Genomic DNA, 72,089 nt, shown 5'->3' with positions numbered 1-72,089 from the left:
ATATATAACATTTTTTATTAATTATTTCTCATGCATTTAATTATCTTGTTTTGAATGTATATTATTATTTCTATATATAGAAATATATGTAGAAATGAACAAATTATCGACCGAATAAAGTGTAAAAGTATATATTTTTATATAATAAGAAGACTGTTTTTCATTTTCGAATAATTTAACTTAAGGACTGAGGCGCAATGAATTTTATTCATTTACTTAATTATACCCATCACTGTAACATGGGGGTATACTCATTTTGTTTTTTTTTTTTTTTTTTTCATAATATATGTAACACCCAAAAGAAAGCTTCAGAGACCCTATAAAGGATATATATATATTCTTGATCAGCGTGACATCTTGACCTGATTTAGCCATGTTTGTTTGTCTGCGTGGTGTGTGTTATCGGCACTCTCCTCGTCGCAAATATCAAATTTGGTAGACATATTGGAAGTTTCTGCAAGAAGGTTGATATTGAAAATGGGAAAAATTGATTAGAGCAGAAGCGAGCAGTAGTCCGTAAACTGAACATAACTCTGCTTTTTCTAACAAAAATTTTTGTATTTCGTTATAAGGAAATTATTAAAGTTAGAAGGCCGAAACTTTCCACACTTGCTTTACGACGCACTTTACTCTCTAGGTCTAAAAATGGAACCAGTCGGCCGTGTCCACACAAAGTTATAGGTAATTAAATGAAATTTTTTTCAATTTTCTGAGGTTAAATGCCTATTTATCATAAGACAAACATCCCTTAAAGAAAGATATATTACCTGTCTAAAAATGGGTTAATTTTAAAATGAATATGGTAGACAAAGCGGTTAATTTTTTCGTAATAATACCAGCGATATGGGTATCAAATAAAAGAGCTTGGAGAATAGAATGCGAAAAGCATAGTGATGGGTATGCGAGATTTGGCTCCAGTCCAATATAACTTTCTTACTTTTTTATATTATTTCATTTGGAAAGATAATCACAAGCTAAATATTCGAATATATGGCTCAACTCTGGAAGGATCTTACGTAGAAGAAATGAACTGTATCTATTAATAGCCACTGAGCTGTAGCTCATAGCTAATAGCCACCGATAGCTCAAATACTATAGTTGATTACAGAATAGATGTATGCTTTTTTATCAATAAGTCGTATGTATCGTAAGTATTCGAAATCGTACATTTTTACGATGGGGGAGCACTTTGCAAGTATTTGTCCCCTCGAATTATGAGTACCATATATATTAAGTCTGTGTATGTTTTGACAAATGCAAATTTTAGTGCCCGATTTAATGGATCTTCAAACATGACGAGGATTTTGCTTTTTATTCACGAAAGTTTGAATTTTTTCTTTTTCAATCAATTAGCATAAAAAGTTAGGCTCAATTTAAAAGCTGCTAAGAATGTAATTTAGTCCATCTGTGAAAATGACTTGTGACTATCTGTGCCTATTGCCACTATTTTGCCTAAATTGGTGCGATTATATAATTTTCGAATCTTACACTGAGATATAACTTGAAACTGTGCCTAAAGCACATCCGGAAATTAGATATTTGGCGGAATCATAACGATCGGATGCAGTTTCTCTCTCTAGGTATGCACTATAATGCTGAGAAGAGATTTCATTTCTGCTCTTAATCTTAATTTTGAATGAAGCCAATACTCGCAATCAAAAAGCCAACAAACGACAGCAACGAATGACGTACAGAACAAGATATTTGCTCTTGTGCTTGTAAAATTTTCAAAGCTCCGCTTAAATTAATAAAGACATAATAGAATAGACATTCATTCATAAACATTTTTAAGATCATTCAATTCGTTCTCTCATTGCTAAAATAATAACGAGCAACAACGCCATCTATTCATGGGTATTAGCTTCATGGGGAGCCTTTTCTCTCTTATTTCATTATTTTTTGCTAAGAGCTTGAATGCTTGTTTGGCGATTAATTGATTTGATTAAAAAAAAAAAAACAACAAAAAAGAGAACTAAATTCGGTCGGGACCGAATTTTTTCTACCCATCATCATTATCTTAAAAAAGACAAAAGGAGTAGAAGAACAAAATTTTCATGCTCTACAATAAGAAGGGGGTGCAGTTGATTTCTTCTAATTTTAAAATAAAAGCTTTTGTTTTAGAGGCATGTGGGCGTCGTAGGCATGTCCTTTGAAATGTTTAGAATAATTCCAAATTCTTTTGCAAATTTTTAAGCGATATCATCATTTTCGCTAACGGGGGAATATTTACCGCAAATAATACAAAGTTGCGCAACCAGACAGATGGACAGACGAAAAGGCAGACATGCTTAAGTGCATTCAAGAGTTGAAATTGACCAAAAATCTATATACTTTATGGGATTTTTGAAGCTGAAATAATAAAATTTCGATACACTATTATATTGGGTAGGCGTGGTCAATTTTTTCCATTTTTATGCATAGATGCTACAGCATCGCCTATAGAAATTTTTGTACGTTTATTTGCTATAGCGTATGAGTAATGAGTAAAACACCGATTTTTCATTATCTTTGAAAAGTAAAGGTGTTCTCAGTTTAGGTGATGCTGTGAGCGTGTCCTTCGACCGTTTTGGCCTATTTTCAATAGTAATCAGCGTGCAAGAACTTGCAATGTTTTTGCCAAATTTGGAATCGATAGCTTCACTTTTGCGGCCAAGAGAATGTTTACAACAAACATTACACAGATGGACAGATGGTCAGACGGACAGACGGAGATTCTAAAATCGTTATAAAACGTGATACTGATGAAGAATATATAGATTCTGTGAGGTCTCTAAACTTTGCTTCTGGGCGTTGCAAACGTTTTGACAAAATGAATATATCCCTCATAGTTCGGTGATGGGTATAAAAATAATGTTTTGGACTCAATTATTACATATCATAATAATTTAAATGAGATAAATGAATCTTTTTAAATCAGATATGTATAGCAATTGAGTTTTCCTATATCTGCATCCAGTTCATTCAATTCGATACCCGTCTTTTTTCGATGTCCGCCTGTACCAAAATTCATTTCATATAAATAATAATTTTATGAAGTATTGCTATGGTATTAGGCGAAGCTAATGGCTGGCGGGGCGTCCGAAACTAAACAAACTATACGCAATAAGATAAATTTAAAGAAGAGTGAATCGATTTAAAAAAAAAAAATCGGGTTAAAGAATACCGTGAAGAAGCATCTGACTAATACAAAATTTATGAAAGTTCAATGCAAACGGATGTGAAGAATGAAACGAAACGAATTACAATTGATGTTTTATTAATACGCTCACTGCGATATGTACCGTTTTCATCGCACGCCAAAAAGCATTAAGGTCATGCGTTAAGCTCAACTTTTTCAATTAAAATTCTAAAATCGAAACATTAATTGCTGCGGTGTCACTCACTATATCTTATGGTGTAATGGTGCAGACAATACTGCTCGAGATCGTTACCACCGTTACATACGCCGGAATTACAAATTCTGCTTTTTCTCTCCTCAAATGGAGAGTTTGTTTAAATTTACTAGATCTGTTGGCGTGCATCGAAGATGGAACACTTATTACGAAAATGCCAGACCCTGACAGAGGATATGCCGACATACGCATAAGTGATTAAATGAAGCAAGTAATATGGATGACCATATGCAAAGCTTGCGTATGACTATAGAACCTGTATATCTACAATTTCTTAATGGAAAATATGAAAGACAGAGACTCGAGTTTGAGGGCAAACTCTAATATGCGTAAACCTGCATGTGCGCATGCCGTATGGATATCTTTTATAAAACGAGTTCGCGTAGATGAAGAGTTCGATTCATACCGATGAAGAGATAGCTTAGCTTAGCTTAGCTATTTCGTTACTTTAGCAATTTTCTCTTTTCGTCTATGAAATCAAAGTATGGGTTATCTGTGTAATGTATTCAGTGACTTTGGCACATAGCCTGCATTTAGTTTTTCTCGTGTTTACGTGAAGATGGTTTACTTTGTAAAATATTTTTCAATAGTTTTAATTGGTTCTAGTTTTAATTTAATTTATTCGGGGGAAGTAAATATTAGATACGAACCAAAATGGTCAAGTTTAGATAGCAGACCTTTGCCGTCGTGGTACGATGAAGCTAAAATAGGTATATTCATACATTGGGGTGTTTATACCGTGCCTAGCTTGGGATCAGAATGGTTCTGGATAAATTGGAAAAGTAAGTCGTACATACCATCTTTTTTTGCAGAAGAGAATCTTTTTATTTACATAGTTTTTTTTTTTCTTTCTACTTTTTCAGATAAAAATGAAAAATACGTGAAATTCATGGAAAAGAATTACAAGTCGGACTTTTCTTATCAGGAATTCGCGCGAGATTTTAACGCTGAGCTATTTAATGCCACTCAATGGGCTTTGTTGTTTCGTGACGCAGGAGCCAAGTAAGAGATTAAAGAATATTAAAGAGCTTGAACGCAAATAATTTTTATTTTATTTTAAAAATTTACTTCCAGATATGTGGTATTGGTTAGTAAACATCACGATGGTTTCTGCTTGTGGCCATCGCCGCAATCGTTTGGCTGGAATAGTATGGATGTAGGACCCAAACTTGACCTAATACGTAATGATATATATAAGTGAATAGCCTGCTAAAAGACATATTTATAGTTTTCCTCCGATTCCCTAAACGCATCCCTTTGCCTGATGGGCTTAAAGGTTCAACTTTTCAAATATTTATTGTAATCAAAGCAAAGGTCGCTGAATTTTAAATCAAAATATGAAATGACATAAAACAAATTTGCTAATGCGTCATGGTCCTCAATTTTTTAGTGTTGTCTTCATATGACATTCTTTCATGTCAACTTTTTATATGAGATTGTTTTGTTTTGTTTGTTGTTTTTTTTTACAAAATCTTTCCATTTCTCAGTGATATCTCGCTTAAAGTGTAGCTCACAATATCACAATATAAAATTTTGATTTTGATTTTGCCTTTACAGTTAGTTAGCTATTCATTTATTTTTTTCATAAGCTTTTATAATAACAATAACTTAATTATAACTTAATTATAATAACTTAATTTATTGTTTTTATCAATACGCTTCAGGTGAAGTATCCAGTGCTATACGCCAACATACAGACTTGAAATTCGGCGTATATTACTCCTTGTTCGAGTGGTTTAATCGTCTTTATCTTAATGATAAACTGCATCTATTTATGCGGCAGGATTATGTCGATAATAAAATGATACCTGAGCAGATGTATTTGGTTAGGACATATCAACCGGAAATCATTTGGTCTGATGGTGATTGGGAAGCACCAGTAAAGTATTGGAAATCCCAAGAGTTTCTTGCCTGGCTTTACAATGATAGTCCCGTACGTGATACCGTGGTAGTCAATGATCGTTGGGGCATAGGTACTTCTTGTCATCATGGTGGTTTTCATAACTGTGCTGATCGTTTTAATCCGAAAACATTGCTCGAACATAAATGGGAGAATTGTTTCACTTTCGATAAAACCAGTTGGGGACAACGTTTCGATATAACGCTTAACGATTTCCTTACCGTCGAGGAGACTATTTCGCAGATAGTTACCACGGTTAGTTGTAATGGTAACGTTTTAATTAACATAGCGCCCACAAAATACGGTACCATTTTACCAATATTCGAGGAGCGCCTACGTGAAATGGGCAAATGGTTGAAGATAAATGGCGAAGCGATTTATGGCAGCAAACCCTGGTATCAGCAGAATGACACGTTAACAGCAAATGTCTGGTATACTACTAAATCGGATCCGCGACCTAATAATGTTACCTTTTCTGTAAACATTTATGCGATTATATTAGATTATCCCTACAAAACCAATTCCATCAATATTAATCCCTGGAATGCGTTCATAAAGGATCCTTTAGCAGCATATGTGAATTATAAAGGTTTGAAAGAAGAATTGGGTACGAAAATAAAATCGATTACCTTATTAGGCCTACAAAATACTACAATAGAGGTGAAGTTTCAACAAATTTTATACCTAATCATAAATTTATTTCAATGTATTATTGTATGTATTTTCAGTGGGCACTTAACTATTCCTCGTTGACCATTAATTTTCCTGATAAACGTCACATCGATCATGCAGGTCTGAAGTATGCTTGGACTTTTAAAATAGCCACAGAACTTTCCGATTTTTAGATAATGTTTTTACCAGTTTCGCTGCATCAGCCTAGCATTTAATAAACAATTTAGTTATGTGACAATAAATAAGAACAAATGAATATAAAGATTAAAGAAAAGTGCATCATACGCAACGAAATTTGAATAATAAGAAATCTATTTTCAATAAAAAATAAAAAATAAATAATTATTGTAATAAGGATAACAGTATGGTATTGAAGGTACAATGGCATCACATTACTTAAATATTTCATTCTTCTTTTCTTTTAACCGAATATGATGAAAAAGGGACGTTGTACACACTTACATATTTATATACATGTATGCACATATCGCTACGGTGAGCGAAGAAGTTCGAAACATACCGCACTGGGGGATTTAAATGCTGCCATGAACTACTACATTTTACCTACATTGATATACGTACTTGAGCTGGATTAAAAGTTTCAATAGAAAGGAAAAACCGTCACAGCAATGAGAAGAGCAACAAGAAGATCAGCCGGCTAAAGAATGAGTAAATGAAAGCCCAAAAGGTAGAGGTAATCTAAGTCAATTTAATTCGCGCGACACCTTCGGGGTAACCATTAAGGAAGGTTGCACTGACATGCTGGAGACTATTGCGCGAGGAGACAAGTAACGATGTATGGAAATGGCCCTACGAAACCATTACCGCCTACAGCCTACACCAGGAATTACTAAGCCCTCTACGAGCGCGAAACGTTATAATTCCATAACGAAGGAAGGCGGAGCGCACGTAAAGCCCTAAAATAAAATAAAAGATACCGAACAGAGTACCAAACACCCTTCCATTTCCTGATATATACAGGGAGAAAAAGAAAGCTACGAGTTTTGCTACATAAGTCTGGTAAACTGATAGATAGCCTGTGCTACTACAGACCTATTTGCTTTAGAAATGAGAAGAAAAGCTTGAGAGCGAAGGAACTTTCCTAAGCTTCGATCCTGATTGTAGAAAAAAGGAGAAGAACTCTATAATATTGGGTGGGCACGGATGATTTGTTCTGATGTCAGACTAAAAGTCGAAATTTAAATGATATATGTATTGCATTTTGTAAGTAATAAGCAAAAACACCGACAACAAAGGTGTTCACAGTTTTTGTTACATAGACGTGTGGGCGTTGTAAGCGTTTTCTTTGATAAGTTTAAAAGCGATACTTCCCTGTTTGTGAACACGAGAATGGTTACCACAGTCGGACATATTGGTAGATGAATGGTGGGACATGGTTAGGCGCATTTGAGCTTTGGGTTGAAATGAAATTGTGACATTCTACAAAATTAAGTAGGCATGGCCAATTTTATCCAGAGCTAAAGATGCTACAGCATTGCATTACAGAATAGGTGGTCAAATTTTTTTAGATTTATCTGCTGTAGTTTATGAGTCATGAGCAAAACTTCATTTTTTTATTCCTTTTGAAAAACGAAGGTGTCCCTCGACTGATTTGGCCCGCTTGCAATATCAATTTTCGCGCAAGAACTCGTAATGTTTCTGTGAAACTTGAAGGCGATAAATTAATTCTTGCGGCCAAGAGAATGTTTACAACGGACATTGTGCAGACGGACGGATAGACATGCTTAAATCGAGTTAGGAATTGTTGCTAATCAGGAATACACATACATTGTTTGGTCCCTGAAGCTTTCGTCTGGGCGTTGTGTATGCGCCTCATCCTTCGGTGATAGACATAAAAGTATTTATTAGTTAATCAAGTCTATCACTTATCAATGGACGTCTCTTAATATAGGATCCTTCGTCGAAAATATCATTTTCAATTTTGCTCCATTTTTGAAGTAGTGATGCACAGCTGTCATTGCAGTGACCTTTGTCGAGTCAAAGTTAGGAGTTTTTCGCATGTGGAGCGATACACCCTCACACAACGTATTGAAATAATGACAATTTTTGCAAAATTATACGAGATGATAATGCACCTGTCCAACCATCCTGTCCAACTGCTTGGGTACGCAGACAAGTAAAACTGTCGTACCTGGAGGTTTAAAGGAATTACTCAAAGTCAGAGTGAGGGACAAGTTGATGCGGTTTTTGCACTTTCCGTGTAATAGGGTTTGGCCAAAAAATGAAGATGATTTGAATTAGTTTAAATCCGAATCTACTTTTTAACTTTTGAGTAGTATTTTGAGGCAAAAGCTACGATCGGTAAATTTTTGGTACCAGCGACCTCCAATGAATACACAGTGCAGGAAATGGTAAAGTACAATTTTAACTATGGATGTCGGCATTTGCTAACACTTGACTGAATGCAATTTTTTTTCGCCAACCATTTAAAAGCTAAAAGAAGATATATCTGCTACGTTTAATTCAATGTGTCTTAGTAGGTTGCAAAATATAGTTTTTTGACTTAATTGGACGTGAGCGTAGACTGATGGTTGGAGGTTTTAAATGAACTTAATTAAGTTTTAAATCAGCCAATGTCGGCTATATTAACTGACGAGACTGATAGAAAGACAGATTAGCTGACAGACAGACCAACTTACTGGTAGAGGCAAATACTAGTGGATATAATATAAATGTTGGCCAAGTTTACTTGCATAAAATATTATATTTTCTTGTCCCTTATTTTTATTATTATTAGCTGAAGCTTGCTCGGAATGGAAATTCAACAGCAAACAATATGATATGTTAAACACGCTGTTAATCATTTAAAGATATTTGTCCACTTTATTATTGTTGAGTTTTTTTTTTTTTTCTACAAACGATAGAAATCAATGTAATGTCTTGTGACGCCGAATAGGTATTAAGTACCAGTTTCACACTTCTTCACGGATATTATCTAGTATTCATAGACGGAACAAACAAACCCATAGGTTTTGTTTTCGAGTCGCAATGCTATGCAATGTTCCTGACATTGGTATAGTCCGACGAGTTATGGAGACGACGAACTGACTTGATTTTCTTTTAAAAGTAGAAATCACTGTCCAAGTCTTTTTCTAATAAACGAACTAACGCGCTATTGTTGTCACATGCAACTATATGTGCCGATATAAAGATAATTCAAACCATAGTAAATATGGTAGGTTCTAAAACAGTCTTGCCTTTATCTAAGACAGATTAGAAAGCAGCAAAAAAAGAAGCAAATATATACAAATACTATAGAATCCAATAATGATTTACTTTGTCTCTCTATATATATATATATCTCTCTCTCCCGTTCAAGCATAGAGTAATATTAGTTTGGGGAAAAAGAAATCCATTATTTTTATATGAACTTCAGGACTTTATTTAACATGCTTCGGATTGTCAGATTTGGGTCAAATATATATATCTTATAGAAGTCTTGGTCTCTATTTGCAAAAAACTCTAGTAGTCGATTTTCACAATCCTCCCTAGATTCCAATTTTTTATCATTAAAGAAATTTTGCAATGCAAGAAAAAGATGATAATCGCTTTAAATTAAGTCCCGATTATATGGCGAATGCATTAAAACTTCCCAACCAAGCTCCCGAAGTTTCTGGCGATTCACTGTAGAAGTGTGTGGCCTAGCGTTGTCCTAGTGGAACACGACACCTCTCCTGTAGGCCAATTCTGGCCGTTTCTGGTCAATCGCTATCTTCAAACGGTCCAGTTGTTGACAGTAGAGATCAGAATTTAGCGTTTGGCTATATGGATACTTTACGAGAAATCTATCAGTGCAGCCATCTACCGAAAAAATAATGGATTTCTTTTTCCCCAAACTAATATATTTTAAAGGACGACGTTGGAACTGAGTTAGTCTAGGCGCTATGTACTCTTTTCCATATCCTCCTACTCGCATTCCTACGTTTTATAAGCGATTACATAATTTGCCTAATGAGCTTTGAAAAAAATTTTTTTTTAATGAAAAAATTTTTTTATTAATGAAACACCCAAACCCCTAAAATTATAATAGAAAGATTTCAGCCAAAATTTGTTTATTAAATATTAAACGAGAGACTATGTGAATATGTAGATGTAATAGTTTTTTAAGAAATCTAAAACTAGGTAAGCTCGGGAGAAGGCAAGCTTGTATAGCTAAATCGAGTTAGTAGAACCTATATTTTTAAGAATACCTGTACATTTTTGGGTCTTTATGTATCTAACTATGCTGCGCAATCTAATCGCACAATATAACATGCGTTTTATGCATTTCGATATATTCTTTCTTTTGTTTATAATCAATGAATATTGTTTAACCCGCAATTATAACGTTGTACGTTACATACAGTATAATGCATTTTAATGTTGCCTCAAATGGTAAAGTAACGTAAAATGCACAATATATATACTTAAATAGTGCAACATTATCCGAATCAAAAAATTAATTCATATATGCCAAATTTGACCTATAATCTTAATCTAATCCGGTGTAAGCATATACGCCGTTTACAGCGTATCTCCGATGTTTGCTTGTAAGCTTGCATGGAAACTTGAAACATTTTTGTAATTATTTATCATTTTGTAGATATATCTAACTTTAAAATTCATTTACACATTACGCATTCACCTTCCCACCCGCCCACCTATTTGCGATAATGTACGTATGCGTATGTGTACGTATGTGGGTATGTATATATGTAAATATGTATGTATGTGTATGTATGGATGTATGTATGCGTGTGTGTGTGTGTGTGTGTGTGTGTGTGTGCAAAAAATGGTGTCTTTAACGTGCCTTCGTGTATTACTTATTACGAGGATCAAATAGCGCTTAACAAAAAACTCGAATAAAATAATCAATAAAAAAATCTCACGCAGCAATTGTCTGAAATTTCAATACTCAAACAAGTCGGGCGACGTATGGACGTATGTGTTTGCGAATATATTTGTATATTGGTGGGAAAGTTACTTTTTTTTTTTTTTGTTTGCTTCGAATTATATATGATATAGAAATAAATAAACATTTAAGTGAGAAAGAAAGCCCGAAAGCTGACTTCGTTTTATGTCGAATTTTGAACACTTATCAGACATTACAATAAACAAGATGACCTCCTCGGCCTTGCTGTGCCCATGTTTTTTTCGCTAATGTGAAAGGTGGTGATGTTTACGGAAACCGCGATTTAAAGCTTTGTCTACTTTATAAAGGGAAAACTTCTAATTCGGTTTCTTCTTCTTAGTCTCTCTCTAAAAATATTGAATTAGAATTTTTCGTCGTTAGCCCGCCGTTGTTGTTTTGTCATTTAGCATATACAAGGTGTGACATTTGTGTGATGTAAGATAACGCTTTTCCTATTGTTCACTTCTGTAACTGCGCCCGTTTAATTAATTTTACAGACTGCGAAGGGTTGTCGCCTTAATCCAACTGACGTTGTAAATTATACAGAATTTTTTCAATATTTTTGCTCATGCTCGACGAAACTAACAAATATCGCAATTCGCTTATTGTTTGTAATGGTCGATGGATTTTTACTTGTTTCGTACGTGCTAGCTACGGATTAATAGGTTTAGTACTGTCAAAGTTACGCAACTCGGAAGCCATCTATTGTGCGTAGGCCGCATGGAGTAGCAGTTGCTAGTTGAGCGCTTCCAACGTGACCTAAAGCGCTTTTGTAATATGTACGGATGGACGGATCGTATGTAAAAAAGTGTAAGTTTGTCGTTTTTTTTCGCTATTCTGGCCGTTTCAACAGACTTTAACAGACCACACCTTTTCGGTTGCAGCAAACATGATGCGTGCCATAGCAAATTGATCTTGTGGTCGATGTAAGTGTTACGTTTGCGTCTACCCATGAATTTTTGCGTCTGGGATTCGCCGCTAGTAACGGTACTCTGTGGGCAAATGCTGCTTTCTTGGACAGAAAAGTCGGCATACTCAACGCTTAACTATGCTATTGTGTGAAATGTGCGCCGTTGTGTGTTGAAAATCATAGTCAGACGTCAACAAAGGAAATTGACGTCAATGACACGGCTTCACAATATCTACATTGACAGCTGCGGTCATTTAGAGGAACATTCCAGTTTCATATTTACACAAACAAATTGTATTCTAAGTGTTATTTTTAATCTTGACAATTATCTGCCATTAAATTTTATCGTAAAACTTTTACATAGCCAACGTTTGCGTAAATTATTCAAGTAAGGACTTTTTACAATAATTCTCACATCCTTAAAATATATGTGTGTAATGAAGGATAGCGAAGTTATGCACAAATATATCAATTTCGAAAAAATTGAAAGAAAGAACGTCGGTGTGTCCTTGAGAATAAAATTATTATACGTATCTAAAGAAAGGATACTCTTTATGTATATATAAGTATGTACTTTCTAGCATGCCAGGCATATGAGAGCGTTAAAATTTCATCAGACACAGCAAGACCTCGCTTATAACAATAATTTATTCTGAAGCGAGAATAATGGCAACGACGGTAGCGAAAGTCTTTACAGTTTGCATTATATACTCTTTAGAATAGTGATATGTGTCCATCGCTCCTTCCCGATTATACACGTGTCGCAATAAACACTGAAGTGAGGAGATGAAAGGCTTCCCTCACTTCAATTATCTTGTTTTCTATGATTTCACAACAAAAAAATAAATAAATATATATATATATATATATATATGTTTATATATCCTGGGCAGCTTAAGAAAATGAAGGAATTAAATTTTCCACTTAATTTTATTAAAAACTACGACAGCTGAAATTATCCTTTTCCTGTTTTCCAGTTTGACTAAAGATTATTTCTTTATAAATTTTAATTTTCGCTTTGACGATCACTTGGATCGATTAATAACGTTTATCAGATCACATAAAAATCTTGCGTTAATCGAGAATACCTAGATACCTCATAGAATCATTTAATGTCATTTTTTGTTGTTACCACTGTTGTCACAAAACTAATATCCAGTTTAACACTGTCCATAGAAAAGAAGACATGCTTAAAGGAAAAAAGGCGGATATTAAAAACAAAAAACGATTTAAAAGACTTAGCAATAAAAGTTCATAGAAAACCAGTTAAATATCTCTAGGACCCTCCTTGAGCAGAAGAAATGTATGAGTCAACGCCATTTAATGAAACTCTGATCACTAAATGACAAAGAAATATTTGTAAAGTCTTCAATTAAAACTCAATTTTAACCAATTTCTTACATAACATTTTCATCGCAGAAAAAAAAGACATATGGTGAAATATATTTCATGTTAATTTAGCCACATATGCCGCGTAAGGTGAAAAATGTTTCGAAATGAACTGAAACGTTGACAATAAACTAAGCAAAATTTTTTATAACATATGGAACAGATGATGATCAATGCAGTATCATTGCATACTTTTAAGCTTATTTCGTACATAAGGCATTGAAACTTATGGGCATTTTCTTTTCTTCTCTGTCTTATGGATGTTATAGTATTATTATGGACTCAGACAGGATTACAATTATCAAGTACTTAAGGTGTCAGAATATTTTTTTTGTGAGAAATTTATCAAGCAAAACGTTAAGTATTAGAAATTGTTTTGGAAAAATATAAAAAAAACGTGGCAACCCTGGAGTATTTCTTGCGAAATATGTTTAGCTTAACGGACTCTTTTAATCGACATGCTTATAGCTAGAGAACTATGTAGCGCATTTTAAAAATATTGATTTTTTTGTGATTGTCGAACGTGTCAGTAAAAAGTTCAATTTTTGCCCCCAAAAAAAAAGAAAAAAAAAGAAAACAATATTCTGTTAATAAGATATGTTTAAATTATATAATCAAAAATTCGCTTTGTGCAGTTCTTTCTGGAACTTTATTTTAAAAATATTGCAAAATGTTCGCATGAACTTCGCTGACGTTCGCCTGTGTGCATTTTTGAAAAATCGTATTTTCGAAAAACACGCATTTAACGATTTGCCATGGGTTATATAAAAATTTCTTCATTATAATAAATTGTTTATTATTTTTTCCCACTAGTGTGGCATTGTACGCCCATAAAAATGCCATTCTATCATTTATTTGTTCTTCGACAAATGTTTGCAGCGCCTGGAAAATATCTCAAAATTTCTTTTATGCAATAAATTTTTGTCCACATATTCTCGAACTTTCCAATCATTTATTAACCCAATACGAAATAACGAAAAAAAAAAAAAACGAAAATGTTCTCGAAAATTTACAATAAGGTTACTTATTAAGTAATTATCTTAATATTCTTGCGTTCTTGGTAAATAATGAAAGTACATTTTTCCTAACAAACTGTTAAGAGTGAAAAAGATACAATCGAAAGACAAGCAAGCAATTTATTAATTTTTTATCTCTCTTATCCCTTGCATGCAATCGTTTTTTAGGTGTTTAACCATTGCGTTAATGAGGCTTAAATAAGAAGAGTACACATACGACAGTTCAAAATTCCTTCTCCTTTCTCTTTTCATTTCGCTTTCGCGCTCTTTTCATCTTTTTATCTCTCTTACTGCTAACACTTTCATTCATAGATGTGTTTACTCTTATTACCTATCAATAATTTTTGCTTGACTACTTGGGTGGCAGTGATGCCAACTGACGACAACAAAACTCGCTTATATGGCGTAAGTTATTTGTTAATTTTTTTTGTTCAACGCATAAATATGTGCTTAGTAACATCCTGATACAAGTTATTTTGCTTAGCAAGGTTGCGTTACACGAATTGCTTTCAATCGAATCATGAAATTTATGCTTTAATCTTTATTAACGTTTTCATCTTTGCATTGTAGGGCTGTTAAGAGAAAGACGGAAACAAATTGTTTGAAACAGCTGAACATTTAATTCGGCCTCTCCGACCAAAGCAACACAGTCACATTTCAACCATTCAAACTCAATAATATAAGAGAATATATATAAATATATATAGATATATATATTGTGTGTGTGGGGTTCTGTGAAATTTTCTTTGCTCTGAGAGGGTATTTTTTTTCTTTTTTGAAGTATTTGCAGGAGAAAGAAAGAAATAGAAGAGTGAAATGAAGATAAATGTTAGTTAGTTAATTTTGAACTCTCATAACAAAGTGAATTTTACTCTCAAAGAAATGAAATTTTAAATAAGAAAGCAAAATCCATGCATACATACATACATACATACATACATATATTTTGAATATTTTGAAGTCGTTAAAAATTTATAAAATAATAGTACAAAATATTTTAAATAAGTATATAAATAATTAATTTTGTATGGAATTTTTAATTTCTAAAGTTAATCATAATAATTGCAGTTTTAACTTTTATGTTTTGTTTTTAACTTTTTTGATTTTAATAATGATAATATAATTTTATTTTATCTATATATAAGAGAAGAATCGTTCGCGTTGTAAAAATATCCTTCAACTCTTATCAAAATTTTAAACTTTCGATACATTTGGAAAAGATATCGCCAGGATAAAATAAAGGGTTAACCAGTGTACGGATATTATCGCCCATAACTTTTTATAAATTGAAGATTTACATTTGAATCCCGTATTATGAATGAATGAATATAAAGAAAGATCTATGAACGTACTCCCCTCAAAGTAGCTTTAAAATCGCTATATAGATATTCCATGGGCATTGTGTTGTTCACCAATTCTCTGACATTTCTCCATTTATTCATGTTTTATAAACCTTAAAAAATCGAAAAGTCGAATAGACCTTTCAACCTAAAATACTATCTAGCTCATTAAATATTTTCTCAAAACTAAATTACTATAAACTCGCCCTTATTGCATTACATTCATTTTTCCGAGTAGATGCGATAGTAATAATATTATATAACAAGTGAGAAAATTAAATTCAGTCGGGACCGAACCTCTTATACCCATCACCGTTTATCCCGAAAAATAGACAAAAGAAGTAAAAGAAGAAAATTCTTATACTCCATAATACGTAGTGGGCGCAGCTGATTTCTTCTATTTTCAAAATGCAATGTTTTCCCATATAGGCGGATCCTTTGAAAAGTTTAGGTCAATTTCAAATTTGTTTATCACAAATACTACAAAGTTGCGTAAAAAGGCAGATGGACAAACGTATAGCCCGGCATGTTTAGGCGCATTCCAAATTTGAAACTGTCCAAGAATTTGTATACCCTATGGGATTTTTGAAGCTTGCTGTGTTATAATGTCGAGGAGGCGTGGTCAATTTCTTCCATATTTGTACAAAGATGCTGCAACATCGCCCATAAAATATGGGTTCAAATTTTTGTGTATTTATGAGGAAAAAACAATTTTTTATTCCTTTGAAAAACAGATGTGGCTGCAGTTTACGCGGTATTTTGAGGGTCTCCCTCGGCCAATTTAGCTCGCTTTCTAAACCAATCTGCCTGTAAGAACTTCCAATGTTTTTGCCAAATTTGACGATGAGGAGCTTGATTTTTGAGGCCAGGAGTATGTTTACAACAGACGTTACACAGACGGACAGACTGACATGCTTAAATCGATTCAAAATTTGATGCTGATGAAGAATGTATGTACGTTGTGAGGTCTCTGATACGTCCTTCTCGACGTTGCAAACGTTTTGGTAAAATAAATATACCCCTGATACTTCGGTGATGGGTATAAAACTGCAATGATATGAATGAAAAATGAATGCAATATGATGAAAAATGTCCATACTTGTAATATTTATTTTCTTCATGTCCACTTTTGTTTTTTAACCATAATAGCAATAAATAATAGTGAATACTAAAAGATAAAGAGTAATAAAGGGTATTCAAAGGGGCAATATTTTCTTATATATACATAAATAAAATAATATAATATAATATAAATATAAATGCTTGTAATTAGATAAAAGGTGATGCTGGCGAGAATATATATATATACTTGATGGAGTTTATGAAGCTTCCTTTTAAGTGTTGCAAACAGATTGATAAAACGAATATACCCCTCATCTCAAGCTAAGCAAGTTAATATGTATTTTCGTATTTTGCCGTTTTTGTTGCTCCTACAGTCTCAGTCGGCTCAGTCGGCTCAATCGTTTCTTTCAGGTATTTTTTCTCTTTCTCTGTTGTTGCTACTACAGCAGCGCCTACAGTCTCGCCAGTCTCGTCACAGTGTTGTCAGTTGCTTTGAACAATAAGGGTGCTTGAATTTCTTGTCGCAAGAGCTTGTGGGAATTAATATACGTAAATATATTGAATGGAAAACGTGTGTTTCTCGGATTTTCGGCATTGTTTCTTACATTAGGTACACTTGGCTCGTTAATGCAAAGCAATATTTATGCAGGACATGTGCTTCTCAGACATAATATAGAAAAGAAACTCAAAATATTTTTTTTATCAATAGGAGCACATTTTTTTTCCCCCATTTTTAAACCGCCAAAGTGAAAGACCGCAAAAATTAATTTACATTAAAACGAAGAAAAGTTATTTATATATATATATAAATGAGTATCTAAGACATTTTAGTAATTTCATAGCAAAAAAAAAAAATAAATATAATGAATAAATAAATATTAAAAAAAAAAAAAAAGACGTATGGCGGCTACAACATATCCTAATATATTTTAAAAATAAATAATCGCTTCCGAGGAAGAAAAGAGAAAATACATTTATTGCTGATGTGTTTTATTTTTATATATATATATATATATATATTTTTTTTTTATTGAAAAAACCACTAAAATAAAAAATAAGTGAAAAAGAAAACTAAAGAATTTTAAACCGATTTAAATCTACAGAGAATTTGATTAAATTAAAGTAAGTATTGAATGGAAACTGAGAATAAAAAAAGTGAAATAAATAAATAAAATAAGAAAGAAGAAGAATAGATATTAAAATCAAACTGAAAAACGTTGCCAATTTCGTTTTACCTTTAAATGATGAGATATGTCAGCCTAACAGACTGCCTGTCAATTATACGGCCATGTCTGCATTGTTGGTGTTTTTCTTGCATTCCGTTTTGTTTGCGTGCGTGTTTTCACCATTCATTTTTTTACCTTCATAAAACATTATAATATGGTTACGCGACGGGTAAGGATAAGGGTGTAATAATTTTGCCATTCAGCTTGCAATACCTAGCAGGACGCATTAGATTATAAAGTATATAAAGTGAAGTATATATATATGTATTTATATACTTATTTATAAATATGTAAATATATATGACTATAGACTTAGTTATATCTGCCTCTGTGTTATTTACTGTTGCGCAAGTATCACAAATCGATTTGAAAATGCGTCGCTTCCTTCCGCACGTCTCGATGAGTTAGCAAATTTATCAAATTTTTTACGAAAACTGCATGTCCTTTAATAGGCAGTTTTGCATTTCCCTCTTTTTCGAATCTTGTTCAAAAACCAATATTTCTTTTCTACTGCTGCTTATGATTTTAATATTCCTCGTAATCCTTGTTTAGTGGATATAGCCGAAATTTTGTATAAAAACAAAATTAATTATACCTTAATTATTGAGAATGCCTTAAATCGATTTCTTTTGGTAATTTAGTTATTGATCTAACACTATTCACTGAAATCATTCAGCTAATATTTATCCCAGATTTATTTTCAGGCAAGTATATTTTGCTTACTTGATTTACAAGGCTTCTCGATACAACAATCAATTCGATATGTTAAATTATTTATTTACTTTGTAACATATCTAAAAAGCTAAAATCCATAGCCAAATAATGTTTAAACACTAAACACACTTTCCCATTAATGGACGGGCATCAGGTATTATATCAAACAAAGTATGTATTAAAATCCATAATGATGGCTGAATTTAAATTATTCCTACAATCTTGCGATCTTAATTGATGATCTGTCTCTCTCTCTCTCTCTCGCTTTCTACATACTTTTTTAATGATCATTCATTTAAAGCTTGTAATGGCATTCATTTAGTTATTACTTGTGTGGCGTTTGCACGTTTACTTCTTTTACTGATTTCAATGTTAAATATTCGAATGCAGTTTTGTAGGCCGCTGTAAATACATATGTGTAACGTATACCACAATCGGAACTTACGTAAGGCCAATAAGAGGTGTCGGTTGATAATATAATTTGCTTTTCAGGTGTGAAAAGTTTTTATTGTAAACGCCTTACACAGGTGGCAGTAGATGTTTGTCGAGTGTGTAACAAACATTAACTGATTTTTTTTTTTTTTTTTTTTTGGTAATGTAGTAATCGATCATATATTGATCTTTTACAGTCAATGGACTTTTCAATAGTAAAAGAATTTCACAAACGAACGTTATTTTACGTTAACTAACCTGGCGTTTATTTAAATATTTATACACATATATATGTATTCTTTAAGCCAAAGTGTAACAAAACACTTTCTTTAATTATAAATTTATTTATTAGTTTATCTTTTGGAATTTCAAAAAAATCTCATTAAATAATTTAAATAACAAAGTTTTCTAATAAGGGGACCGACCATATAAAAACTCCATAAGAATCCATAAGAATTTTTGCTTTTAATTTATCTTTATGTGAAAGGCGAGAGGTAAATTGTCTTTTCAAGTATATTGTTTTGCAAAATCAGTCAGCACACCCTATATTCATGGCACGTATTTTTATGGAAAACAATAGAAAGAAATTAGAAAAAAAAAAAAAAAAAAACTGAATAGAAATATTAAAGCCTCTAAAGACGTAAGCACTTTCACTTATTCCATAGAAACGTATTCGTACTTACGATATGTTTATAATTGCATGGGCATGTGTTGTTTCAAAACTTATAATAAAGATGACTACTACCATATGGGCCCATTAGGCAGACAGAAAGCAAATCATCGCTAAATATTTTTGTGTTTTTTGTTTTTGTCTGATGCTTTTTGTAATTCCGGTGCTTGGCACTTTCACATTAATCCGATTAATTGTTATTTTCGTTTTCCGGAGGACGTGAAACAACATTTCTTACAAAATCATTTTTTCCATAAGGCATTGTTATTGAGATATAAGATATAATGGCGTATTAAATTTGTTGTGTCAAAAGGTTACCATCCATATCAGTCCATATTTCCTTTATTTGTTTTTTGTATGATTCTGAGCTAATTCTCTTATATGAGATTGACAATGTTACCATAAAGACCGTAATTTGTAAGCTTGCTTATACACACGAACAACTTTACTTGTTTACTTAAATCCAACTTGAAATTATTCCCAATATATTCGTTTATCGAATCGTCGAATAGTGATAATATGAAAAAATTTTTTCAATCCGGACAAGACGTATGCAACACTCAATTAGACTATGGGAGATCTATCGACCTGTTTGTATGTGTGTGTGCAGAATAATTTAAAATCATTTTCTGAATCGATTCAAATGTGTTCGTTCGTTCGATGCCCGTCCTGGCCAAGTGCCTTTGTGAATTAAATTTTTACAGTTTTCGAAATATTTTACACAGATACCCTTAACTTGAGGGACAAGCAATATTGAACATGAAGTCAATTGGACAATTTTAATGATTTGGAAAAATACTGTAATGTAATGTTTTTCGAAGAAGCTCAGTGAAAGCATATCTAAGAAATGTAGCCAATTTGAAACTGATGTGACCATCTTTTGAGCCCCTTACCATATAAAAATTGTTACACAGGATAAGGATTATGATCGCAACCAGATTTAATTCTTCATATTTTATGATCGGCAATCGATTCGTTATAGTGATTTAAAACCAAACAGGGATTCCATAGGTGTATTTTTTCGGATCCCCTTCCATATGAGGATTCGTATGAAAGTCTTCACGAAACCAATCAAAGAATAATAAATTCTCCACCAAAAAACGAATATTTTTACCAAATTTAGGCAAGCCTACGAAAACATTGGATTGTGATGCAAGCGATGTCGTGTCCTGTAAGACGTTTAGTGAGTGACCATGCCCGGTTATATATTCGAATTTATATCTTCTTTTTTTTTTTACAAATTACGTCCTTTGGACTTGCGATCAAACTTTAACTACTCTAATGTATACATTTGCTTACTTGCGTGTATCGAATTTTTGCAGTATTGTAACTTAAGTGGAAACCCTAAATGTGGCACGAAATTTTAGGTAAGAAGGACACGGCCCACCATTGAAAACTCTCCACAATTTCGCTTAATACGTTTATTCATAGAAGGACTTTTCACAATAATGTGCTATAGCAAAACTGATCGAAAAAGTGATCTCATCCGAATCACTTTCAATAAAGCACGTCGTATGCCTCAAAAATTGCGGCCTGGTAGGTTAAAGACGCAAGCATATTAGATGGACAGACAAGCTTAAATCGACTCAGGAAGTGAGTTTGAAACGATTGGTACGATAAAAGCTGAGTCTATATCAAGTCCTTCTGGGAATTGTATACATCCGCACAAACTTAATATACCTTTGCATCACAAGCCCTGTAGCGTATATAAAGTAAAGCATGTATCTTAAATGCATATCGCTTTTTGAGAAAATTTTAAGAAAACGTTGATTCAATTTTGAAAATGGGTAAAAAGTTTATTTTTAAGTCAAAATGTAGCAATCATGGCATAAAAAGATATGAACGAAATTGCGTATCTCACAAGTGATTCTTCACAACCTAAATGTTAATCGTTGTTCGCATCCGTTTATTATCAATGGCAATTAAATCAAGGCTTTCGCCAATTCCAACCTGCGTTTAATGAGCACAGAGAGAGAGAGAGAGAGAGAGAGAGATGCATAGGAGATGTATTTGTGAAAGCTTGAATTTTTTTTTGGAAATTTTGGAAACTTCGCTACCGAATATGTGCATAGATTCAATAGTCTGAACAATCCATATGTAGGAAAAACGTACATAAAAAAATTCATTAGCTATAGAAATTCCAATCGGATGATTTGCCTGGAAAACTTTCTTTTGACAGCCATTGATCAACATTACAAGTAGCCATTGAAGTCGACCTAGAACGGCTGCCTGACATGAGGTAAACAACAACAAAAATATTAAAAACTACGCGACTCGTCCCTCGCAAGAGTAACATTTTCAATGTCGTATAATGAAAATGAAAATTTAATGAAATATTGAAAAGATTTTTGTACAAAGAATTTTTAGATTTCTGGAAAATATTGATGTATCTAGAGGTTGATTAAAATTTTGCGACGAAAGATGAAAGAGGAATTTATTGTCCTGAGCAAAAGGTTTTAAAGAACCAATGCTGATATCAATCGCCACACATTTAAACGAGCATTGTAAGATATCGTATATTAACATCCTTTCGAAGCGTGTTACAGAGCTTCGAAGTCGTAAACTACAAAAAGTCTTTGTTAAGTTGAATTTTTAAAGATGATTCCATGTGAAGTTCCGTCTTATTAATTCTTATCAGAAACAGCAGAACTTAAGGCTTAAGCGATAAAATAAATATATCTATTTTCTAATTCGAAGTATTGTGTAGTTTGTGTAGATGTGCTTGCAATAAATTATTAGACCTTTTCACTTTTATATAACAGTAAAATCCAGTAATGACTTCGCTCACAAGAGCAATGAAGAGAGAGAGAGAGAGAGAGAGAGAGAGAGAAAGACAGTGAGAGAGGGTCAACAACGGCATGCAACAATAAAAAGAGTATACGCGACTTGAGCATAATTTTTTTAACATCTATTCCCAACTTGTGGATGTGTGATAATTTAATGCAAAATAGAAGGGAGACTGATCCATCTTATTTAATATCGATTTATATGTGCAACGTATTGTATATATAAGAAGGAGATAACAGTTTTGTACACTACTTTCTACACTACTTTCTAGATATTTGTTCACATTTAGATTACATTTGCTTGCGTTCAAGCCAATAGGTACATACTTGGCTTTTCCCATTTTTGACAGTTTGATTGATTTGATCGACTTGAAGATTTTATTAAGAAAAAAACGTTTACAATTCAACAAAAACTTCTTGAGTGTTAGCGGCGATGATGTAGAAGAAATAACAAGACTTTCAGGTTTAGGCTTCTAGACTAAATCGTAACAATTTTATGGAAGACAAATTTGCAATTTTTTGATGACTGCTAGCGGATTCGTTTATCTTTGAGCGGTGAGAGCAATAAATTTGAGACAAAGTTTGTTCTTCTAGACAAACTCTTTTAACCCCTTAATTATGATTTGAGAAGGTGGACGAATGAAACGGTCAGGAAATGAATAAATTGATTTAACTTCACTCATGTTCAAGTTCACGGTTATCGAGAGTAAATATGCCTTATCGGGTTTTCTGTGCGTATTTCGATATGTAGATTATAATGCATTCCCTGTCATGGGTTTATTTATTTATTTTTATATACATCGCCGAAAAATGAGGGGTATATTCATCAGCTACAGAGACCCCACAAAGTATATATATATATATATATTTGATCGGCATGTCTCAAGCTTGTCTGTCTGTCCGTCCGTTGTAAACATTGTGCTCGCCAAAAAAATGAAGCTATCAACTTCAAATTTGGCAGAAACCTTGGAAGTTCTTGCATGCAGGTTTGTATTGAAAGCGCGCCATATCGGTCGACGGACACGCTACGTACATTGAAAACATCTCTGCTTTTTCAAAGGAATATAAAATTGGTTTTTTGATCATTACTCATAAACTACGGTAGGTAAAAAGTTGAACCATTATTCTATAGGCGATGATGTAGTACCTGTACAAGAATGGGAAAATCGACCACACCACCCAATACTATAGTGTACCAAATTTTTATATTTTTTTTCAATAACTTTACAACGCTCAAAACCAAGTTTAAAAATTCCCAGAAAGTATATAAATTTTTGGCCAGTTACACCCTTAAACGCACCTAAACATGTCCGCCTGTTCGTCTGTCCATCTGTCTGTTTGCGCAACTTTATGGTAATTGTGGTAAACATTCTCCCGTTAACGAAAATTTACAAAAGAATTTGGAATTGATCTTTAAACTGTTCAAAGGATCCGCCTACAACGCCCACATTTCATTTTGAAAATAGAAGAAAGCATCTACGCCCACCCCATATTACGGAGCATACGAATTTTATTCTTTTACTTCTTTTGTCTTTTTTTTGCGATAAACGGAGATGGGTGTAAAATATTCGGTCCCGACCGAATTTAATTTATTTACTTGTTTTGTTTTACTCTTCTATATTTATGAAGGCAATCTGTATTTTTTAGCGATAACAATATAATGAACCTTTTCGCGTACTTCTCGTATAAGGTCAATAAGTTCAATAGTTATGACTTTAAACATAAATAGAAACACTAAGCGCTGCTTCATTGTTAAAATGAGTCAGTGTTTGCTGGTAAAATTATCATTATAGATAATTAATTCTAATAGTAAATGTTTTATAAGTATTTGTTTCCGAACTATTAAAAATGAATTGTTGTTGTCAATTTCATAATTAGTTAAAAGCGCACTTAATGCGTCTAAGCGCAATTTTAACAACTCGTTGCTAAAAACATGCGAAAATAGGATTAAGGAAATACGAAAAAAAAAAAGAAAACAAAAAAAAAAAATTCTGAACTAACATACGCTCGAAAAGTGTTAAAATTTAAATAAACTTTCTAATTGAATTTTTAATTTTTTTTTTTTTTTTTTTTTATTCTTTACCTTAACTGTTTCTATATGATTTGATTTTGTCGCCATGTGTGTTAATGATCTATTCACGATCTAAAAAATTAGCGTACAAATCAAAAGATTAAAAATAAAAAACAATAGCTGGAAATAAATTATAAAATTAAAATACAATCACATATCTACGCTTATATATGTGCCAATGATTGTGATAGTGATTGTGAACATGGCCTAAATAAAGCAGAAACAAAGAGTATAATGAAAATTCTGCGCGACCCTCCATTGTTACCTGCAATTCATACATAAAAATTGTGGGCGTGGCAGTTGATTGAATTCCGAATTACGTCTAGTAATATTAAAACTGTAATCCATTAAACGGTCATTGATTGTGACCTCCGATTATGTTCGATAAGAACTTTTCATTATTTTCTGGGCAAAAAACCTTAAAGCAAGTGATTTTCATAGACAAGTGAACGAAACGAGAAACAAGTTTTGCAGACAACACAACAAACGGTAGTTAAACAAACAGGGAATTGCACAGAATGCACGATGTACGCATCAAAACTTTTCAACCTTTCTCCTCATTTCTGTTGAAACATTCATTGAAGATGCGTTTTGCCTGTTGTTGTCATGACAGACAACAACACCGAGGTGATATCGTAAAATGTAATGATTTTCTCTTTTTTCACTATTTCGGTTCATTTTTAAAATGCAAATAATTTCGTTGCAACCCAACCTTTTTAATTTTTACTTACTCTTTTTGCTTCTGCTATTCTTATGCCTTTGTTGGTGGAGTTATAGCAGGAAATACATTATACCTGGCAAATATTTGCGAAGCATAGAAGATTGCATTGAAGATTCCATGCATATCACGTCTGTCTGTTTGAAATAAGCAATAAATCGCACAATCGTTTGTTACATACATATTTATATGTATATACCATAGCGCATATTCACTTAGAAAGACAGAATTGCATATGCTTCACGTTTGCAAAAGTTTCAAGAAACTCTTAACAGAATCTTTGCGTATACAAGTAAGAAGAACGAAACGGCAAATTGTCAAATGGCTGCTGACAGAAAAATCCCACAATAATCTCACATTTTAAATTTTGAAAAGAAATGTGGAACAATTTGCGTATTTCGTTGTCTCTGTCTTGAACTTTATATCGACAATGGGTTAAGATATCGAGAGAATCTTGTATTTGTAATCAAAGCAAATGATGATGGGCCGAATATAAGTTATTTCTCCTTTCTTTACGGTTATATTTTTCATATGTAAATTGTCTGTTCGCCACCACTGTACGCGTCATTGAAAAGTACCTCATCTAACATAATGACATATGTGTGTTTATATGATAATATACGCCAGCATCGTCAATCTGACCACGCAAGTCCACGCAAGCAAGAGCAAAGTACAGCAGGTACAGCAAACGGGATCGTTGCTATAATAACGTCGCAACTTCAGAAAAGAAGAACAAACATACGGAGTATGAATTGGAAAAGACTGTTAAGAAATTGATGAATGGTTACTTTTTATGCTACAAAGCAAGAGACTTGAAGGTCTTCCCTATTCTAAAGTAAAGTGCTTAGTTAGCACTAATGTCTTCGTCACATGCAATTTGAAACATTTGCGTTCCTTTCCATTTACTATACATGAATATATATATATATGCAAAAATTAAATTCTTTTTTTTTCACAACTATATCATCAAATATCAGATCGGTATATATCATTAGTAATAAATGAATGTTTTTTGGGGAAAACATTAAAAAAAAAAAAAAATGTTTTTCAAATAAAAATGAGTCGAGAAATGTTGAAAATTTATTTAAATGAACTGCACTGTATCCATCTAAAAAGGTATTGTCAAGCAAATCAATCATTTACTTATGTTTTATGGTAAAATGGCAAAAGGCAGTCAAAAAACTAGAGCAAGCTGTACATTGAAGATGACCCACAAAATCGTAAATTATCAGCAAAAGTGCATCGAAAATAAAGGCAACAAAACAAAAAAACAAAAGCAATTGACGTAAGCAACACCTTTACTTTTACTCCTCCTACAACATACTAAAAAAAATGTCTAAATTTTACAAATATTTATATAAATATTTGTACGATATGTTACCATCGTGTATAGGGTAAGCAAATATGAAAAATTTTGCTCGTCTATGTAACATGTAAGATAGGCCTGGGGGAGCAGAGCTGGATATCCCAGTTACAGGAAATGTGAATGCCATCGCAATCGACAAACATACAAGTTATACAATCAAAGTTAGTTGGCATCAGTCCGTGTCAGTTTTGGAACGCTCGGCAATTGCTTGTTTTAAATGCGCACATAAGTACATCTCATACATATATATATATATATATATATACATATATTGATAAAAGAGCGGGATTACTTTTCATATTTTTGCTGTTTTTCTTATGAGTTCATCAAAAAATTTGCGTTTCTTTTGACAAACATGCGCACTAATTTTAGGAAATGAGATTGTTTTCCATGGGTTCTACTCGAACTTAGGTTGTAGCAAGCGTTTAGTACGCGACATACAGTAAACTCAGTCAGGTCTAATTAAGACTAAATTGTGCCCGGTTTTCAATAGAGTTCTGCATCGGTTATTTTTTAAATTACGTCACGCGGTGGTACGTCAAAAAAAAAAAAACAAATCATCAATTATTACATTGAAACATAACTAACTCATTTTATAGTCTCACTCACTGCTGTTACCTTCCATTATATATGTACATAGTGTTACGCTTTCGATTGTATCTCAAAAAAAAAAAAAAACCACAACATTTATACAACATTGAAAAAGTAACTCATCTACCAGATCCAAAGGAAGATTGAAGTTGCACATTGAAATCAAACGAAAAGCTCTATGAATTCTTTCTTTAGTTGAGACATGAGATGTAGACGTGTATTTTAAAGAAAAGAGTTATTTCGAATTATCATAGAGATCAGTGACAAAAGTGATTAAGTAAAAAACTAAAAAAAAAAAAGATTTGTGCAAATTACTGCACGGGGTCTCTTGGCTTATTTGGGACAATCGACGAGAGAAGCAAAATTTCATTTCATTTCATTTCATTAAATGCCCTACATCAGCCTACAGTTACCCATATAAAGAGGACATTATATGGGCAGGTGGTTGAACAAGATATCCGTCTGGTTAGTGGCATTTTTAATGGCGTTCGTCGTTAGGTCAAAGCATGTTAGTGTTCAAAGTTTCATCGAAATATCTCAAAAATTGCAGCCTATAGGTGAAACATAAGAACACAAAATGGGCAGACATACTTAGATCAGAAAGATCAGAAAGTGCATTTAAATCGATTCATATAATAAAAGATGGGTCTACTTCAAGTCCTTCTCGGTGTTGCACAAATTTAATATACACACCCTTGTACCATAAATAGTGTACGGTATAGAAACCATAAATATGTGCGCAAAGATTCGTATAAACCGCTTCGATTATTTGAGACAGAAGTTAGTATGATGTTGAGCTTTAAAAAATGTAATAAAAATTTCTGGAAAGTTCTCTATAAGGTTCTCGTCTTGCTTGGGTGAATGGTATTTTTTTATTATTTATATTATATGAGTGAAGCGGTTGTACCTATAGGGAAGTGTTATGCTCTTGCCGATCGGATCGAGTATGCACCCACTAGGCGGCGGTCCTAGAAGTCGCCGCGTTCTTCTCTATGTGTCGTTTAGATTATTTGAAGAGAAAAGTTGAGTAATCAGGAAGCTTCAAAACTAATTTCAGTTTTTCACTTTTTGAAGACTCCCTCATGGATTATTTAGACGAAGAAAATTTTGAAAATCGAAATTCTTTTATATGAGTTGATTAACAGAGCGAACGTAGACTAAGATAATGCAATTCGAACCCTTTAGGACGGAAGGCGGACTGTTTTGACAAATTGCCAAAGATGTATTTGGGCGTTAAAGATCGGTCCAAAGACAAAAAGCAAAAGTGATGTAAGTTAGCTAATCAATCATTCAAACTTTAATTGATATACGGATAGACGAATTGCCATGACTGGCTTTATATTATATTTCATATCAGACTAACCCTGCGCACATACATATATACCTTCGATAGGAACTCTTAAATTACTAAGTTTAATATGCGGATACGAAAGTTAATGGAAGACTTTCTCATTTCATTGCTTACTGTGCCTAAGCTGTCGGTTGTTGTTTTTGTTATCGCAAGCGTATATTTACAAGTTTCATTACAAATTAAATATTTGGACTTGTCTCAGTTTATGTTACCATTTCCGTCCGTTGTCAATGATAAATTTGTAAACTTTTTGTATAGAATTGTAATATCAATGTCAATACGAATGCATTATTAATTAATTATATTATACATAAAATATTAATTGCTAGTCGACTACAAAGTGACTCTCTCCTGCGGTGCTTTCGTTAGCTAACTACAGTTCAGGTATTTTTTATGATCGACATATAAATCTAAAGTAAAATGTATCTTACAAAGCTTTGTACATAAATTAAAAAAAAAAAAAATTACATATATATATATATATATATATATATATTTATGTATTTATATATATATACATATATAGATTTTACAGAAAATTCATATACAAGTAGAAATTCTCGATTGGAGTAAATCGATGTAAAATTATGAGTTGAAAATATTTCTCTCCACCCTAGGCAACGTAGTTCATAGGAATACATTACTACCGTAAGTATATTAGGTGTCTGCAATCATAATTATTATGTCCCGGTCATTGGTCACACCATTGCGATATTTTGGGGTAAACCCGTCCAGTGATTCTGTGATTACACATTTTATATAACAATAGATTCAAAAACTTCGTACTAATTAACAATCAAATCATAAGCGAGTGAGTTAACTTTGTTTTATCTCAAGTTCAGTAATAATAATAAGCATTTTACATGGGTTAAGATCGTTAAAAAGGGAAAGAAATTATTAAACTGGAACTAGGACTAGGAATGATATCAAATCGAATACTTTGTGTTTGAATGTATATCTATTCTCTATTTAATTATACCCTATACCACTGGCTGCGCGAAGGTATATTAAGTTTGTGCAAATGCATATAACACCTTCGCACACTTCGATCGATCTAAGCTTGCTTGTCCGCTTGTCTATCTTGCTTTCTTGTCTTCAATCTAGAGATATTTTTGATGAATTTTTGGTTAACACTCATGTGTTTTGGTCTAAGGATAAACGCTATTGAAAATGATCCAATTTGGATCACTGCACATAGAGAGCCTTATTGAAAAAGTCTTTAGATGAATAACTGTAGGGTAGCGTAGGGTCTTTAATTCTAGGCCATAGACCACTATAATGTTTTAGCGTAGCTTTGATAAGGTTTGCAATTTGCAGTCACAGACTTTTCGAACTCTCTTCGAATCTTATTAAATAGGCGAACACGTATTTATTCTTTAATACGTTCGATGTTACGTTTCATAAATAATTCGAAATTTTTCCGGAAAAGTATTTAGTACTTGATCGGGCAAATAGATTCGACATCTTGGGCAAAATATTGAATTTTTCTCTTTATTAAGGCATCTACAACGATTATAAATTAGCTTAAGAACGCAATTGAGTAATGAAATGAACATCGGCTACATATTTCGAAATCGTTAGAATTTGAAAAAAAAAATTTGATCTGATCATCTGGTCACATATATTCCAAGGCGGACATAACAACTACATGGCTACTATACGATTCAATTAAAATTTCAAAACAGTATATGAAGAAGCGATTGTGATCGTGGGGGCTTGTAATTAAGGAAGGAAGAAGCGAATATCATGTCCTTGCTTATTATAAATAAAATCAACAGCTCTGCTATTAATATTGACATGCATTGCTACTCCGCTTCTCTGCTACTTGTCAACTTAACGATGATGAATATCATGACTAAAATGCTTACTAAGGCTCACTTTTATGTATATATGTATGTGAGTTTTTTTTTTTTTTTTTTGCTCATTTTCTAACTTTGTATTCGATGATAAAATAATTCATTATCTGCTTCTACTGCAATTAGCTAACATCACGCTCTACAATTTCAGGCAAAAAAACAAAAGTTTTTTGTTTTAGTGAAATGAAATTAAATCGAGCACAAGCCGAACATTAGAGTAAATAACATGAATTAAGACTCGTGCATTGAACAAATAATGGTATTATTACAAGTGGTTAATTCAATTTTACAGGGAACGCATGCATCGTTGCATCGATGCATTTACACGTCTTTAAATCGTTAAACTCGTTCTTTCTCGCCTAGAAATTGAGCCAACAGAGCAGCAGCATTCTACTAGTGCTCGCACCGGCGACGACCATAAGCACCGGCTAGTGAGAATACATATATATTCATGCACTCATGTATAATAATTATGATGATTATCATCAATTTTAGCAATTATTCGATAACATCGTTTGATTATGTGTTTGTTTCATGCTTTTTTTATCTTTTCTTTTCTTTTCCTCAAGCATCGAACCTTTTCTTGGATTGAGTTCGTTATCGAAGGCTGATGATGCCTTTGTGTATGTCTATTTGTGTATCTATCTATCTATCTATCTATCTATCTATCTATCTATCTATATATCTATATATGAATGTATGAATGCAAAAAACGAGAGAGATAACCTTCACCCAGTCTGTAGGTTGAGGTAGAGCAGCCAGTCACAACAACGTATATAATAACAATAGAATGACAAATTGGCACAAGAAACAATTGGTTGTTAGTATTTTTAGATAAAATGCCTTTTAAACTTTGTTGATACCGTTAGCTGGGAAATAGGAAGTAATCGAAATACTTTTAGATACATATATATAAAAAGAAATTTCAAAAGCAAACAAAAATAACTCCTTGATAATCACATCCGTTGTAGAGCGTTGAAGGAAAAATGCGTGAGTGCGTATATGCATGCGTGTGTGTTAGTCATATCTATAGACAATCGTAATATGAATAAAATTTATATATAGTTTTACGATTAAAAATCTATTTTGAAAATTTTTAATATTATTCGTATGTTATTGTCGTTGTTCTTGTTCTTCGTTATAAACATAATATTTAAACTCTTGCAATTGAAGACTGATGTAATATATATATATATATATATATATATATATATATATATATATATTTTTTTTTTTAAAATTAGAAAATAAAATTGTAAAGGATTTTATGCAACAACGTTTCTAATTTGACAATCAGTTTGATATGTAAGTTAAGCTAATGATATGTCGGCAGCAAGGTATGATAATATCAAGTCAATCAATATTGAAAAGCATTTGAAAATATTATGCGCGATTAATGGATTACAATTTCATTATCTTAGCTTACTGTTATTCATCTTTTCCTATCAAATCGATGAGATGCGTTAAATTTGATTGTCCTGCATACGAAATGTTTCAATGCTTTTAATACGAGAGCATGGAGAAGTGTAATCAATTCTCTAATAAGGATAGAAAAGATATTATGGCGTAATGGGGTAATGAACGATTTTCATCGTAATATAGCAATGAATTTGCGTTCAATAGCGTTTGCTATGATTTTGACAAGCGTTATAGCTCCTGCGATGAGTATATTAACTTACGAATTGACTTTATATACGATTAAGGTGAACTCTTGCAAATACTCGAACCGATATCATGTGAAAATCTTAAATAAGATTTCAGGGTCACGAATAACCACAAACTTGGGGGAATTGTAAAGAAATTTGATAACAAACTTGGTTCACAAAAACTTGTTTATATTTTTGTGCTCATATCGTAAAGAAGTGCATTCGGGATTGCTATGTAAAGGTATGATATCGATGCAAAGAGGCATGCACACGATCTTATGAGAATTCTATATAAGAGTATTTAACTTTTCTTTGGAGGTAAAGTCAATGTTTAAATCAATTACTCCCTATGAATGCACTGTCATGGGAGTGAATGAGTGTGCGCCTAAACTGTTCCCAATATTATTGATAGTCAAGTTATACTCACCTTGACATTCATATCGAGACTTGAAAATTTTATTTGATTCTATTCTGTTGTGTATTTCCTAGAATTTTAGCTGAACTCCTTACGTATTTTTTGTTTACTTCTCATTCTCATACGTATTCAGCATAATTTAGCAATTATTATGAACGGCTCGATATAGGGCGCTTGGTGTAATATTATGCTATCAATAAACATGCACTTTAGCATCCCAATTGTTTTTGTTTTTATTTTCTTCCTCTTTATTATTCGAATACATGCGGTGCTATGCATACACCGAAAAATCCATAGTTGTCAGACGATATTAACGTCGCTGCACACAGCCAGCCGCGTTATATTTTATGTTTTCTCCAGTCTCTCATATTATAAATAACGATTGTGTTAGTTGTAGTGTTAAGGTGTATAAACACGCACACGACCCTATGTTGGCTAAAATTGTTCATCATTTCAAGTCTTAAGAAATTAATGAAACGTATTGCATCAGCTTCGCTTGAGTGCGCCCTGAATAAAAAACTATATCTATATATATATATTTTTTTTTGTTTGGTTTGCTCGAAACTAAAGAAAAACATGAAAAATTGCATAGTTCTCTCTTACTTTTTCTCTTTTTCATTCTTTTTTTTTTTATACCCATCACCGAACCATGAGCGGTATATTCATTTTGTTAAAACGTTTGTAGCATCCGGAAGGAAGCGTCAGATACTCCAAAATGTATGCATATAATAACGATCAGTATCGGATTCTGAATCGATTTGAGCATGTCTGTCTGTCCGTCCGTATAATGTGTGTTCTAAACACATTTTTGGCCCCAAAACTGACGGTATCGACTTAAAATTTGGCCTAAATATGGAAAGTTCTTGCACGCAGGTTGATACTGAAAATAGGCCAACTGGGTCGCTTCGGTTTTTCAAAATACATAAATTGTAGCAAATAAATGTAGAAAAACTTGTGCCGTTATTCGATGGACAAAAATTAAAAGAGTATGTAAATTGAATACGCCTACTCAATATTATAGCGTATTAGCTTGTAATTTCATTTTCAAGGGTCAAGGTTGAAGAGCCCCATCAAGTACATAAATTTCTGGCCAACTGATAGAAATGGGAAGGCATCTAAACATGTTTGTCTGTTCGCGGGCCCATCTATGCATCTGCACTTATGCTCAATTGTGTAGCATCTATAATGCAAATTCTCCCGTTCGGAGAGAAGAAGATATCGCCTATAAATTTACCAAAGACCTTGAATTAAGTCAAGGAATACGCTTACAATGCCTGCCTTGTTTATTAAATCAAAATAGAGAAAACTTTTGCTTTCTGTGTCTTTTACTCGTTATCGCTTCTTAACTATAACAGATAGACGAGTTAGTCTATTCAAAAATAGAAAAAAAATAGCAAACACGTCGACCCAATATTATTAGAATAATTGCACCCTTTGTCAATTGTTTATAGTATAACGGTGATGGGCATAAAAGATTCGGTCGTAACCGAGAATAATTTTCTTCCGGCATGTATTCTTCCTTCGACATGTGCTTTTTGCTTGCAATACGTTTAAAACACGTGCTTGCTTACCCCTGGCGCTTATGTGAATTGCATGGTATTCGAGAAGAACGAATGTCAACCACTTAGCAATAAAAGTTTGTTTAATAAACAAAACTAAATATTTGTTATTTATATAAAGTTTAGAAAAAACAAAAAAAAAACAAAAAAAAAAAACAAAAACAAAACAAAAGGAAACAAAGAAATAAGAAAATGATGTTCGATCGTGATCGAATCTTTTATACCCATTACCGTTATTCTTTAAAATAAAAAAAATGAAAATAAAAAAATAAAAAGCGAACTAAGTTTCCAAGCTCTACAATATGGAGAGGGCACGCTTGATTTTTTCTATTTTCAAAATGCAAATTTGTGGCATCCGGGCGTGCGGTAGGTGGCGTGTTATAGGTCCTTTGAAAAGTTTAAGTCACTTCTAAAATTTGTAGGCGACATCTTCATTTCCGTTAACAGGCGTATGGTTAACACAGATACTACATAGCCGGGTAGACGAATAGGCGGACATCCCTAAATCGAATCATCATTTAATGCTGATCAAAAATGTATACATACTTGTGACGTTTTCCAACTCTAATAACATAAGTATCTCATTACATGCCCCTTGTTTCTGCTAATACGTGCAATTACAGACAACGATGTATATAGATGGTCTGACATTTTTTTGCAAAATTCACACTAGGAACTGGCTGTGAGGAGCCATATGATGGCTAGCTCTTGCATCCTCCTTATTTGTATGCGCAAAGATTCTGTTAACAGTTTCTTGATATGATGCCGCGTTCCCTCATATTATATGTGAGACGGTGCGAAATTATAGCAAAAAACTCATAACAGAATTTGTTCCCATACAGCAAAGCAGAATGAAAGAGGATGCCCGCGAATGGCTGCTAATTGATAGCCATGACAGCATTACCACCGCTACTACCACTATTCATAATAGAAACACAAAAAGTCCATAATAATCTTCTGGTTTCCGTTTTCAAAAAAAATCTCGCACCGTCTATATATTCCGTCGTCTCTGGTATAATGCGCAGGTTGCTTTTACGTGTATCAAAGACAACAAATGCGAAAGAGCGATAGAGAGAGTGAGAGAGTAAAGGGATGAGAAAATACTTTGAAATCTATGCGTTTTCCTTTTATATATATATATATATATATATATACATATAAATATAGTTTTTTTTTTTTTTCATTTTTGAACCACACATGGCCACGTTTCGTATGATACACAGTCATGTCAAGGCATGTCGGTCTGCATTTATATATACATTGATTTCATGCATTTGTCGCTGCGCACCCATCAAAACGCATTTATGTAAATAGTTGAAATTCTATTGAATAATTATTTTCTTAAAATAAATAAATAATTATTATATATAGTTTGAATGCCAACAGAGCAAGCAATGAATACATATTTGAAATTTTCAATTTAATTAAAATAAGTAAATTTTATTTTCATTTTTGTGATCGTAATGACTAACCACATATCCGTGTGTAATGTCGTATCTAAACTGACGCCAGAAATTTAATACGATTCAGGAATTTTTATTCTCATCATCGTAGGAGTCTTATACGCTCACTATATCCGCGTATCGCAAACATATGCAATTGAAAATTTTGTAACATTACTTTTTTTTGGCGATTTTGAAACATGTGCGTTCGTCCGTATTGCTATTGTCACTGAAGCATGTTCGAGCATGTTTATGCTCGCGACAATGAAGATACAATCTTCAAGTTTGGCAGACGCACAGTGAAGATTCTTTTACGCACAGATTGGTATTGAAAATAGACCGAACCGGGCAAAGACGACAACCATACTGAAACATGATCTGACAGCACAACATCCCGGCCTTTCGTATTTTCTCCTCCTTCACTCATACAGTAGATAAAACAAACACATGATATAAACACCATTTGTATTCTGCAGAAACGGAAACAATTAACCAGGAAGAACATCCATTATTATAGAGTATCGAAATTTATTTTTTTCCTTTTCGCCATTTTGGCAATAGCCAGTGTAAAAGATTTGAGCACAGCCGAATATGATTTTTTTGTTTGTTCCGTTTCGGAATATAAAATATAAATAAATATAGATTCACATGATATGGATGAATATCGTTGTAATTTCTTTTGGGTTTGGAAAGACCAAAGTTTCAAAACTTTGGCCATTGCGTCAAAGTTGGTAAAAATAGTTCGGAGAGATCGAATTTGAATTCGTTTACCTTTTTTGGATAGTAATTTCATATAGATTTGTATTGGGTGTCCATCAAAATATTCTGCATTTCCTAACTTAGACTTGGAAAGAAACTTCCAAGTTCAGCCATATATATATCAATCTCTGTTAGGCAGTTTATAGAGGTAGGTAGGTGTCTTTGCTAGCGGAATTTGAGTTTATCTTTACACCGCAGGCGCAGGTGCGCCCTCGTTGAATTTCTTTTGCAGCCTTATTTTTATTGAACAGATAAACTTCGATACACTATAATATCGCGTAGGCGTGGTCAGTTTTATCCGTTTATTTACACAAATGCTACAGCATTGCCTATAGAAGTTTTGTACGTTTGTTTGATATAGTTTACGAGTAATATACAAAAAACCTTTGCTTCATTCCGTTTAAAAGCTAGAACTGTTCGCAGTTCGTCGTGGTACTACAGGCGTGTCTATATAGACATGTCTAGCAGCCGATTTGGTCTATTTTCAATGCCAACATCCGAGCAAGAAATTCTAATGTTTCTGCCATATTTCAAGTAGCGAATCAACGAATATTTACAATAGACATTACACAGACGGAGAGATGGACATGCGAAAAGCAATTCAGAATTTGACACTAATCAAGAATATATACACTCCTGTGGGGTCTTTGAAACTTCCTTCTGTAAAATGCTTTAGCACAATGAATTCACCTCCACGTTTCGGAGGCGAGTATGCATTAAGTATTGATATTAACTTGAGATTTTTTTTCAGTGTAAGATTATGTAATGTCACAAATACAAAAAAAAGTTATTTTGCCCTCCTTAAATGCTGTGTGATAGAAATGCGGCATTAAACGGCAAAAAGCTTTTCTGGTCTATGGTCCAAATAAAGATTCGAAATAAGCTAAAGAATGGTTAAAATTTTTTATATAAATTCATACTTGAATGACTGTATAAGGATATACGAACTCTATATCCATCCGTATACTTATTTATTTATTTTTGTTGTAGTTACCGACTATACGTCGTCTCATTAATATTGCGATTTTTCGCTCGGAAATAATAAACGCTTAGTAAATTTAGTTGATTGCGTCAAATATATAAAAATGTATTTTACTATTTTTTTGTACTCGCAGGGTATACATATTCAAATTTAGAAAAAAGAAAACAAACAAACAAACAAATCATTATTCCAGTAGACAAGGAAATAAGGGAATCATCAGCATCATTACTATTGGGTTTTTCCATATATGGAGTCGATGCGAAGGAAGAAAACAGCATATTATTAAGAGTATTAATAATTGGTGGGATTTCATTTGACCATTTTTGACATATTTTGTATAACTCTTCTTGTATAGGAAACAGGGCTCTTACTCCATTCTCCTTATACCCAGTCGATTTTTCAATTCTTGCACGGAAGAGATTGAGTGTTTTTGCACAGGGCCACATACTTTTGATTCATAAGACTAAAATTTGCCACGAAAAACGCACAAATTCTTAGTGAAAACGTGATTTCTCGCAAATTCCTAGCCTTCACTTCCCATACTCGTTCTTGTACTAATGGCTTACAGCAATCATGGCAGTGGTCATGTTATACTTTGGGTATGCATTGAAGATGTTGAGGCGAAATTTGAAAAAGATTGCGGACCAACTTGCTATTTTGGAAACATTCATATTCTGTCAAAATAACGACCTCAAGCGCAAGTCCCGCTTAATTCATAAATGAATTTAATATAACTGCCGCAAGGTGCTTCACCTTCTTCCCCAATCATCAGGCGTAAATCCCCATCAAAAATATGTGGCATGAATTAGGTCGCCGTGTGCGAAAACACTCAATCTGTTCCGTCGAAGATCTGAGAAACAGACTATAAAAGAGAAAGGGAATAAAATCGTTGCCTCCCGTACAAAAAAAATCATAGAAAATATATCAGGAATGTTTAAACGAAACCCCCACCAAATCCCACCAACTTTTAATAATATGCTGTTTTGTTCCTTCGTATCCATCCTTGTAGGAAAAAAATCCAATATTAATGACGCTATGTTTATTTTAAATTGTTGAAGTTCTTCAATTCTCTTATCTACTGGAATAATGTTGTGTTTGTTTGTTTGTTTTTTTTGTTTTTTTTTTTTTTGTTTTTATTTAAATATGTATTCTGTAATAGTACAAAATTGTGAAATGCGTTATTATATGTTTGACCCAATGGACTAAGTTTACAACAAGCGTCTATTTGTTTTCGAGCGAAAAATCGCTCGTAACGAATGAGACGACGCACTGTATTTATGAATTATGTTGGAAAAAAGTTTACAAAGATTGCTTTGCATTCAATTTTTTGACTAATGTCTTATTCATTTATTTATTAATACTATTATTATTATTATTATTATTTTATTATTGATTCTTTTGTCTTCTTTGATGATTTAGTTGCAAGAGTAGGAAAGCATTACGTTCTGGTAAGCTTGGTAAATAACAGTACATGTCAAATTTTATAGGTACACACGTATATGTGCATTTACCTTAAGCGAATAGTTACCATCATAACAAAAGAATGAATAAACAAATAAAACGGAAAACGGAAACCATATAAAGGAAAAAATTAATCATCAACCAAGAGACTGAATTGAACGAAAAATAAATTAATTATGCATATGTATAAGCATATCAACCGAAGCAATTAAAATAAAAAATAAAAAATAAAAAAAAACATACATCGAATGAAATTTTGATATCAATCTATGCCATGAAATTATTTGAACCGTAAAATTTTTGACCAAGTACGCGACACAAAGTAGCTTCAATCAACACAGCAATTGTTTCAGGTGACGTCTGTCAGGCAAGAAGTGTTGCGCGGCATGCTAAGAAAGCAGTGGATTTCTGTGAAAGGACTTCATTGGCGGGCAAATCTCTTTTATCTTTATAGAAAATTTACCCCAGGATGTACCTGGTACATAAGCTCAATACAGCTCACATAACGCCGATGGTCAAGGATATCGGGGAATTCATCGCCCACGGCTGCTGCCCATGCATGCAAGCTATATTCTAATTTTGACCGGGCATATGTCCGTTTTGTACTTTCATGCCTAGAATATCATGGGTTGCCGGATCTTCTACATTGACACCCCCCAAAAAAGGAACGTTCATAACATTTCCTGTGCGTTAGGTTAATCCCATTCAGAAATTTTTATGAGCTCCCAGTTTAATGTACCGTTCATCGTGCAGCTTATATTCTCTATAGCGCTGTTGCATGGTCTCTTACTGGATGAATACGGGTGACACAAGTGCTTTCGTTTACAAAGGCATAGATAGAGCTTTCTATTGCGCACACACACCAAGCGGTTAATGCAGCCGACGAATAGAGAAGGAGATAGAACAGGGTCTTCCGGTACATCTGCATTTAAATAGAACTCGTTTGAGGAGTAACCGTTGATTACAACTTTTAGCGAATGGTTGTCAAAGAAACATGATATGAATCGAACGAAAATGCTGACGTCACCAAATGCAGTGAGCTTGGTGACAAGCACATCGTGCAATACCCTATCGGACGCCTTAGAGACAATTTACTTTCGTCAAATTAACCTATAACTGGGTTCCACTTTTCGGTATGGTAGGGCATTAGATCACCAATGGGCCGATTTTCGTCAAAGCCGTATTGTCCATCGCTATCTGGAGTGCAAATATCTCGTTAGATGGTAGTTGACCATGGTCTTGGCTATAGCGGAACAGACTGCAATTAGACGATAATGTGTAGAATTTGTGGGGTCACCGTGCTTGAGTGTGGATTCGACATTGGCAGTCTTCCAGCCAGTATGGTAACATCTGTTAAATATATTGCGCAATTGGCTGCTGAATGGCCTTATCGAAGCATTTTTGCAAGGTACATGCTTATCGATTGTGTTATGGGAATTTTAATAATCTGTTGAGGGTTCCTGGCTCATCAATATCTTAACTTTTTCAAAGCAGTTTGCCATAATGAATGAATCCTAGATGTATTGTTCTTAACACAGCGACTTTCCGAGCACACAAATCATGCTTGAAAAAGCTTTAGTCCGATTGTTGGATAAATTTCGATCTTAGCCAACACTGTTTTCACTTCTTCACATGAAATGATTATAAGATGACAAAGACAAGCCGATTCAAATCGACACGCAGGTCCCGATTATAGTCCCGATTGTGTAAGTTCACCCCAGTATATGCCGGGTTCACGTGACTGCGAATTGGGCTTTATTCACATATTTATATTTTTTAGTTTCTAAATAGTTATTTATTTATTTATTTATTTATTTATTTAGTTATTTAATTATTTAGTTCTTGGTTGTGTGTGCGATAGTTATTTAGTTATCTGCTTATTTATTCAGCTAATTAGTTTTATTTAGTTTATAGTGAGAGAAGATTTGAGTGCAAAATTGTTTTCCGTGGGTATGGGTTCGAATAATACCGTTGGGTTGTTGAAACTGGTCAAGATTTGAAGTACTTAACGAGATCTTTGAAGCGTACTTCTCTAATCTAATATCTAAGGTAGATATCAAAGTGCATATGCTAGGCTTACTTCTTTAGATGTAGACCCTACCCTATCCTATTCTATACCACTGTTAAATTTGGGCGAATATATACAACATTCAGACAGGGGGACTCGAGACATACCCACCTCGTATTATCCCAATCGATTCATAATTACTTTCTGCATTGATGTAAGCTTGTCTGCCCGTCTGTCCGTCTTGTATTCGTGTGTTCATCTCATAGTTCATCATTTTTGAGATATCTCGGCGAGCTTTGGTGCATCCAAAAATGGTTTGGATCAGATCACTTTTCCGTTCGCTTCTCATATAGAACCGTTATATGAATAATTGTATTAACCGACATTGTGTAGGATATTTAACTGTGGATCGTGATCCATTATAATATTTTTATTGCTTTTTTAAATATATTTGCTTTGCAAGAAAACGCCCGAGAATCCGGAGAGCCAGAGAGTTGCTAGACAGTCTTTATTGCACATGCATGCACGCGACTTTTTCAATCTAAATCTAAATTAATTATATTTGCACACATATTTATCATAATAAATATGTCTCACAATTCAATAAATCACAATTCAATTACAATTAAACTTGAATAGCAGTCTATTATGATTTGCGATTATTACGTCTATTGTTCGAAAATTTGAAAAAAAAAAAAAAATAAATAAATAAATCCCACAAAAGCAAATTGTGCTCAGTAAACAAATAATTGAAACTGATTTAACGATAACATTTTTCCTCTTTCTTTTTTTACACATTGTTTTGCATCCAGCATGCAAATGCCGATATAAGTTACATTTGACAGACCATTTGTAACGTTTCAAAAAAAAAAAAAAAAAAGAAAAAGGATAATAATAATAATAATAATAATAATAATAGTGATAATAAGGGATCTGTTAAGACGTGTACATAGTTTCGAGCAGCGTGTAATATTGAAAGTATTTGCCTACGTCGATCCATCGATTTAGTTTACTTAGTTTACTTGCAACAACCGCACAAGTGTATTTAGAAAAATGACTTTGGCTAATATATGTGTGACTGCATTTTCCTTCTCTTTAAATCGAACATCGACATCTGCTACGAAGCCCTATGAACTATGACCAAAATACCCAAAAGAGTAGAATTATTGGGAAAAATGCCTTTTGCATTATCTGGCTAATTGAAAAGTTCGCATAACAAATATGAAAGTCTTTATTTTGTTCTTTAGATTCGTTATGCTTTATTTACATTTCAATACATTGTTTGTCTGCTGAAGCGACATTTACTTTAAAAGTCCTTCAATGCATTATTCATTTTACGGCTACTTATGATAAAAAGCATTTACTAAACGAAAAAAAAAAAAAAAAAAAATTGTTTTTTCTTACCGCAATTCCTTCAATTTATTTATTGGCGTTAAATCTCTCTCTCTCTCCCTCTCTCTTTCTCTCTCTCTCTTTTATTTAGTAAATATCATTAGTTAATCTACACAACCAATGTATAATACATGGATGAAAATTGAAGTCAATGCATGTAAATTTAAAAAGTAAAGCAAAAAAATAGTTAAGAAAAATAAAAATGCGATAAGCTAATGCACAATTAAACTGACAAACAATGCGACAAAGACGCAAATGCTTTTCCAACCTTAATTCTGCCGTGCAAGTAACCGTACATAACTGTACATAAGTATATCTATATAAGTGTACAACTGGCGACCAATAATTCAGTTCATGCTCGAAAAATTGACATAGGAAATGGAACCGGATGATGACACAGAATTACCGTACCGTATCACAAAGCGAAACGTTCGTATAAATGTCGTTCAAATTTTTACAAACTACCCGGAACGGCCGGAAATGCTCGTAGTCTGCCTAATTGGAACATAATGCTTGGAAAAGAGAAATAGTTTAACGCTAATTGACTGAGCAAAAATTGGTAACTAATGTTGACCGCTATCAGCTTCAACATAAAGCACATTCCCAACCATTCTCATAGGGCGGAAAAAAGATAAAGAAACGTACTTGCTTTGATAATTTGTCAATTTGAAAGATTGCAAAGCGTATGTTCTGACATGGCATTCAAATAAGTCAACGAAAATGCTACGATTTTATGCAAAACTTCCGAATTATTTTTTCGATTAAAGAATGGTGAGGAGGCTCGTTCAGGTAACAATAGAATCAAAGAGATACGAAAAAAAAAAGCGGATAGGAAAATTAAATTCGGTCGGGACCGAATCTTTTACACCCAACAACGTTTATCTCAAAAAAAAAAAAAGACAAAAGAAGTAAAAGAATAAACTTCTCTTGCTCTATGATATGGAGTTGACGTAGTTGATTTCTTCTAACTAAAGGTTTCTGCTGTAGAGGCCACATATGGAACAGCATCACTCATAGCATATACATTGAAATTTTTGTACATTTATTTGCTATAGTTTATGAGTAATGCGTGAAAACTGAATTTTTCATTACTTTTGAAAAACACAGGTATTCTCAGTTCACTCGATGCTTTGGGCGAGTGCTTCGACCGATTGGGACCATTTTCAATACCAATCTGCGTGTAAGAACTTCTATTGTTTTTGCCAAATTTAAAGTCCATAGCTTCATTTTTGCGGTCAGGATAATGTTTACAACAGATATTAAACGGACGGACATACGGACTTGCTTAAATCAATTTAGGATTTGATGGTGATCAAGACTATTTATACCTTGTAGGGTCTCCGATGCTTTCTTGTGGGCGTTGAAAACATTTTGACAAAATGGCGATGGGTATAACAATCACATCAACCATATTCTTTAAGTCCTTAATTATGGCAATAATTAATTATTCTAGAAAATAAGTCAAATATCAATTAAGTTCATTATGAAATTATTAAAAAAAAATGAAAAATTTCATTAAACGTAAAAGTTTCGAAAAAATGTTTTTTTTTGTTTTTTTAACTCTATACATATTTGCGCATTAGTTTAGAAGAACACGTGTTTAAATCACTAACTGACTGACTGATTGTCTCAGTTCAGTTTATTGATTTATAAACTTAGCTGCCAATGCACAAGGAATGTTGTAATAATGTGCGTTTCATCCTCTCTAATTACAGATTCTATAGAAGATCCGCCAGCATATACCTCAGTAAGCAATTAGATATATTTTTTTTGAAATAACATTTACATACCAGTAAATCAAAGCTAACTGAGTAAAACAAAAATATATATAAAAACAACAATTACAATTACAACAACAACAACAACAACAACAACAAAAATAACGACAAAAATGGTGAATATATCAGTAAGTTATTAAAATAAATTTATTTATGTCTTTTAATTAACGCAATAATATTTATTTCGATCGTCAATATCATAGGATAGCGGTGGTAAGCATGCTTCTCAGGAAATGGAACAATTTTTACCCGGCGACGGTTTAGGCGGCAATAACAAGTAAGTCTTTATCAAGTATCTTCATTGATGAAATGTAATTGCCAATTAGAGGAATGAAACACTCAATAGCGACAACAACAACAACGGCGACGCCGTCGACAACTATGACAACAATAGCGAATTAGTTGAAAACATTCTGAAAAGCATTTCTTTCGAAATTCTTTTAATAAATTAAATAATTCGAAGATCAAAGATGACAAAAGCAAAAATTCTTTCAAATAAGATTTAATTAGCAATAAAAGCGTTTAGATCATCTCAAATTGACAAATAACATGAACAACATTAACAAAAATTCACAAACAAAAACAATTTACGTTTTTTAATGTCGTCAATAAATCATTTTTCTTTTGACACTTTACCGAAAATGCATTCATTCAATTACTTTTTGATTTTCTTATCAATTAGACGAAAAGAAGAAAAAAAAAAATATTAATAAAAAATATGAAAAACAAATTAAATCGGATATAAGTCGGCAATAGCCGATCTTTAAATACCTTAACCTTATTATGCCCTACACTGTTCACTGTGTGGTAAAGGTGTGTGGTTGATATAATACGCAGAAAGACAAACCTTTTTGTCATAATCGATCGATTCAGAATCATAATTTGAACTGATCTAAACCTCTCTGTCCGTCTAATGTTTGTCGATGTAAATTTGTGTTCAAGCTACATACAGGTCACATTTTTTGAGATATTTCGATGAAATTTGGTACAATGTCATGTTTAGGTACCGAACAAGGAACGCTATTGAAAATGGTTCGGATCGGTCCACTTTTTCGATCATTTTCCATATTCTGCCCTATTCTGAAAAGTCGTTACATTACACAATTTTCAAAATTTCTCGGCTAAGTATTACTATTTCGGCATTCCAAATTGATGTGAAAACTTTGGATCGGACAGGAGCAATTTTTGAATCCCTTCTCATATAATGAAAACTCAAGCTCATGCGACGAAGCCGCTATAATTTTGCAATGCTTCATGATCAAAATTATATGACAATGGTAATCGAAATTTGGATCATTTCGGCTTTTTTTTTTGTTTTTGGTATTCTACCCTGATAAGGAGTTTTAGGAAATTCCATTCTTTGTAGAGCAGAAAAGTAAAAGTTTGGATATATGGCGATGAAAATTTACCCATAATAGAAATTTCATACAAACATGAACTTTACAAAATGTTGATCACATATGCCTATTTTTGGATCCTTCCCTATGTAAGGATTAAACTTGTACTACATTACATTGCGTTTTAGGTCCATTTCCTTATAAATACGCGCTTGAAAAATTTGTCCTTCTATTGAAACAAGATATAATTTTCGTATTCTATAACAAAAATAAGAATTTTGTTAGACAATGTGATGTAGGGTATCTAATAACCGGTCTTGCCCGACTAGAATATTCTTACTTGTTTTTTTATATTAAACTTGTGTTGCCATACTTTACACGAGCGTCTTTGCATAGAAAAATAGGTCGACATGCTTCAAAATTATTACAGGAAACTTTGCATATTAATTTATTATCTTGAATGAGAATTGATGAGATATAAAATAATAAAAATGAAATTCTCTTGTCATACGAAGGCGTATTTATTTATTTACTTGTTATTATGATTATTTTTATACCCATCACCGAAGGATGAGGAGTTGTCAAAATGTTTGCAACGCCCCGAAGGAAGCATCAAAGACCCCACAAAGTATATATATTGTCGACCAGCATCAAATTCCTAACCGACTTAATCATGTCCATCTGTCTGTCCGTCCGTCTGTGTAATGTCTGGTGGCGCGCAAAAATCAAGCTATCGACTTCAAGCTTGGTAGAAAGAGTGGAAATTCTTGCACGCAGGTTGGTATTGAAAATGAGCCATATCGGCCGAAGCACTCGCCCACAGTACCACGTGAACTGAGAATACTTGTGTTGCTCAAAAGGAATGAAAAATTGGTTTTTTACTCATTACTCATAAAGTATAGCAAATAAATGTACAAAATGGAAAAAATTGACCACGCCTATCCAATATTAGGGTCTATCAAAGTTAAATTCTTTTTTATAACGCAAAGAAACAAGCTTCACAAGTCCCATGCAATATAGAAATCCTTGGCCAGTTACAACTCTTCAATGCACTTAAAAATGCCCGCCTGTTCGTCTGTCCATCTGTCTGTTTGCGCAACTTTGTAGTATTATATTTGTGGTAACCATATTGCAGTTAGAGTTTGAAATTGAGCTAAACTTTTCAAAAGGCATGACTACAACGTCCACGTGAACTTTTATTTTGAAAAAAGAAACAATCAACTACACCAACTTCATATTATAGAGCATGAGAAGTTTGTTCTTTTAATTCTTTTGCATTTTTTTGGGGTAAACGGTGATGAGTGTACAAGATTCGGTCTCGACCGAATTTAATTTTCTTACCTTTTTTTTTTTCTTTTTGGTAAGAAGCGTTCTACAGAGATTGCATTTAAAAAAATGATTCGATGGAAATTTTACACGTTCACTTATTATGCCAAAATACGATTCTTCATCCTTCTCTACAATTTGGTTTTATATAACGACTTTTTCAAAATACAACTTTATATGAATCGATCCAATTCAGTTTTCAAAAGAATTCATCTTTGGATCAAAATATATCAATGAGTACGAAGTTGCACTCAGATGACCGGATTGATTAATCAACGGAATATTTATGTATTCAAATGGATTTAGTCGAATTAGTTCGCTATAATACATTGAAAATCTAATGAATTACTGAACTGAAAGGCACACAATATTAGTAATTGAAGTGAAAGCTAAAAACTAAAAGCCTACAATAGCTGAAAATATGCATTAAAATTATTTTTCAGCACATGATCGGCTTCGTACTAAAAACTGCTAAACTAGTCCAGGAAACACTTCAATACTTCTCCCACTATCCAGATAATAATGCTTCTCAGCACTCTTTATTTCGATCGATAGAGAACTATTTGGATTCCTACCGCTTCGGTTCGCTCTTTATCTTCCTATCTCCCCTTCTATGTTTCTCTTTTAAAAAAAAAAAAAAAAATGGATCGATCATTAGATTAGCTCAGGAGATGAGTTTGCCGAGCAACCTATCTGTTGTTGCCCGCAATGTGCGAAATTTTTTAAATAACATTCACTTTCATATAATCTTGAAGTTAATCCCTAGATAAATAACTTATCTACATTAAAATTGTACCTTTAGGCTTTATCCGATTGAGATGTAAAGGCAGCTCCTTCTTTTTTTTTCTGTATTAATTTTTGAAGAGGTCGATTTCTGAGGTCGAAAAGACTACTTTCCCCGTTTAATTGACAATGGACGCAATACAATACAGTACATGCAGTGTAAAAACCCGTAAAAAACCTGGAATGGGCTTGAACGGTAATATTACCTTTTTGTGGCGGGGATAAGTTGATTACAGTAATCAGACTAGCGCAACGAAGTCGTCACTGAGAAGGGAATGATAGCAAAAGAATTAAGTATCTTTGGTCGATCAACAAATAAATATCTAACGCAACATGTGAAGAGACGTTATAGAGTGATTTTTTATTGAACTGAAGCGTGCTACCTTCTACCTCTACTCTATTGTAGAGGTACTGGCGTCATCGTCTATAGAATATACGTTGAAGTTTTTGTAGGATTTATCTGCTATAGTAAGTAGTTTTTGAGTTATGAGCAAAAAACTTCGATAAAGTCCGCTTTTTTACGTAGTATTGTGGGCGGTGTTCTTGATCAGCGTGCATGCAAGAACCTCCCATGTTTTTGCCAAACTTAAAGTCGATAGCTTCATCTTTGCGGCCAGGAGAATGTTTATAACAGACAGACGGACAGACGGACAGATGGATATATAGAATATATATATATGTAAGTTGCGGGGTCCTTGAGATTTCCTTCTGGGCGTTGCAAACATTTTAACAAAATGAAATGAATCCCTCATCCTTCGATGACTGGTATAAAAATGATTAACGGTGCTTTGGTGTTAAAATTCAAATGCAATTCCGTTAAGTGCGCACTTTATTTTGTAACATATGATCGATCACCTTTGACGTGGTGTCAATCTTAAGGCTTTGACTTTAAACTTTGAATTTTATAGCATCAGTTTTATTAAATGACAATTAATTACATTCATGCATACATGCATGCAATCGTCTACCGGTGCCCTGATAACTGTTAAAAATTGTAATGATAATCCATTGTCATTTTTTACGCTGTATTTTAATTAACATAAGGTTATCTCATCATTTTTTTTTTTTTTTTTTTTTTTTTTTTTTTTTGCACTTCTTTTAATATCGTCTACAATAAGATGCGATATAATTGTTTTGACATTTCATTTGCAACACCAAATAATATGCATCGACAGACAATCCTATGCTTATCGTTTTTCAATTTGTTTTCTTAAATGCCGAAAATGCATTTGAGAAGAGAGTCACATGCATTTACCAAAGTCATACAATATTTATTTATTTATTTATTTATTTATGCTGTGTGCGTTGCATACAAAAAAAATTAATTCGACTTGCAATTCGAATTCGATATATGTATATATTATGTTTGTTTACTTTAGGTGGGGGAGGTTGTTCCGTATCTAAGATTCGTTTCAAATCGTATTCAGATTTCTTAATTATCTATTATTTGAACGGAACTTGCATGCACGTGTCTTAGCTTGCAGTGGGTTTAAAGTCTATAAGTTTTTGTTATTGTCATCAAATAATTGATTGGCTTTTTATTTACATTCCTACGCAATTGATTTGACTGCGACGATGAATTGTTATTACAAATTTTAATCGATTCAATAATTCGTTTTTTATTTAATGCATTTGCGAATTGACATCAGTCAAAGTAATGGGTAAGATTTCAAACAATCAATCTTGATTGTGTAAGCGGGAGATAAGAGATCAACGCAGCTCATCATAAAAAAGGCAAATAATGTCTAGAAATCATTTAATTCAACTTAAACTTAATGTGGCAGGTAAAGCGAGAAACATTCTTTAATTATGTATCGTAGAATTTAAGTTGCATTTGTCTTATGCGCGTCTGTGTACCAAAAATAAGATCCTAAGGTTCAAATTTCAACCTCTTCTCATAATAACACTTCAATTCATGGCAAATTTATGAACAAACGTTGAATGGACAGAAGAACATCTTTGACTTAACGTAAGTAACTGTTACACATTTTACCGGGTAAACGGGTTAATTTTGCGTAACCGGCGCCGTCCAGCGAGAAACTGAAGACACCAGATAGATTTATCGTTTACGGCCCAGTAAACCCACTCTGGCGATTGTTGAGGCCCCTATTATTACTTCTATAAATATTCGCTTTAGGAATGATGAAACCATGGCCACCACGCTACCCTCGGAGGTCCGTACCCACCAGCCAGGACTCACACATTGCTTAACTGCTGCTTTCAAACTGATGATTGGACATAATAGATTCCATTGCGGTTTCCACATGGTATGTCAATATGCACGCTTGTCCCCGACGAATCTTCGCAATCTGCAGTTCAACCAATGCTGTCACATTTACCCGCAGGTACTCGTGACTTTGTGAATGGACTCTTGACACCCGTGGAGGTTAAATTTAGACTTACTTTACGCGACATAGTCACTCTTGCCTTCGGATCGCCCAGCGGACACCAGCGGACTTCCCTTCTTCAATATATATTTGGGGTCAGCGATACATCTGACTTGCTGGGCCCCATGCTCTCGACTATTACTATATCGACGTGCTTTACATAACCAGCTAAAAAACAAGAACGGCTGGTTTTTTATTTCCTTGATAGCAATCGTCTATGTGAAAAAAGTGGTCATAGTCTTTCAGTGCACCCATAAACTGTTCATCAGAAAACTTGTCGCCAAGTTATAGATAATCCAAGACTTTCCACTTGGTCGACGGACACCGGAAAGTCTCCCTACCAACTGTTGAGCATTTGGCCAACTCAATAGGTGGGGAAGTAAATTTTCCTGCGTGTCCACCGCCCAGCAGGAATCACGAGGAGGTGAAAATATTCACGTCTAGGATCTCTCTAATGCTTGGGCATCGTCATTGTTAAGACCCGCACTTTAACGGAGAGTCATAATTACTCTTAACCATATCGGGTCAATATATATCTCTAACGTACAAATATACGTATATATCTCTGGGTACAAATTTTGTGCGATCTCTGGCTTAGTGCGTTCGCTGGTATTACAAAACGAACAGACAAGATAAACTTGCGCTAAAAGCCCCTTAAATAAATATATTCTTGATTAACCTAAGATTCCAGGTCAACCGTTGTCATTCTCTCTTTATAAGAACATGAGCTAACTATCTGGCGAAAAAGTCACGAAGAACCACTGCAGTGTGAGTAGGTGTGTTATCGTGATCTAAAATCATGACTCGTGAAACTCTAATAATTTTCTACGTTAAAGGTTTACCCCACTGGAAGAAATTCATCATACGCCACATGGTGATAATCAAAAAAAAACATCTCGCTATTTTTTCTTCACAGCATGTGTCGAGCATTAGCTTTGGTGACACTGCCTTTGGCAGGGTCGAACATTCACATTTTCACTTCCCAACGTCGCGCATAAGATTTTTACAAGCAACCGAAGGGTTGAAATTGAATTGCACATACATACATACTTTGAAGATGTTGATGAAAGCTTTCTTAAAATATCGTCACAAGGTTCTTCGTCAACAACCTATCACGACTTTCACCCTACCTTGCATCACTTGTGGTACAAGAGTAAGTTAATTAAGTTTTTCAGGATGTATTCAACACCCGGAAAAACATGAGATAGATGCATTTTTTATTATACCGATCAATTTCGAATCATTTTATAATGCAATTTAAGCTTCTCTGTCCGTTCGTCCGTCTTGGTTTTTTCTGTTTAACCTGCAGGCCGCAATTTTTGAGATATTTTGATGAAATTCTGTACAACGATATGTTTCGACCCAAGGACGAATGCTATCGAAAATGATTGAAATCGGACTTCCGATATAACACATTATTTTGAAAAGTCATTACATGAATGAATGTATTAAGCGGAGTAGTGTAGGACAACGCACAACAACGGGCCGTGTCTTACTGTACTGTAATATGTAAAAAAAAAAATTAATATTGACTTAATATTCATTTGTTTTTGTTGTTCCAGTTTTAGTTCATTTTAATTCATTATTTTCACTTATGAGAATCTACCTATCTACATGTATATATATATATGTATATATATATATATATGTACTACTATGCTGTCAAAAGGGAAACTTTATTTTAGTGTTTTAGTGGTTTAGTGTTCACTTCTATGAAATACCTTGCGTTTAATTTACATTTTTCAATTTATAAATTTATAGTTTCCATAATTAAATTACAACGTTTATTTATTTATTATCTCTTTTTTATTACTTATTTATTACTCTTATTTTATAGTCTTGTATTCGGTTTATATTGTTTTCTATATAAAAGTTTTACTTCGAATTTCCACGGAATTACAAGGAGAGAGTCTACCTTTTAAAGTGGGCGTTAAATGTATATTTATTCACTACTATCATTACTATCTATCCTTTCGCTTGTGTGAGAATAATTGATCGTTCGATTACACCCTATATTAGACGAGTTTCATAATTTTAAGAAAAATGAAAAAGAAAATATATAAGAAAATCATAGTCAGCTATGGGTGAACCGTTTATATCTGCTACCATTTTGATTAAAAAAATAAAATTACAATACTTTAAAATATTCAATGGGCGTGGCCAATTTTCATTATACAATTATCTATAGAATATTTATTGTACGATATGTGAGTGGACGCGTAATGAGGGACAATCTCAATTTTTTTTTGGTGTTTTAAAAAGAAAATTGTTCCCAGTTTAGATTGTACTTCCTTCCACAATGCTAGCGAGGAAAGTTATTTGATGCCTCAAATGGTGTGACCAGGAGAATCTTTAACGGAGACATTAACAGATATAAGAAATCGAAAAATATCCCAAAAAGTATCAGAGAGATGGACAAACCCAGACAAGAGTGCTCTGTTACGATTACCTTGTGCAGGCAACAAAAAAAAAAATGTTATTATTTCAAAGAGAAAATATCTGTAAGCAATCACGAAGTGACAAATATATTAAATAAATTTTTTAAAATTCGATTTCTCGAATTTAAAACAGTATAATCATATCTTATTACCCGACGACATAGGGTGATATCTCTGTGTTACATATATTATATATATTTTTCAAATTTTGAAAAAAAAAGGCAGATAGTCAACGAAATTCTGAAAGACACCGAGAGAGAGAGAGAGAGAGAGAGAGAGAATGAGTTTTTGTATTTCGCGTGTATGTGAGTTTGAGTGCTTTATTAAAAATTTCCTAAAATTATATTACATTATTTAAAGGAAAAAGTACACTACACCACATGTATAGCAATTTAGTATGAAATTTAATTCCATTTTAAGATACGATTGTCAACAATGAATGTACGTACAAGTTAGACTACGCTCACTAACAAATTGAAAGAAGATCATATGTAAGCCGAGGTAATATATATATATATATATATCTATATCGTTAAACATATCGGCAAATGTACCGTTTATGGCAGCATATGCGGCATAAGATTGACTCGATGTGTATTATATATTATATGTCTACGTGTAAGCTTATGTGCTTGAATGAAACAAATGCGTTGTAAGCAAAAACTTAATTGGGAGTGGATTGTACGTTATGTTATGCTTTAGCGTAAGAAATGTGATCACAAAACAAAGCGATTTAATTGAGCTTTTTTTTTTTTTTTTCTGCTTTAATCAACATTGAAATATACAGAGACAGACGGTCGGACCACGCGTAGAAATGCAGAAAACTTCAAATATAGCAGAAAAAGGAAACACACACTTGTGAACATTTCATTTTGCGTTTTTACCCCATTTGACTAAAGAATTTCAATTTCACTATAAAGACGAGGAGGCAACGTTCAGCCGAGATTAGTAAGAATTGTTGTGTGCATCGAAATAGTTCGGTGCTATAATATAAATATTGATATTAAAAATATTCAGAATTTTTGTCTTGTTTTCTGTTTTTTTTTTTTTTTTTTTCTCCTTTTTTTACCTTTTTCCATGACAAAAATTTTAAAAAAGCAGTAGAAAGAAAAAATTGATATTTGAAAGAAATCGAAATGAGTGAAACAAATAATAAATCAATGGAAATAAAGTAAGTTTATATCAATTCTTTATCGCAAAGGAAAAATTTCAATCAATTCGAGATAAGTGAAAAAAGATTCAATATCTTTGTGTTTACATTTTGTACTCTGTTTCTTTTTTCATTTGACAAAATTAAACGTAGTTCATATGTAGAATCGATTGAAAATCGTTGGCAAAGCGAGCAAGATTGGATGTTCCTTGAAACGATATCTCGGATTGCCCTTTACCTTCAATGCATGCGGAGAAATTGTAAATTTTCTCTTTTTTGTTGTTTTGTTGTGGGTGTGTCACAGCGATAGCAAAAAATTTGTATCGGGAATGAGATCGACATCTGTTTTAATCGTTTTTTAGCAGAAAAAAATTCTCAATATATATATATTTTTTTTTTTTTTTTTTTTTTTTTGAGAGTTTCAGTTGTTGCAAGAAGGTTTAAAAGCGCATCGCAACCATTTGTAAAGTGGACTTGTGAAATTCTGCCAAGAGTGTATATATGTGATATTTAAACTTTTGAGCTCGATTTTCGCAACTTTGAAAACGATGACGAACGAACTTCAGTAGAACCCAATGGCAAATCCGTAGAGCTGTCCAGTTCTATTTGAAATCCCACAGCCTGCAACAGAGAGCTGCAACAGAGAGCTGCTGTTACTTAGTACTGGGAGTCAGATGCAATACTTTAGGAATTGTGCAAGAGATCTAAGCCAATGATTGCAATATTTGCACTGGAATATTCGAAGCATATTTTTAGGCATTGAAAGAGAACTGGCAAAATTGTTGCAGAGCATCTCTGCGCGGGAGTGAGCGTAAGAAAGTGAAATGTTGTTGGAGAGGAATGCGTTTTCAAGGAGTACCTACCATCTCACAAGCCATTACATATTAATTATAAAGTCATTTGGCCAAGGAGGGAAGCGTGAAACCAACTGATTTGCAAATGACTAAATTTCCCGAAAAAACCATCGAATAATACATTTTTTTAATTGTCTTACTTTGCATAGGGCCTTCTTCTTCATATATAACATGCCATTCTATAACATGCCAAACTACAAAAGAGAATTTGAGAAGAGTTTCGATTTTGCTAAAGCTTTAAGGTATAATGTTTGCAAAAATTTCCTCACTTTGCTTATCATTGCGTAACAACCTAAAAAAGATGTCGTCCTTTTGATAATTGGAAAGCCGCCGAAATTTGTTACAAAAAATACCTTTGGGGTAATGAGCTTTTTCCACATATTCTGGAACGTACAAAACTTGTATTAAGCCAACAGATTTATGAAACATTTAACATAGTTACGTTATTCGGCGACGTTTATATACCTTGCTTTACACTGGAAACTGCACACACTCTTCTTAAACTATACAGAAAAGAATAAAAAAAAAAAAAGAAAAAATGATTGTTTTTGTGTTTTTCAGATATAAAATTCAGCCACGCAAAGATGCTGAACAAGCTGTAACGCCATCGGATTATGATCCGTTCGCTGCTCGAGACAATGAGCATGCCACAACGTAAGTATGAAATTAAGTCCGGCCTCTACAATTGCATATATATATATATAACCGATTAATTATTTAAAATTGCAGCGACAACGAAACTTTAACGCATTTGTTGAAAGCCTCACTGGGTACCGGCATTTTGTCGATGCCTATAGCTTTTATGTATTCGGGTATTATAATGGGCATTTTCGCTACTATACTTACTGCCTTTATCTGTACGCATTGCAGTTATGTACTGGTAAGTATATAAATGTAATAAATAATAAAATGAAATTTTTCAAACGATCGATAATATAACAATTAGTTTAGATTATAATTTAAATTAAAAGTGAAAATTTGTAATTTTTTTTTTTTTTTTTTTTAATAAATTTCATAATAAATCTTTATAATTATTTTCAAAGCACACATATGGCCGCGGCCGTATGTGCGTGCGTGTGTATAAGCTTGCATTCTGAGGTTTTTTTCTCATTTCAATTTGATTGATCTTGTTTTCAGGTGAAATGTGGCCACAAATTGTATTATAGAACAAGACGCACGAGAATGAGCTTTGCCGAAATAGCCGAAGTCTCATTTCAAAATGGTCCGAAATGGTGTCGGGGCTTTGCACCTATAGCAAAGTTCTCCATACTCTTCGGTTTGTTTCTTACCTATTTTGGTACTTGTTCCGTGTACACAGTAATTGTCGCAAAGAACTTTGAACAGGTAAGCGGAAGCATTTCATCTACAATTTTTTTTTTTTTTTTTTTTTTTTTTTATTATTGTTTTTTTACATAAAATTTGAGGGCATTTCTTAAAAAAAATTCTGTTTATTTATCTATAGGTTATGGAGCATTGGTTGGGTTATCAATTATCTTTGCGTTTACTCATATCCTGTTTATTAATACCGCTTATACTTTTGTCATGGATTCCTAACTTGAAGTACCTGGCTCCAGTCTCAATGATTGCCAATGTTTTTATGGGTTTAGGCTTGGGTATAACATTCTATTATTTGGTTATGGACTTACCGCCCATTGAGAGCCGTGGCTTCGCCCATGTCTCTACATTACCGGCTTTCTTTTCCATAACTATATTCGCGATGGAGGCTATCGGTGTGGTTATGCCTTTAGAAAATAACATGAAAAATCCTCAACACTTTTTAGGCATTTGTGGTGTTCTAAGCCAGGGTATGTCTGGAGTTACTCTAATTTATATGTTCCTTGGTTTCCTAGGCTATTTACGTTATGGCGATGAAACAGCTGAAAGTATTACTTTAAATTTACCCGTTCATGAATGGTAAGTAAGAGAAAAAAAAAAAAAAATTGAAATTTTCAATTTGTTTAAAAGAGAAATTAAATTATTGTTCTCTTTACGTTAAAAGGCCTGCCCAAGCTGTTAAAGTGTTAATTGCTTTGGCTGTGTTTTGTACATTTGGACTTCAGTTTTATGTATGCCTTGAAATCGTTTGGGATAGCATTAAAGATAAATGCACTAAACGTCCGACTTTAGTTAATTACGTGCTAAGGTAAGATATGTTATCCACCCAAGCAAAAAATCTAATTATGTAAGATTTATGTATGCGTGTGTGTGTGTGTGTATGTGTGTGTGTATGTATGTATGTATGTATGTCAAATATTCCCCATAATTCCTCTTATTTTAGTTGATCTATAAGAAAGATTCGAGTCTGGTTTAGTCCTGTCTGCTCTTAATTGTCGAAGCACTTATGGAAACAGGAATTCTGCATAAAAAGCCGAAACCCATCATATATAAATATATATATATATATATATATATATATACTCATTCATTTAAAGGCCACAAACCAAATCTGAAAGTGGGCACGATAAGCTCACAATAGCCGAGAAGAGGAAAATTAAACATTATTTATTAGAGGCTGAACTTGAACTTATCGACAGCCTTGTTGTACTAACGATCTAAAAATTGGATTCACAATCAAAAAAAAAAAAAAAAAAAAAATCTTTAACTCTTTTAACATAGTTAAGTTCAGTTTAGGTGATCGATATTCCAGATTCCGTTCCTCAGTGAATTAATGTAGTCTAGAAATTGTTCAATCCGCACTTTAAAATATTTACTAATTGCATTGTTTTACAGAACTGTACTTGTTACTGCCGCCGTCGTCCTGGCTGTTTCTGTGCCAACTATAGCACCGTTTATGGGTCTAATTGGAGCTTTTTGCTTTTCTATATTGGGTCTTATATTCCCGGTAAGTTATACTTAACCTCGAAGTCTTCAAAGTGATGGCATTACCTACGACGTACGACTTATGCTACTTTGTTACTTATTTGTTTATGGCTTGCGAATGGAAGGGGATAGGTCCAAAGAGTAGGCATTACAAAAATTTGTTTTTTTTATCAATTTTTAATTTAATATAAATTAAATGATTTAAGGGACCCATCTCGCAGAAAGATGATAACAAAATGATTTACATAGATTAGAACTAAGCGTTTTCCTGCTTCTGCTGCTGGCAAGTCATAAAAGTTTCATTGTCTGTTTCCAAAAGACATTTAATTTTTCTTATTACGTCACTCTGTCAGGAAAGTTTAAAAAGAGTAAAGTAGTAGTTCAACCATATTGTACGCAATTTATAACATGTTAATGAGTATGAAGCGTATGACGAATAAGACAAGAATATATACAATACGATGATTATATTGAAAAGTATGTGTGTATACATATTTTCATTTATTCTTGAATATTAAATACTGAAATTTGATGCTACCTAGCGAAAGTGAGAGAACCATTTGATTGACAGCAACAACCAATTGTTGTTCATAAATTTTTATATACCGAGCATTTCATAAGAACTTGAAACCTATCCGTTCTTTTTTGTCAAGAAGATCGCCGGAAGAATTGTCGGATTCAAACGATTAAAATCACGTTTCGAGCTGAATGGATTTTTTTACTACATTTTTTGATATAAAGAATATTTCATTTCACTATTTATCGACCCAAAGAATGCAAGTTACAAGTTAATCATCCTTCTTGCCGTAGAGATCTGTAACTGTTATGACTTTACACTAATCGAGCATTGACTGTAGCTGCGGACTAATTTGAAATTTTGAGAAAATATTACGGATAAATTAGACAAAAAAATAAATAAATAAAAAGAAAGGGAAATGATTTTTGTAATTTGCAAACCATGTTTGCAATCACTTAAAACAAATTATTTTATGGAATTTTGTTGTAATTTTTGCCTGACAGTACATTTAAGCAGAGACTTAAATCTTCCCAACTTCACATTATAATAAATATAGCAATTTTTGCACCTGAAAATGAATTTTCGATATAAACAACATCTTATCTATATATATACATTTACTTGTAGGTCCTAATTGAATTAGTTACCCATTGGGATACTGGTTTCGGTTCGTACAATTGGATCGTTTGGAAGAATATCGTTATTGCAATTTGCGGTTTGGCTGCTTTAACATTCGGTTCAATGAGTTCTCTAAAGGATATCATTAATTTGTACACTGCCGAGCCCTTGGAAAGCAGTACATAAATATAAGCATATTCCAACTGGATATATAAGCAAATAAAATTATGAAAATATGCAAGAAGTCATTTACTTAAATCGTTAAAGCAACGCAAAATTTTGGAAATATTTTTCGGAAATCACAAAAAAAAAAAAAACAAACGACCTAACCCAACTAAATAAAAAAAAAAAAAACATATATATCAATTATAGGAAATTGTCAACGAAATAGTTAAATACCAAATAACCTTTCACCTAACTATTGTTAGGTGAAGCAGAAGAAAAAAGGAAAAAACATATTTTTGCACGCTTATTATCAATGTATGTGTTTAGATGCACCACCGAGAAATCCGAGCGATCGTTTAACTTGTGGCATCAATATTTTAAACGGTTTAATCAAGTCCGTCCGTCCATCCGTTCGTCCGTTCATTCGTCCGTTCGTTCGTACGTTAATTCATTCGCTTCTATTTTTATTTATTATCCCAATAATTGTAATGATTAAATTCGAAAGGAGAAATTTTTTTTTTATGTAGATTTTAGAGTCGATTTAAAACGAAAACCGCCCACCAAATAATGAAAATTATTGAAAATTTCAATATATATATTCGCATTCATTGAATAGATCTCATAAATGATAGCCATTATAATATTTGTTTATTTTTCAATCAATTTAATAAAAATTTAAAAAAAGAAAAATTTTAATTTTAAATACGATCTTGTAAAATCCTACAATATATGTCTGGCGGCTTAAGGTGGTGGATATCCAAAGTTCGCCGCCCCTAAAGGCGACTATGATTTTCTTACTTGCTATTATCATTTTTATTGTTTCGTCTTTTTACATTTATGTACATTTATACGATGCATGTATAAAAATTTATAATATTAAGTGAGTGAACAGTGCCTAGAAAGATTTTTTTTTATTTCTCTTTTCATTTTTAAAATAGTAAAATTAAAGAATTATATAAAAACAGAAGAAAAAAAAAAAAATAACAACAAACAAAAAAAAAGAAAAAACTGTTACTCTCTGAATTTTCAACTTATGCCTTGAAAAGAAGAAGAAGTGTACATAAGACAGAAAAAAATATATATATATAAATATTTTAATGAAAATTTCGATAAAACTCGTTATTAAGCTGTTTCGACGAAAACTCGCAAAAGTTTCCAAGGGCGAAAGGATATAAATGTAATTGAAATCCCCCCATACACACACAAACAGACACAGACACACACACACACACACACACAGGCAGACAAGTTTACGAAACGCTTACACTCACGGTACCCATAAATTAGTTAAATGTTAAATTAGATGTAGTACAAATGAAAGAAAAAATTCAAACCGATATCAGGTTTAATTATATGAATAGATTCGCTTATATCCCTTCCCCCAACTGCACCAAATTTCATCTGCAAAATGCCTGAATATGTCACAAAATCTAGATGTGTTATCAATTAAGATGAGATTTTAAGCCAAAATGCCATGTTCGACTATCGATTCAAGTGTCATGTGCTTTAGCGGTTTTCTCACTATGTTACTATAATGGATTTTAAAGAATCTTTGAAAAAGAACACAAAATATGAAAATATTCGCACCAATAACTTGGTCTATCATAACATCATAAATATCCTAACTGGAAGGCACTTTAATATCCTAAGTCATACTGGCACTAATCAATTTGCCGATGCATCTATGCTTGATAAGAATGAATTAAATAATTTTCAAGTGAATATATTCTGTGAGTTGGGTGTGTATGAAAGGGTCGTCTTCAATTGCGTGCAGTTTTTATGCGCAAGATCGAAAACTAGGTTCACATTCGATTAGGCTTTCTGTCTGTGGGTTGTGCGTGCCACCATAGCACCGTACAAGATATTATTAATTAATATTCTTAAGCAGCGTAAAATTCAAAGTCGATTTAATCATTCCGCCTATCCATATCTTGACTTAATGACTTAGCTACAGTTTACAAATCGGTTTATACTACCTTAGAACATAGCTAATAATAGGGAGAGAACTATAATTCAGAATTCAGAGATTCATTTAATACTTGGTACAAACGTTTCCGTAGTGCATCTAAAAGTTTACGCCCAAAAATGATCTTAATCAGATCACAAATATATATATATATATATATATAGGAGGCTGTAATTTATTATCTATTACAGATTTTGGTATAAACTTTCATAGAAATATATTTTGCGGCTTCGATCGGCTATAGAGTACGCTTACAATTAAGAATATATTTCTAATTTTATTTTATATTGTTTTCAGGTGGTGGTTATCAAAAAATTCGATTTAAGTCGAATGCTTTAATTTTTATTTTTTTAATTTTTTTTTTTTTTTTTTTTTTTTAAATCATAGAAATCAAGTTAAATTTTACAAGAGTTCGTACAATTGGAGTATTAATTTTATTTTTAAAAAGCAAATTGTATAAATAATCATTATTGAATATTTTATTAAAAAAAAAAAACAAAAAAAAAAAAAAAAAAGAAAGATAAAATTATATTATATGTTTTTTATATTAATTTAAATTTATTAATTGCATAAAAATGTTAACGATATTCATTTTTCCTTAAATTGGTTTAAGTTTAATAAAATTATATAAAAAAAAAAAATATATATATATATATAGAAAAAAAAAAATTGCATAAAAACAAATAAAAATTAATTCCTTAAAACTAGAGACAAGAAATATACAAAAATTTAAAAGAAAAACGATGAAACGTTATTAACCTTAAAGAGTGCATAAAATTAAAACGAAAATTAAAACTTTAAATAGCATTAAAAAATATAAAACAATGAAACAATTACAAAAAACAAAAATAAGTAGTTAAATAATATATAAGAAAAAACATTTTAAAATAAATTTAAAAAATAAAAAGAAAATGAAACGAACGGTTTTATTCAGTTGTCAAATTTTTATATATCAGTTCCATGCATTGTTCCGTTTGAAAATCAACAAATCATCTATATTCGATATAAAATCTGAGCTAATTGAATTAGACCACATCAGGTCATCTTAATGAAATTGACTTGACTATGGATTAGTCAGTCTGATCACTCTTGGGACTATATCGGTTAGTCAAAGAAAATGAAGGAATGAATTGATAGGCAAACTAACTTGCCTAACTAGACCAGATAAAGTAAAGTAGTTAAGGTAGGCTGAAGGTTCTAAGGGTGAGCTGGACTATTTAGCCTATACGATGAACTATTTCGTCCCAGCAGAGTAAACGAGATTAGCGTGGCTAAGTAGAATAAATAAGACCAGGCAACTTGAACAGGATAGATTAACTGAGCTAAGTAGATTAGATAAGCAAGACTTAATAAGACAGCTAAGACAGTTAGCTAACATAGATTAAACTATTTCAGTAACCTAAAGCGATTACCGCTGATGGTGATCAGTTAATGGGTACAACAGGTATGCTGGAGTTGAAGAAGAAGAAGAAGAACGAAAAAACTTCTGCTCATATTTACTTAAAGTTATGTTATCAAAATGATCGCTTTTATTGATTTCCAAAGCATTCTCTAACTTTAACAATTAAGTCAATCCATCTAGAGCACCTAATAATGAATGAATAATGTAAGATAATGAATATCCCGCAGTTATCGGTAAATTCAAATTTCGTTTATTTATTTTTGATATATGTACGTTTTCATAACGGAAAAAACCCCCTAACAACACTACCTAAACAACAACAACAACAACACCGCCATCACAAACGAACATATTTAACTGAGGCAAGAACATATCTAATCAAATCTAAAAATGCGCGTTCATAAAAAAATATTTTTGTAATATTTTATGAGATTTGCTAACAGTTGATTATGTATAAAAGAAAAAAGAAAAAAAATGAGGATTGTTTTTTTTTTTTTTTTTTTTGTAATAAATTTATTTATATATATATATATTTATTTTTTTAAAATATTTTACAATATAACTGAAAAACTTTCAATTTTGCAAAATGTTTTACGAAATTTTGCTGGAAAATTTCACAAAAATATTTGTAAATTTATACAAAAAGAACATAATTTTACAATCTAATGTTAATAATAAGAAAATTTAATTATTTCATCATTTAAGCGTTAATTATAGAGTAAAAAGTACAAAAACTTTATTTTGGGCTAGAAAACGATTACTCCGAAATCCTTCGAATCTAATTTCAGAGTGCATTCATTTGCTCATAAACTTGATTTGGAAAAATTTGAAAAAATAAAAAAAGATTACAAAGTAAGTGCTCATAAAAGCATTTGTCTAACGGCGAGCAGTGAATGCCAGGATTTTTGTTTTCTACTATCGTCAGTTTCAGGTGTATGTTAATCGGGCCATCAAGACTTTTGCGTATCGTACTACGTTTAATTGATATTATGTGAACTCAAAATGGAGCTTATTTTCTATAATCGTAAGAGAAATGAAAAAATTTTCATATAGACTGCGTAGAGGTAGAGGAAGTATCATTTTTTTTTTAGCATTTAATAATAAAAAATCAATTCACAATTATTTATTAAGCATATTTTATATGTCAACTTATCATATATAATTCGTTTGAGCATTAATTGATTGTTCACTGCCTGAAACTTGATAGATTTTGATTGATTATTGTTCTTGTTCTTCTTCTTCATCTTCGTTTTCTTTGCATAAAACTATATAGTTAACGCTTAATTAGAACATTTTGTAGTGTAAAGAAACATTTTTCTATATAAATATTCCTTAACGTTAACGTTGTGGTCAATTGACTTAGATTAAGTTGTTATGATCAGTGCTTTACTACTTTTTTTTTTTTTTTTTTTGTTGCCTTCTGCTATAATAGATTGTTAAGTGAAAGATTTTCAATAAAAATCGAAGAAATTTAAAGATTAAAACAAAAAACGAGGACTTTAATTTTTAAATCTATCATCGCAAGACAAGAGTAAATTCATTCGAATTAGTCATGTCCGTCCAATATATGTAAGAATATCGTTTGGTTTTCTTCTTTTAATGCTTACCTCATTACAACGATTCTCATTCCCACGTCGCTATATGATTCGGCCAGTATTTGAATGTTAAACCGTAATTTTGTTAATGTAGGCGACGGTATCTCGTTACGGTAAATACCACATTCAAATTCAGATCAGTAGCACTTTTGAACCATCATTGTTTGTCATGATCGGTTATCCTTTTTCTTAGCGACCTCATTTCGATATTGGAAGAAGTCTTGGCGGACTCTTGCCGAGGAAAATTACTGCAGAGGACAGCAGTCTAATACTAGCGTTCATGCATTATTTCGAGATAAGAGATTCATAACTAAGACTCGACTATGTATCCCATACTTATATATGCCCAACAAATTGTTAATACCAACTGCTACTGGGCGTACGATAAATTTGTGCATAAAATGGAATTAAAAGCCACTCAGCCATTATATATTTGTGTTGTATAGACAAATATTGCTTGGCTTGGCTTGAACTGATTTTCTTTTTATACCCATCACTGAGGGATGAGGAGTATATTCATTTTGTCAAAACGTTTGCAACGCCCCGAAGGAAGCATCAGAAACCCCCCCATAAGGTATATGTATTCTTCATCGGCATCAAATTCTAAATCGATTTAAGTATGTCCATCTGTCCGTCCGTAATGTAATGTGTGCTCTAAACACTCTCTTGGCCGTAAAAATAAAGGTATCGTTTTCAAATTTGCCAGAAATATTGAAAGTTCTTGTGTGCAAGTTGGTATTGAAAATGAGCCAAATCGGTCGAAACACACGCCCACACCTTCACTTAAACTAAGAACAACTCTGTTTTTCAAAAGGAATGAAAAATTGGTTTTCTGCTCATTATACATAAACTATAGCAAATAAATGTACAAAAATTTGAACGCATATTTTATGGGCGATGTTGCAACATTTTTATGCAAAAACGGAAAGAATTGACCACGCCTACGCAATATTATAGTGTATCAAAGTTGAATTATTTTTTCAATACCTTTATAACGCGCAGAAACATGCTTCAAAAAGCCCATAAAGAATACAAAGTCTTGGCCAGTTACAATTCTTGAATGCATCTAAACATTTCCGCCTGTTCGTCTGTCCATCTGTCAGTTTGCGCAACTTTGTAGAGTTTCTGGTAAACGTGCTTCTTTTGCCGAAATTTAGAAAGGAATTTGGAATTGAACTAAACTTTTTAAAGGACAGGTCTACAACGCCCACATGCCTCTCCAACGAAAATCAACTACGCCACCTCCATATTATAGAGCATAAGAATTCTGTTGATTCTTTTGTATTTTCTTGGGGTAATCGGTGATGGGTGTACAAGATTCGGTCTCGAACGAATTTAATTTGCTTACTTGCTTTCTTTTCATCATAAATATCTCTTTCTGATCAATTAAAGAATTCTTTTATACCTGTCTCTCTAGGACAATTGCACCGTCAACAGACCAAATATAAAGATATTTCAACTAAATTTTACTCAATATTTGAAACATGTACCGCGTTCGTTTAGCTTGCGTGGACTTTCTTAACTTGGCCTAGACTCGCTCACCAAAACCGCTGCGAGAGAGCTTTGCTAAACATTATCAGAAGATGGGGCCTGGGGCTGGCAGTACCGATGGTTTTCCCCTTTTTAGCGCATTATATGATTAAAAGTTAGCAGCTTGATGTCAATGAAAAGCTTATATTTCGGTATGGCTATCCGTCCGTTCGACAGCATTAGTAATAGAACAATGAAAAATAGATCATTTCAGTTGTCAACTTTGAACAGGAATTGAGTGGTGAATTGAAGGGTCCAATACTTTCAATTATCGATTAGATATTAACATTTGTTTTTTTTTCACACTTTAATTAAGTGCTTGATACGCTGATAAGGCAACTTAAGGTATTTAGGTCCGAATTCGATAATAAGCTGATAACCAATATAATAACAGTGCAGACTGAACGTCTGTCTGGTTTAGGAAACAAAAAAAAAGAAGGAATATGGAAATAATGATAAAAATAAAAATTGAAGATTATTTTGATAGATATGTAGCATAAAAAAAGAAAAAAGAACAAAAAAAAGTAGAAATCAATCTCTTAAGCCAGATTAGACCTTTTTATGCTTTTCATTAACATTCTATGCAGCATTCACCTTAGTTATACCCTACACCAAGTGTGATACAGGGTACATGAAGTTGCTGCAAACGTATGTAATACGCAGAACGACTTCAGATAGACCCAATTTTTAAATTTAAGCCGGTCTGTCCGTTTTTCTGTTGGTCTTATGTCTACCTATACTTTGCAATTTTTGAGATATTTTGATAAAATTTGGTACACTGACTGGTGCTTTGATCCTAGGACGAACGCTATTGAAAATAGTTTGGACCATTGCGCACATAAAGCTCTATTTTGAAAAGTTGCTCTATTGGAAAAAAAGGCATCTCGACAAAACTCGCGTTGCAATAGTTTTTGAACGCTATAAGCTGGTATAAAAAGTTTGGTTCGGCGGGACAACTTTTTAACCCCCCTCTCATACAATCGTTCCTACGCCAACTGAATCTTTATTCAGTGAAAGGGTATAATTTTTGAATATTTCAGAGTAAATTGACATAGAACTCAACTCAACTTTAGAGAATTCGGATCACGTAGGCAGGTCTATTGTTTTTTTTAATACCATCGCATATAAGGATTACTCCAATGTGCAGACTTTCATGAAAAATACGCCTTACCAAGGAAATAATGTGTGACTCAAAACGAGTGAATAACTGCATATCAGGCGAAGCGATGTAGTGTATATAATAGTCGGCTTTGCCCGAGTACAATGTTCTTACTGGTGTTTATTTTCAATTTTTTTTTTTTTTTTCTTTTAGAACATAATTTTTAAATATTTTAATATATTTGTACAATCTATGTTAACTATATATGGCTTAAGAAAATGTGTAATAAGCCCCCGAAACCAAATGCTTGCATGAATTTTCAAAGGAAATAAATCGTTAAAAAATTATGTTTGGGGCAAAAGATAAAAAATTAAAATTTTCAAGGTGTTTAGAAAGGCAGAAGCAAGCAGCAAGCACGTAATTGGAGTCGTAAATAACTTTAAATATAATATAAATTAATATAAAGTCTGGTTAAGCAGATAATATATTAAAAATTCTTGCAACCGGTTGTGTGTTATTAGGAACGATTTGTAATTTATCTTGAACCGGCTTCGTGTCTCTGCAACGTTGCGGGGATCACAATATGAAATTGTGAATTCTTCTTCACAATCTTTAGCTGATGCAAAATGTAGATATAAGATGTGTAACGACAAATACATCCAAGCCTCGACTTGCTTTGTCCCGATTCGCCCCGCCGTTCGTCATTTTACGTACATTTTCTTGATCTTATATGTTCTCGCTATTCATGAACTTTTTTTTTTTTTTTTTTTTAACATTACGCAAGATAAATATCGTCCTTTTTTGGATAAGCCATTAATGGTCCATGGAGTCATGCTAAGTTTGGCATTTCGTTCGGAACAATAAGAACACCGGTGAAGTTTCAAAATTGAGAGAACAAACTGAAATTTTTACCTTTCGTTTTGCAGTTTTTCAGCCGTTGTAGATGTATGCCATCTATTTAACATCTACAACGGCTGAAAAACTGCAAAACGAAAGGTAAAATATACGTTCATTAATAACTTATACTGATACTGGGAGCAGATATTGACTTAAAATTTGAGAACAATGAGAGAACAATTTTTTTTTTATATTTCATAAGTCAGCCATCTAATTTCCATGGTTATCGTCTTCACTCCAGCAGTGATCAGTTACGGATCGAAAGAAGCGGTAGCGTTCGTATAGTTTCGAGTCGAAAGTCTAGGTTGCTTTAAAAGACGGCAGGGAGGGCAGAAAAAGAGAAGTTGGGAAGGACGGATGAGAACGCTAAGAAAGCCGAGTAGTCCTATTATAACTTGATTAAGTTTTTTTTAAAATCTTTCTACGAAGGTACCCACGTATAAGGACCATGCAGCCCACGTTACGCCAATCATCACGAGTGTTGAAGGTGCTGGATAGACTTCTCGTCAGTAACGAGCATTTAAGCTCGTAATTAAGCAAGACATAGACGCACTCATCCACGAAGCGTAGCAACAAAGCGTGCAATGAATCAATTTTTGCTTTCTACTCTAAACATCAAAGTCCTATGTTTCTTTCGGCACTTTGAAAAGATGTTCTCTCCGAAGAACGTCATTCTGTATTCGCTTGTCTACAATATCAAGAGCTGTCGATTCGTGTACATTTACACTATCAAACTACAAGGCAGTTCCTTTACTGATCATGCGCGATAAAAGACAAAAATGCTTTTTTTGGCTTTAAAATTTACCCTCCTTGCTCGACACCATCCACTTATATTGAAGACAGGTCCCATTTTAAACTGATGTCAACTGAGCGGTGCTTTATTGAAAGAGAATGACAAACGCATAGTGTGTTTGTCTGCCGAAGAAAAACAGTCACACACATAGAACCATACAGATTCAATAAGGATGGTACCAATATATATAGCAGCCCAATCCAAAGAGAAGAAGCGCTGGATTGAAGGCAACAAAACATACAGCCTTGTTAAAACATTGTACATTGTAGATGCGTACTGCTTCGTAAGTGCCCTTCAGGGAAAAAGAGACTATTGTATCAGTATCGTGGTTAGTTACTTTACGGGCAAGAAACTCCGCAATGAAACGGATGAAGGGTGTAGAAAACGCTTGGTCAGCCCCAGGATTCGGTTATAGGCTCCACATTGTGGAATATTATGTACGACAACATTTTGAGCTTATCTCTTCCAAATGCAAAATAATGCATTTTGCTGACGATATATCTCCGCTTTTGGAAACAATGCAACCAGTCAATAGTCAAAAGTTAGCTTCACCCAGTGGATATAAAACTAACTGAAGAAAGGACTGAAGGGAGGGCAGTGCTAATAACGTGAAGGAAAAAGTTGGAAAAGATCACATTAAAAGTTGGCGATACTGACGTACGCGGCCAAGATACCATAAAATGTCTAGAAATCACGTTCAACTGCAGAGTAACATATAAAAAGTCCCTGCAACGCATAAGTGAAAGAGCAACAGAGTCGTTAGCACGAATGCTATCCAACACGCGACACCCTGGACAGGGCTTCAGAAAACTGATGGCTGAGATGGTAGCAGCAACTATATTATATGGCTTCCCCATTCGGCAAAAGGGACTAGAGGTATCATCATATGCAAGAGACACTGCACCAACATATCGGCCATGTGCTCTAAGAGTTTGAGCCGTATATCGTACGACATCAAAAATCCAATCGACTCGCGGGCTAAGGAAATTGCCTACAAAACCAACTTTGGAAACATGCTGGCTGCCGATATTAAAGTACGAGCAAAATTTTGTTTGTGGGAGCAATGGCAGACCTGGCATGGATGGTTTAATAGCAGACCGCACGGCGATGTAGACTACTACATAACTCAGCTATTAAACGACCAAGGATGCTTGCGAGCGTATTTGTGTCGGTGCAAATTTGAGCGAGGCCCATTTTGTAACTCTTGTAATTGCACCGGGGACGCTAAATATGTATTATTCAGTCATTGGAATGTTTACCGCAAATATACTGTGGAAACAAAGAAACGAAGAGCGTCAACGTACCAGCCCTCACTGCGAAATGAGGCACCCTAGCGGTCGCGTCGCAGGGAAGGAGGGATAGGAGTATGGGTGGTTTTCAACAAGTTAAAATCTCCCACTGCCCGAAATGGTCGTCTTTTAAAACAAAAAAAACAAAAAACATAATCTTACAGAGAGAGGAAGAAGGCATGAGTTTGATTCCAATCTGATAACTTATAATTCATCGAAGAGTGCTTGACCTCCAGAGTCAGTTAACAAAAAAATAAAATAAAGAATTTTGGGAGATATACGTAAGAATATTTAAAGTTGCATTGACGTAACAAACAATTCACTCGGGTTTTAATTAATGACACCAATCGAGCAGCTTTCGAAACTATGAGTTATCAATGCATATATAAGATAAATGAAGTCTCGTAAATGTCTCGTATTAAGAGTGCTTTGCACAAAACTTTGCACTTGCACTAAAATAAAGTCGAGCCTTTCGTATGTGGTATAGAACGGTGGCCCGATTTTGTTGAAATTGTTTGCCGAGCGCATCCAATTTTGAAATTTATCTCCAACGTACTAGTCGGACTTGAGGCAATCGTGATCGGCTCCGAATTTCGATGATTAAACGATGATTATTTTACAGTTCATCGATCCAGGATCTAGCATCCATATCATTTTCTGGATAGGTTATTGGAACCGTTTCTAGGAGGCGCCTTGAAGCAGCTTAAATATTTAATAAGAAATTCCTACATTTGCCCTTCCATGCCCTTTGTTAAGTAAGACCGTAGCAAGCCACATACAGTCGATATAAATCCGCGTTAGCCGCGGAGATAATCGTTTTGCAATAATAAAAAAAACAGTTACCATAAAAACGGATGTTAACTGTTCCGTTACAATACATAATTTGTAACTAATTCATCATATAAATGATGTCTTCTTCATCGGCTTTATATGAAGACTCACTATTACGATTTGTTATCAAGTTTTTATCGCAATCATGTTTAATAGGAGGAATTCATTTTAGCAAGTCCATCAGCAGGCTCTCCTTGTTTTCCTTGGCTTAGTTCTGCCTTCAGGAAAATAATAAACGCTGATCTAAATTTTTCAAATTTTTTGATTCACTTTCTACTGATTTCCATATATAAACGGAATGGAATTGAATTGCATGAGTGTAAGTTTGGACCATTCCAACTTCATCCATTTTAAGGCAATTTACTTTACTTTTCTGCTAATCACTTAATTCTGTAATAAAAGCGAAATAATCGAATATACGAACATTTTTTCTGATCCTATCATTCGATCGGCAGCCATATGGCTGCGAGGCCGTTCAATCTCTTTTAAATGAGTTTCTCTTTCTTAAATTCAGAAGAATTCGAAGAAAATCATGAACGATTTTTGACGCCCGACTTTCTGTTGATAAAATCCGTTTGGAAGGATCATCAGATGATTCACTGTTTTCCATACACCGCGCTGTTCTTAGTCTCACTCATCTTAATTTTAACGGTAAAATGTTGATTATCTATCTAAATCCGCTTGAGAACTACTTAATCCTGCGGCACTTAGACTATGACTAACTATATCTTTTTTTTTTTTTTGTTTTAATTCTCAGAAAAAGGGCACTAAAAAATTGATCGTTATAATTGATCGCTTCGTTGTGCATCGATTTACATTAGAGCATGAAGTTAATCGAAACGGCCTCTGAAATAAATCATTTATATCCCAATGGCCAGAGAAATGTTGTCGTTTTATTCTCTCCTTCTATTCAGGAAAGTTATTATAAAGCTATGATTATACCAAATGCTTTAAATTTGCGATCTCTTAAAAAGGGAAGTTAATCGTTTTGTGCAGTGAACGGCTCAAATATATGCAGTCAGTCTGTGGACTTACTTAATAGGAACTATTTAAGCGAATAGTATTTAAGTGATTTTACTTTTCGAATTTGATTTTCAAAGAAGGAAAACTAGTTTTCCTGTAACGCCATAGGCATCGAGTTCGAATGGTTCTTTTCTTCTTCTTTTTGTTTCTTATAGCGATTCTTTGATGTTACAGCGATAATGGACAATGTAAGTACTAATAAGGCCTTTAAAATTTTCGATATGGAATTTATTATAAGTAATATTGTTATATTTATATGTTATTTTCAAAACATATTTGTATACATACACGCATATACAGAATGATTACGTGCGAAGCGATGATAATAATAAAATTTGTGCATTTAGTTGAATGACCTAAATTGTACGATAAAAATGAACTATGACTGTAAAATGTTTCAAGTTGAGCATCATTGCAACTCAACAGACAAAATGCAATTAAAAATTAAGATTATTTAACAAAAATTTACTTGAAATGGTAGCATAAACGTATGCATAGAAAAAGTTATCTCTTCAACCATAAACATAACATAAATGTAAGCCACTAGAAGCGAAGAGACGTTGTGTTTGCATCGAGACGGCTTACGGATGCCCATCGCTTCGAGATATTTTGCCAACCAAAAGAAGTGAGACAACGCATTCGTGTTGAAACCGAACTTTAGATGTCAATGGCTATGACCAAAAAGAAAAAAAAAATGAAAATAAATAAATAAATAAAAAATATATCGAAAGAAAGTTATTTGTAGATATAGGTATAAATCATCCGTGCGCTGACTGGTTCTTGTTTATTGATTATGAAAACTTGTGTATTTATCTTATTATTATAGATCGATAAAAAATTTCTCTAAATATTTTAGTTTGAGTACTTTTCACATTAACTAAGGACGTATCTTGAAACGGATCAGGCCTGTTAGCTGATCTGTGTAAACGCGTCGCGCTCTTGTAGCTTTGACTATAGCAAGGAGAGACGCCTAAAAAATGATGTGGAAATATTGATAGCGAAAGGATGGGTCTTCCATTGCGGCCGTTGTCTGCCGTCAACTAAAAATTATATTACAATCGACAAACATAGGCGCTTTGCAGACGATCTATTAATCAACTCTGATCTAAGAAATCTCACCCGTACAGCTATTAGCAAAATGGTAAAGTTTTGAAGGTTGCCGCTATGAGTTTTTACTTCAATAATCAGTAATGTCTGATATAGTCAGAGATTCCGATTTCTACTAAGCAGACGTAGCCCTAATATAATTGAAATTTTTTGCAATTATTTCAAACTTAATTTCTTCAGTTAGCATATCTAACGTTAGATATGCATTTAAGAGAAGGAAGAAGGAAGCAAAGGAAAAGCATTATATACGAACTTATTTCTAGAATCTGATGAACAAATTTGATTTTTGCTATGAGTGGAACATGGAAGCATATATGTGTTGATGAACAAATCAAAATTTTGCAAG

The 72,089-nt window shown here is 33.1% G+C and overlaps 2 protein-coding genes across 3 annotated transcripts in view; both read left to right on the top strand.

Annotated features, from left to right (window-relative positions):
• LOC119644932 (putative alpha-L-fucosidase) overlaps positions 1-6,140 on the top strand; it is a gene marked incomplete at its 5' end in the record, with an annotated part of 7,654 nt that extends 1,514 nt beyond the window's left edge. The window contains 5 exons of the mRNA XM_038044675.1: positions 3,983-4,174; positions 4,256-4,394; positions 4,467-4,573; positions 5,057-5,952; positions 6,021-6,140. Of these exons, the coding sequence (XP_037900603.1) occupies positions 3,983-4,174; positions 4,256-4,394; positions 4,467-4,573; positions 5,057-5,952; positions 6,021-6,137 (1,451 nt within the window). The remainder of the gene's footprint in view (positions 1-3,982; positions 4,175-4,255; positions 4,395-4,466; positions 4,574-5,056; positions 5,953-6,020) is intronic.
• Positions 6,141-17,680: 11,540 nt separating this feature from the next.
• Positions 17,681-58,875, top strand: LOC119632462 (proton-coupled amino acid transporter-like protein pathetic). 2 transcript variants are annotated; one of them, XM_038025381.1, is made up of 10 exons: positions 17,681-17,715; positions 43,754-43,944; positions 44,020-44,093; positions 54,653-54,745; positions 54,821-54,971; positions 55,229-55,435; positions 55,554-56,005; positions 56,091-56,234; positions 56,822-56,933; positions 58,056-58,875. In XM_038025381.1, the coding sequence occupies exons 2-10, from the start codon at positions 43,930-43,932 to the stop codon at positions 58,230-58,232; spliced, it is 1,425 nt and encodes a 474-aa protein (XP_037881309.1). In that variant the 5' UTR covers positions 17,681-17,715; positions 43,754-43,929; the 3' UTR covers positions 58,233-58,875. The 2 variants fall into 2 exon arrangements, with proteins under 2 accessions (XP_037881309.1, XP_037881310.1); XM_038025382.1 differs by lacking the exons at positions 17,681-17,715; positions 43,754-43,944; positions 44,020-44,093 and adding an exon at positions 53,225-53,258.
• The last annotated feature ends 13,214 nt before the right edge of the window (positions 58,876-72,089 follow it).

Source organism: Glossina fuscipes, unplaced genomic scaffold (assembly GCF_014805625.2).
Source record: "Glossina fuscipes isolate IAEA_lab_2018 unplaced genomic scaffold, Yale_Gfus_2 1, whole genome shotgun sequence".
In the NCBI taxonomy this organism is placed as follows: Eukaryota; Metazoa; Arthropoda; class Insecta; order Diptera; family Glossinidae; genus Glossina; species Glossina fuscipes.
Note: the sequence above shows the minus strand (reverse complement) of the source record. Positions and strands in the feature narration are given on the sequence as shown.

Bases quoted from the DNA above. Each gene is read 5' to 3' on its own strand.
- LOC119632462 (XM_038025381.1), top strand. The intron at 44,094-54,652 runs GTAAGTCTTTAT...TGTGTTTTTCAG, and splicing joins GGTTTAGGCGGCAATAACAA to ATATAAAATTCAGCCACGCA. The intron at 55,436-55,553 runs GTAAGCGGAAGC...ATTTATCTATAG, and splicing joins TCGCAAAGAACTTTGAACAG to GTTATGGAGCATTGGTTGGG.